A 72,089-nucleotide genomic window follows, 5' to 3' on the forward strand; every position below is an offset into this window, starting at 1 on the left:
TGAACACAAAACAAATTCTAAATATGAAGCAATATAATGATGTCAGCTGTATTTCAAGCACATAGAGCATCTCTATCCATGTGATTCATTCATTTATTTATTTGTTGACTATTACAGTTGTTTTTGCACGCATTGGGCAAAACCAGTCCTCTGTGAAAAACGTAAATGAATTCAAATGCGTACTTGTCGGCGCAACTGTTTATGTTGAAGAAGATGATGGTTTTCATAAATGTAAAAAAATAAAATGCATTTAATTTGTTGAAGGTCAAATGTACGCAACCGAGTTGAAGTGTTTGTAGAGATCGCAATAGGCGCTGATTGACGTACACAGTGGGTAAGGTTGTCTTGGTGACATGCCGCGACGGACATTGAAGCCGCTTTGTGAGATCCGCCCCTTTATAAAATCCCTTCTGCACTGACGTCAATGCATGTCGAGCGCCAGAACATCATTCCGAGCATCAGAGCGGAATGCGCTCTCATTTCAGTCTCATTTCAGTCATGTAGAGCCCTGACAACGAAGAAATGTGCAGGAGCCCTTGCCACCCATATGCCCCATTTGCATTTTAGCTTGGCATTAGAAACAATCATACCCGCCACTTCAATTGCTTTGTAAGAGCAGGTGAAGGTGGCCAAACCATCCACACACACACATCTTTATCCAGTATCACTAGAAAACTATGGTCATGGCCGCCCAGGACCAAAAGCCGTCGCAGCAGCGGGCACCGGTTCGCGTGGGATTTTATGATATTGAGCGCACGCTGGGAAAAGGCAATTTTGCAGTTGTGAAGCTGGCGAGACATCGCATCACAAAATCTGAGGTGAGTAGCCTAATATACGCACACACACACTGGTGTTTTCAGTGTGCATGCGCTAACGTGCATTGGAAACAACTTACATTTACACTTTTATCAGTGTTGTAAGAAAGGGGAAGAGTGTAGCCCATCATTGTTAAATCTAAATTATTTGTAAGTTGTATTTTGGTCTGTGACAAATGGGATCATGCGAGATGAAAAAAAAAGATATATATTTTTTTAAATGCAGTTTTTGTCAAACATGTGCCAAGTTCTAATATTTGCTACTCATGTTGGTTTTATACCGTTTTGAACAACGTTTATACCATATTGTACAAAACAAAAATGTAACTTCTGCAATGCCGAGTGGTGTAACCATAAACTAACATTTTTGACTTAGCATACACATGTGTGTGTGTGTACATAATGTACATGTGTGTGTGCATTTTAATTAAGAGTTTATTTAAATTAAAAGTTATTTGTGAAATAAAACAGGCTCTAAAGGGGTCCTCTGATTTTTGTCTCATGGATTACGTTTTAAAATATATTTTTTGAATTGCTTAATAGATCCAAAAATACAACAACAACCATGACCTTTGATATCTAGGGCACAGTGGCAAATCATAAGTATAGAAACATATTTTGCATGTTCGGGTTGCTGTTTTAAATTAATTATTTCATTTACTTTAATTAAATGAAATTTTTCATTGCTTGATATGTATTTTCTGTAAATAATCGGATCTGCCCTTATGTCTCTGTCGTCTGTTTAGATTAGTATTACATTGTTGCTGTGCCAGGGTCAGTTTACTCTGATCTTGAGTTTTAGAGTGACTAAGAGCCGCAGTCAAGATCAATTCAGATAAAACCAAACAAGTGATGGAGCTTCCCACCATTTCTCATTTAGAAGCAAAAGTGGAACAGCTGTATATCCAGTTGCAGTTGCATGATTTTTTTAAAAGATGCTGTAAAGACATGAGACAGGAAGCAGTCTGTGAGCAATGCTTTAATTTGAAATCTTCCACAAAAACAACAACTTTATTACAGTTAAGTCATATACTCGAATGTCATAGTGGTCTTTTCATTTTTTTTTTTAAAGCTAATAGGTCCAAAATTATTTAGTTTCATTGTATTGTTGTGGTGCAGCTCAGTCCTTTATTTTTCTGGAAACTATAAATAATTCATGCATCAGTGGCTTCAAAATAAAAGCCCAATAGACATAACATTTACATTTGCTGAATTGCAGGTGGCCATTAAGATCATAGACAAGACCCAGCTAGATGCGGTGAACCTAGAGAAGATCTACAGGGAGGTGGAGATCATGAAGCTGCTGGACCATCCTCACATCATCAAGCTTTACCAGGTACTGCATGACCATGCGTGTGCATATTGTGTGTATAATACATTTTTGATAATAACCCATCAGCTGCCCGGCTATTTTTGTTTCTTACCTGTATTAGCATTTGTTCCATGAGATTGTTCTAGAGAATCCAGTGGTTTCGGCTGGGAGCTTTATAGAGTTAGTCTTGTCATGTTATGTAAGATTTTTAGGTCACTCTGGGCCTGGATGCTGATGCAGTATCAACAGTTACACAACACAAATACAGCATAAGCAGCAGTCCAATCATGACAGTGGTCATATTGTGATTTGTCTGTCTGGTATTATACATAGAGCTTTCAAAAAAAAAAAAAAAAAAAAACTGCTCACTGTTCCTTTGGCAGAGTCAACTGGGAGCATCAGTAACCTATAGAAATCTACCAAATGCCCACATGGTCATTAGTTCAACACTAGACGTCACAAGCAGGCAAAAATAGTGCTATGAAATGAAGAAACATCCCCTTACAAAAAAATAAGAGTGGTGATGTCATGGTACAAGTGTGGTAGTAGATACAATGGTACACTGATATATATATTACTAGTCAGCGTTTTGAACAACTACTTTGTTATATCTAATGCCAGTGGATAATAATAATAATAAGTATTATTATTATCTACTGGTGTTGTTTCATATTGTTGTTGACATTTATTCATTTAAAGTATAATTATTTTTTATTTAATAATAATAATACTTTTTATTATTATTATCCACTGCTTTTGTTTCACAGTTTTGTTGATGTTATTGTTTATTTTATAGCGTATTATTTGTTTGTTTTTTGCTTATTTTATCAACAACAATAATAATAATAATATAAAATTAAAACATTAAAAATTGTAATAATCAATCAAATAATAATGTCAATAAAACTATGAAACAACACCAGTGGATAATAATAATAATACTCATTATTATTATCATCATTAATATAATTAATGAATACATAAAAATAGAATTCATTATTACTAATCTATCAAATAATTAATAGACAAATTATTTATTTTACACAACTTTTACCTTTTCATTATTGTATTTATGTATTGTATTATTTGTATTTGTCTAGATTTTTTTTTTCAAGTCTCAAACTCAAAAGCTTTTTAACATCATGAGGAACAGAAATGTTTAAAACTTATTATTACAATATTTACATTGACTTTACTCCAGTGTACTTCAGAAAGTCATGGCACTACCATGGTACATGTCCAAAAGAAATGTTAATGCTATGGTACTAGTGCTCTCAGAGATAGGACAGCAGTGTAGAGAAAGATAGCTTACAGAAATATTACACCTATCTATGTATCTAAAATAATAGCCATAACATATTATTGACTAAATGTGAATCACTCGTCACCATTGACAGTTTGTTTCTTCTCCTTTGCATCACACAATAAATGATGTAGAATTGTTTTCTCACTTGAAGCCAAGTGTGAACACTATAGTTACAGGTGAAAATGCTGTCCGTCTCTAGCGCACTTGTGATTTGAGGTTTTTGTGATATGAATTGCATTGCCATAACATTCCACATTCATGCAATGGATAAGAATCACGTCTCTTCTCTTTCATTAGGTCATGGAGACCAAAAACATGCTCTATCTAGTCACAGAATATGCCAGAAATGGAGAGATATTTGGTGAGTGCGTCCGTTTTATTATATGTGCAGACAAACGCTATTTCATTGTGATCCATGTATTCACCCCACGCTGTAAAGTATTGCATGTGCAGTGAATGCATGCCTGCAGTGGATTGAGATGGTCAAACCACATTTCTGCATATTTCATCCATCTGTACACTGATTCACTCACTTAAAGCTAATGGATGAGCTGAGCAGAAGCTATTTTTTGTCCTGTGATGGCACCTGTAATGGAAAAAGGTCCTGGTGTTTTAGATGAGAGCTACGTGACCAAAGAAACAATCATCTCCCCCATAACAGCCCCATGCAGTAACGCTACAGTCATACTTGAAAGACAGTGAATGAGATTTATAGCCTCATTAAGGGGCAAAAGGTTGCGTTTGACAAAGCAAGAGAGAGAATATGATATGACAGCTGCTGCCAAAAAAAGAGGAATAAGATAATCATTTACAGAGACATCCTTGTGATTTTGTCAGTCTTCAGTTGTGTTAATACACTCCTTGTGTTTGACGGCACGCGTACTTTGTTCTTAGCGCACGTACTGCGAGAGTCAGCAGTAAATCTATGCAGTGACGCTATGTTTACAGTAGCATACTCTTTCTGCAGTGTACCATATTTGGGTTAAATTAGAATTTCCTGAGAACCGGAAAAAAAAAGTTTATTTAATGTAGTATTTTTTCATGTCATTACATTTTTTAGACTAAAGCATAAGAGCATAAGAATTGATATACCATTTTACTTTATGCAATATGTGGGTAAAATGGCTATAAATGGGTAAACCCATTCAATACAATGTATTTATACACAAAGAAGTGTAATAATGGGAGTTATAATAATTTGGCACCATTTAATATTTCTTAGGAATATTGATATATCATTTATTTTCCTATTCATTTGTTCTTGTGTATCTCACAAAATACCTGATAAACATGACCTGGTATTTAAGTATGCAATCAATGCCCTGTTTTGTAACAGAAAGTTATATTTTGATTAGAAACCCCATAACATTTTCCTGAGATGTTGATTTATGATAAACAATTTGAAAAAATAGTCTGATTTAAATGCTAATTACAAAATATAATCATATTTCCATAAGAGTGCTAAATTTGATGACTAAATTATTGTCAGTCATTTTTAGAGACCAGTGAGAAGTTGTTGTCATGGTGAAACCTCCAAACATTTAGTATCTCTAAAAAAAAGCCCTGAATGTTGGTATCTCTGATTGGTGGATCTCACATCGGGTCCCGGCGGGTCACAATACACACAATTCTACCGTTATTTGCTGTTTGTGTGTTCCTCATTGCGAGACACAAATAACTGTTGTGTAATGAATTGATCAAGCGCACCATCGCACAGAGAAAAATACACAAGTATAATTAACTGTATGGACTGTGGGCACCCACCGGCAGAAACATCATTTGACGCATATGGTGTGGAATACTGTTTCCCAGCGGTTCTTATAGTGTCATGTCAAAATAAGTAGGACTTTTTCCAGAGTTTTTTGCTTATATTGACTTCAATTCTGTAATGTTATTAGTTAAAGGTAAGTAATGACCGCAAGGAGGCAGTTTAACAGAGACTTAAAGGGACAGTTATGATTTATGAATGTACTCTGATGTATTCTAAAGTTAAAAGGAGAGTTCAACCAAATATGAACACAAAAGAAGATATTTTGAAGAATATGGGTAACCAAACAGTTGATGGGCAGGACGGGATCGGGAAAGGTCCTTGAGCCGGGACTCAAACTCGGGTCTCCTGAAGAGCACTATATTTCGCAGTGCTGCCCATGAGGCTGTTGGCTCCAACTCATCGCTTTATTTTAATATATACAATTAACTGAACCAATGATGAGTCTGAAAGAAGACAAGACCAGTAGATAAAGAAACAAGCACAAATTTCACTTTGACAGATAAATCTCGCGCTCTTATTTCAGTGTTGTTTTTCATTTTGTGGACACTTCAGCTCACAGTTTGCTTCATACATTCAGTTTAACAACATTAAATTAAAGTTGCACTAAGCTGAACCTTCCATTTCCAGTGTACTTCTAATGAACCGGAAGCAATATCAGATGCAACATCTCTTTCTTGACTCTTTATTTCAGACTTCCACTAGATCATTTTATGTAAAATTAGATCCAAAATACAAAATGACTGCAAAAATAACTTGATGGAAACAACTAAATTAAACATGCTCAGGATGTTCTGTTTGCCCATATAAATGAATGATGCGGTCAAACATTGTGTACCCATTAAAGGTCTACTGCAAGTTGATTTGAATGCTAAATATTTAGTCACTTATTTGATTTATGATTTAGATCAAAGGTCACTAGGACCCAGACCACGAATCGGTTATCATAAATTATTACAATTACAAACACGTTGTTGTTTTTTGCCACATAGAGAAATAGGGCATTTGAAGCAACATACATTACTGTACCAGCTGGGTTTTTTTTTTTTTTTTGCCTTACAAGGTCTTATTGCTGCCAGCCTGAACATTTATAGTGAATTTTCTTGAATTGCACATTAACTTCATATTTTGGACCTTTGATTTTTTTTATGGGTCCATTGCTTGAATGGACATTTAAGAGCCTGGAGTGGACCTCTTGAAACTTTACCTGAATACCCCTGCATGTTATTTGGTATTGAAGTGTATTAGTCTGGATTAGGTCAGCTCATCTGAAATGCTCACTGTAATTGTAGAGATCTTTTTATATCTGTTGCTTTTGAGGGTTTATACCTGAGAGGAGGTTAATGACCTTCAAGTTGCTCTTTATCACAATTCTCTGTACATAAACTTCTACAGAAATGTAGTGAATAACATAAGTGATTCATTCAATTAAGTGATTCAGTCTCTTTTACTTTTGTCTGCTGTTTGCTCACCTCCTTTTCACTTGAATCATATCTATATTTTTAATGTTTTTAATATCTGCCCAGTCATTTTCTTTCATATTTCCCTCCATTCTGGATGTTCCATTTTTGTTGGGTTAAAATATCATGTGTGGTCATGATATAGATTAATGTTCAATTTCCTTATCCTACCTGCTGGGTGCAAATGACATGTAATATAGTCAATCCATATAGGGATGTGAAGCCATCTGTCAACTCAATATCGTACCATCCTACTCGTGCAGCACACTGCCTCGCATTCGCATGCACAGCGCACCCTTTGAAGTCTCCTACATGGCCCGTATGACGCACACATGCATACGCATGCAACTGGCATCTCCATGCCCTTGTCAACTGATTAACTCAGAGGACTGCTGTTTTATCAGCGCTCGACTCGCATTTCAAGCAGGCATGGCTGACAATCAGGTCCTGTTTTGAATGTGTGGTCGGCTGTGGATGACAGGCAGGCTTTTTGTTTTAGGAGGGAATGAATATACAGGTTGTTTTCGTTGGATTTGAAATTCATGAAAAGCTGGTGGTTCCATGTTCACGTCACTCCGACATAGCAAAAGGTATCATTACACAAACACCTGTGATGCATGAAAAGGACATGAGAAAATAATGTGTTATTAAAAGGGTCTTTGCTTGTGGAAATAAATGTCCCTTAATCATTTGAGAAAAAAGAGCTCAATATACTATGAAAACATACACTGCCTTTCAGAAACATATCTGAACCAGTGTTATTTTTGTTAACTGTTCAAAATGGTTTGCATTCAATGAAATAAAGATATGATACAAATATGATACAAATACTATACGGAAAAACCTAAATTAGAAATGTTTCCTTGACAACTAACTAAAATAAAATGTTGAAGTACTACAATTACTAAAACTGAAATAAAAATAAATTAAAGCTAAATAGAAATAAAATAAAGTATGGAAGCTTGTTTCCGCCACAGAATAAAAAATAAAAAAGGTAATTGCTACTTTTTATAACGCTCAATTACATCAGAAAAAAAATCAGATCTTACTATTCTGACTTTATAACCCGCAATTGCAAGATGTTAACTCGCAATTGCGAGAAAAAAAGTCAGAATTGTGAGATATAAACTCGCATTTATGAGAAAAAAAGTATTTGTTTTCTTTAGAATTTGACTTTTTAACCCACAATTGAGAGTTTATATCCCACAATTCTGAGAAAAAAGTCAGAATTGAAAAAAAAAAAGTCAGAATTGCGCGTTTATATATGAAACTGAACATGAATTGATTTTGGCACAACAAACTGCTAACATTATAAGCAAGGCAAAATAAAAATAATTTAATTTGAAGTAAATTACTTACATTTCAATTTATTTCAAATGAGTGTGATGAACCCCAGCTGTTCAGCTTCAAATAGATTTTGTTCGCTGCAATATTTTTGCCAAGTCCAATACCGTATTTAATCAGGACTACAATGACCAGTACTGTTAAACAGATGTTCCCCTGCCCTTTCCCTGCTCATTGTCAGAATCTGCATACCATTTTCATGAAAAATTCATGACTGTGACATGTTGCCTGGATGTGCAGATGACGACCCAATAACACCTGATCCCTGTCTGGCAACACAGACTACCTGGCCAGCCGCGGGCGGCTCAGCGAGATGGATGCGAGGAGGAAGTTCTGGCAGATCCTCTCAGCGGTGGAGTACTGCCACGAACGCAATATTGTTCACAGAGACCTGAAGGCTGAGAACTTGTTACTGGATGCTCACATGAATATGAAGATAGCAGGTAAGAGATGTCCCTTTCCTTCTTACAGTCTGGAGACGTTGTATGGTGTTGTGATAGGTGTCAGTGACACCAACAGGCTTTAAAGGTGCAGTAAGCGATTTCTGAGGAACACTGTTGATATCTGAAATCTGTCTCTCCCTTTATTGCTCCATCTCCAAAATGCACGAACACGCAATGCAAGAAAGGATGTCTCTTTATCATAGCTGAATCAAAGCAAAATAATGTGAAGACGAATGATTGACAAGGAAGAACAAAAATGAACAAACAGTACACAAGACTATATACAAGCAAGTGTACAAGCAAGATAAACAATGACACTGAAAACTGTCCTGTTACTATAGCTAACAATAAAATACAGCAGATCTTGGTTCTGTGAAACATAGCAAAACCAATGTTACTCACGTATGGAGCAGAAGCAACACGTCCGTTTTCAGGCTTTCCTGCTTGGCTCTCTCCAGCGCTGGAAAGGTTTTCTAATATTTATCTGGGTCCTAAAGCTCTTGCCTGATCATACCCCTTCTTTTCCAGTGATATTCCTCTGACCTTTTCTCTTTTGTAATGTCTCTCAGACATCTCTCTTTCTACAGTCTTTCTTCAAATCTCCCTCTTGCTCACTCTCTCTCCTCCCCCATTATGAGTGTAAACGCCCCCTACTGCTGATTGGCTACAGGTGTGTTGTGGCGCTCAGTCCAATCCACTTTTAACAGTGTTTCTCAGAAATCGCTTACTGCACCTTTAAACGTTTCTTGATGTTGAAAATCTTTTCTTCTATCTCTGTTTAATATGATGAAACAACTACAAGTCATTTGTTGACTTCTATGAAGAGTGTAAGCTCGGTCTCTGTCAAAACATTGCTCTGTTTGTTTGAGGAGTCTGAAATGTCAACTTCTGGCTCAACTAATAGTATGAGTTTGGGGCGGGACTATCTGTAATAAGCTGTTTAGTGGCTGTGAGGGCGGTTGGAGTGTTTTGGATAGGAAATCCGTTCGGTGCAATCTGGCGCAGAAATATCACTTTTCAGGTTTTACCTTGAATTTCAAGGGCAAACATTAGTAATGACTAAGCACATGGAGTGCAAGATGAGAAAGTTAGATTGGGCAAAAATAATGATATGTGAATGAAAATCAAATCTACTGTTCATGTCAAAGAGTTATATACTATACCCTGTTATATGAGTGAAACTATTATAGTTTGAATTATTTTTTATTTGTATACTTTCAGTATTCATATTAAGTTTTAGTATTACTATTATTGTTGTGTGTTTTTGTCATTTATATTGCTTTTTGTGGTAACACTTTACAAGGTTTCATTTGTTAACATTAGTTAACATACATGAACTTACATTGCAAAATACTTCTAAAGCATTTATTAATAAGGTTAATTTCAACATTTATTAATACATTATTAAAACACAGTTCTGTTTTCTGTTAATATTTTTGATCTTTGCTAACTTGAACTAACAATGAACAATTTATTTGTATTAATTAACATCAACAAAGATAAATAAATACTGTAACAAATGCATTGCTCATTGTCAGTTAAAGTTAGTCAATGCATTAACTAATGTTAACTGGGACCTTATTGTAAAGTGCCATTTTTGTTTTGCTTTTTAATATAGTTTTTATTCATTTAGTGCATCAAGTTAAACTTAATTAAAATGAGAAATGTTTCATTGGCAACTAGTTGAAATAAAATAAGTTTAAGGTTTTTCAATATTTTATTTTATTTCTGTTAATGTTTATTTTAAGTAACGGTTTTAGTTAACTGTAATAACCCTTTGTCATATTCATTAAGTACTTAGAAGTAAGTAATTAGACATTTAATTTTTTATACTATACTTTTATATTTATTTAATTTGTTCTTGAAACTGATTACAGCTTCTTCAATTTCCTGAAGATTTTCTGCTTTATCTTGGAATAAAAATGTGTAATTGCCCGATCCTCACTGGCTCTGGTGCATTTCACAAGGCAAATCAGATCTTTTTCTCACAGTACGCACACACACACACACATACACACACATACACACACACACACATAATGCCAGCCAAAGTCTATCAGAGGATCACATATTTACTCAGTGACATCAGTTCAAACTGGATTTAGTTGCACAGTTCATTCCTTAAACACAGAGGTACTCCTAAGTTAGAATGACCACAACTCATGCAGTTCATGTGTTTCATTTAACCCTGTTTGTACACTGCAAAGCTATGGTGAACTTGCCTTGGGAAATAAATCTATTATGTTACATAATAGTTTTTTGACTACTATTAGATGTTTTGAGTATCTGAGGAAGTGTGATGCATACTACTGGGAGATATATAGACCAGATGATTAAATGGCCCGTATAGTTGGCCATTTTTGTCAGGATAAACAGAGGACCCAAGAGCGAAGGCAGATACAGAAACAAAGTTTAATTGATAAGGGAACAAAAGCAGTCTGCCGTCAGCCGGATGCTGGACTGGTAAACTCAAATGACAATAACTTGGCTGGTGAATCACATCAGCCGAGGTCCCCAAGCTGGGTAGCTTGAGTCAGCGAGGATGACACAGTCTTAGGCCAGTAGTTGCAGATATGCAGGCAGCGGTGAGGTTGGAGACCACTAGCAGCAGGATGGCTGGGCAGAGAACAGTTTAAACAAACAAGTAGACAGGACAAGACAAGACAAGGTTCTCCTGAAGAGGATCAGCTGAGTAGAAGGTAACTACTGATAGTAGCCTACAGGAACGAACCTTATCAAAATAACAATAATCTGGCAAAGATTAAAGAAGCAGGGAAAACGGTCGGTAACTAGAGAAGTAGCAGACAAAATTCTGCGAGCGCTGATTGCGATGATGATCAGCTGGGGGACAGTGGTAGAAACGAAGGGAGCGGGGGAGAGAGAGACAGAGAGAGAGAGAGATTAACTCTGGTTCATGACAATTTTGATTATCTTTTTTTTATTACCCATTAACTGTGAATGATTGACCTATTGACAAAAGTGTGTCAAATTTAACTACATTTTGTGCAAAATATGAATTAAGTTTCAACAGTGTTGTGTCCATGGCATGTGCATTCATATATACATAAATTAACCAAAAGTATTATGACCAACTGCTCAATGTGCTGTTGGTCCTCCGCATGCTGCCAAAATAGCACTGAGCCTCCGAGGCATGGACTCCACAAGAGCCCTGAAGGTGTGCTGTGGTATCTGGCACCAAGACGTTTGCAGCAGATCCTTCACGTCCTGTAGGTTGTGAGGTGGAGCCACCGTGGATTGAATTTGTTAGTCCAGCACATCCCAGAGATGCTCAATTGGCCACCGTGCTTGAATGTGTCTGGACCTCTTACGGTTGTGTAGGTGTGCATGGTCTGTTTAGTGGCAGCAGCCTCTCGGTTGCGGCCCATGTAACAGATGAACAGTTGCTCTGACTTAGGCCACTGGCTAGTGCGGTGAATGTAGGCCTGAAGAGCACGGACTGGGCACAGTCTGTAAGATCTCTCCTATTCCGGCATTATGAACGGCGGAGGGCAGAAGGTCTCAAGAGTGACAGGATGTACAGTCGAAAAAGGAACCTTAGGCAGGTAGTCAGGATGAGGATGCAAAATCACTTTCACCATTCCTGGGGAAAAGTCTAAGCAGGATGGCGAGATTGACAGAGCCTGCATATCCCCAATTCTTTTTATAAAGAAGTTATTATATAGGTTATAAGACCCTCTAGGACTATTGCTAAGTCCCATTAAGGGATCTTGGTTCTTACGGGAGGCCTCAGTCGCCTGGCCCCATGAATGAAACGAGGGAGCAGAGAATGTCTCCCTAGTGGCACCCCATCAACCAAGGAATGGCAAGCCGAAAGAGTAGCCACATAAACCCTGAGAGTGGCGGGGCATGTGCCTGTTGATAATTTTTTCTGCAGGAAATCCAGAACTGAAGCAATCTGGCAGTTGACCGGATCTGCATTATGTACAACAAACCACCTTTCAAAGACACCCCATTTGTTGGCATAACTCTTTCTAGTGGAGGAAGCCCTAGCACTTAGAATGGTCTCAACAACATCAGGCGAAAGCCCAGTGTCCCTCAGTTGGTAGTTGGTACCCATCAGGGGCCAAACATGAAGGTTCCACAGGTTGGGCCTGGGATGGAATATCGTGCCCTCCGCCTGAGACAGAAAGTCCCTCCTCTCCGGAATTGCCCATGGCAAGCCGTTGAGGAGAGATATTATATAACTCTGGCTATAACTTCCCTGGAGCAGAGCGACTGGAGGAAACGCATACAGGCGCTTTTGGTGCCATGTGTGCGCCATCGCATCCAGACCCAGGGGGGCTGGGTGACTCTGAGAGAAGTAGAGGGGACATTGCGCTGTCTGATAAGAGGCGAAGAGGTCCACCTCCACTTCGTAAAATGTGATCCAAATCTGTTCCACTACTTCTGGGTGGAGTTTCCATTCCCCCATCAATAGTTTCTGTCTGGACAGTAAATCCGCTCCCACATTCAGATGCCCTGGAATATATATTGCTAGGAGTGACAGGAATTTGTCCCGGGCCCAGAGAATAATCTGTCTCGGTATTCTGATCAGATTGCGTGAGCGCAGACCTCCCTGGTGATTTATGTAAGAGACTGTCGCTGTATTGTCCACCCGCACTAGGACATGACAGCCCCTCAATTGAGGGAGAAACTATTTCAGGGCCAGAAATACAGCCGTCAGCTCGAGGCAGTAGATGTGCCAATCTGGACGACCACTTAAGACCGCTCCCCAGCCCGTCAGGGAGGCGTCTGTCGTTAGCAGTCTGCGACAACAAGGCGCCCCTAGAGTGGGACCCAAGGCGAGAAACCGGGGTCTGAGCCACATAGTTAGTGTACGAAGCCCGCGGCATGTCACTTTTATTAGCCTTTGAGGATTGGCCCTTGGATGAAATCCTCAGGCTCTGAGCCACAACTGAAACGGTCTCATGTGCAACAAGCCCAAAGGGATCACCGTGGCTGCTGATGCCATGAAACCTAGCACTCTTTGATACTGACGAACAGTGAGATACTGGCCTAGCCTGACTCTGCTCAGGGTATGCTGAATGGCCTCGATTCAAGCGGGAGACAGTTGTGCCCGCATCGTGATCGAATCCCAAACGAGTAACCACCTCAAGTAATTCCTCAACAGATTTATCGCCGTGCGAGGAACGCTCAGAGAATGGCTGCTCGAAGTCAGCAGACCCAAGAGATTCATCATTGTCCCTCGCGTGAGCCAAAGAAGCACCGGAACGCGGAAACGTGTGGATCTGGTGAACAAGCAAACAAAAGGGACCGTATCTTGCTCGTCCGCCAAATCCATTCGGGAGCCCCACGATGCGGGTGCGGACTGAAAGAAGCCAAGATGAGCACAAAGCATTTTGACAGTGAATAATTCGCAATGGTCGCACTCGCTTGACTCCAATGCAGCGACCACATGCTCCTCCCCCAAACACACAAAGCAGTAAGTGTGTGTATCCAGTTCTGACATAGGACGAGAACATAGAGGGACACAGCTCTGACTCTGCAGTTGACTCATTTTTAACCGGCTGATTTTTTTTAACTTGAACTCTTTTCACTTGTTGTTGAGATGAGAAAGAGAGAAATCTGCACACTGCCAGTTTTGAACACTTACTCCTAACAAACATCTGAAGTGAGTTTTGTAGAGAGAGAGAGATTGCTTGACGCACACATACACAGAGTGGTCTGAAAACAAAAGACCTGACGATGCACCTGCGGATCATTTATTTATAGCCTCGTGACGCGGGTGCGACAAAGGCTATATTACCTCCGGGTCAATTCCATTGATGTGTTTACACACTATATTCACAGCTGGTCACGTTTAAAGACGTTCCCAATGCGCTGAGCAGCGCAGCATCGATTGTAGCTTTTGAAAGGGAACACCATTGTCATGAAGGGGTGTACCTGGTCTGCAAAAATGTTTAGGTAGGTGTCACATTTACATCCACATGAATGGCCGGACCCAAGGTTTCCCAGCAGAACATTGCCCAGATCATCTCACTCCCTCCACTGGCTTGTCGACGTCCCACAGTGCATCCTGGTGGCATTACTTTCCCAGGTAAACGGTGCACACAGACACGCCCGTCCTCCTGATGTAAAAGAAATAGGGACTCATCGGACCAGACGACCTTCTTCTACTTCTCCAGTTCCAATGTTCATGTGCCCAATTGAAGGCACTTTCGACGATTGACAGTGGTCATTATAGGCACACTGATTGGTCTGAAGCTACGCAGCAGAGTGTGAAGCACTGTGGGGTGACATTTCTCCCATAACCATCATTTAAAAACCAATATTTTGTGTGACTTGTGCCACAGTAGAAATTCTTTTGGCTTGGACTAGACGGGATAACCTTTGTTTCCCTCGTGCATCGATGAGCCTTGGGCGCCCAACACCCTGTCACCAGTTTGTGGTTTGTCTGTCCTCAAATTGTCTGCCCTGGTAAATTCTCACCACTGCTGACTTGGGCTACATCTATATTAATCCGTATACATTTGAAAACTGAGTTTTCGTTTAAAAACGCTCTCCGTCCACCCTGGCGTTTTCAGGTGTTTCCCAACATTTCAGTGTGGATGAGAAACTTTTGAAACACACCTGAAAACGCTAAATTCACCTTATTGCGCATGCATAAAACCTTACAAAAGATCACTGAGATGATACAGATGGAAAAATAAATAATAAAGTTATGACAATATCCTGACAGGATAATTTTATTTAGCAAAATACCTCACCTTTCACTGACTCCAGGTTGCACTCAGTCACCATATGTTTGTTCTAAAACACAACTGCTCTCATGTATTGCCGCAGGACAGGAAATGTGAGTACATTTTCTGTCATCTTTGCAGGACTGTGATATGAAGAGTGTGCAAAGTAACACATTTTAGCAAAAGTGTGAAAGTGAATAGCACATAACAGGCACGATACCAGTATAAACATTAATATCTATTGGAACAATATGCGTCACATGACTAAACTTACGTCATCGTTTTTAAATACCACCGTTTTGACAGTCCACACGACAACGTGAAAACGGCGTTTTCAAATGTATCCACTTTGGAGAGCGTTTTCAAAAAGCTTGGTTTTCATTAATAAAAACGCCATCTCAGTGTGGACAGAAGGCCAAAACGGAGAGAAAAGGATGCGTTTTCAAACGAAAAGGTATTAGTGTGGACGAAGCCTGGGACCAACCCACAAGCCTTGTATTTTCAGAGATACTCTGACCTAGTCACCTTGCCATAGCAATTTGGCCCTTTTCGTCTTCTGCTCAGATCTTTATTCTTGCCCATTTCTCCATACACGTAGTATAATATTTGCATATATTAATGGTGTCACATCTGCAATATAGGCCACTTTACTCACTAGATCATCATCAGTGTAAGGGTCAAACAGGTCAATTTAGCTCAAAGGGAATTATTAATTAGGGAATCTTGAAAGAATCACTTATACGGCCGAGCAACTGCCTGAGCTGTGCCATCTCTAAACCAATCAGTCTCTTCCAAACTATCAAACGTTGATACATTTTGTTTTGTCCTTTTCAAGCATGCAGTCATAGTGTTGAGATGTAAAATAATGACTGTGTTACATACTGGTGCGGTGGAGGATGACAGAGAGGCACATGCTATGCTCCATAAGTACCAGTCACTGCAGAGAATAGATCCTTGTGCCAGACCGTTTGTCTGTATTTATGTCATACCAAGCTGAGAGAGAGACACAGAAAATGCATTATAGGGCGTTGCCATTGTGTCACTCATGCACTTAGATAACAGAAGTGAAGTGCTTCTCATCACAGCAGAGGCTTTTTAAAACACGCCTCCATCTTTCAGAGTCATTTCTAAAAGGGTTTTTATTTATTTTTCAAAGGGAAATTTTATTGCAGATGTTGCTGGAGTTCACAGTTGTGTTTCATTGGCATGTCAACTTTTTCTCTGATGTCTCTCCTAAGAAACTGAGACAATCATTAAGACAGTAAGAGCAGAGATATAAAATGAATGTGAACAGCATAGCTCAGATAATTTGGTCTGGGAAGAAGTTAATAAGAAATGTTTGAGTTCATTATATTGAAACCCAACTTTTCATTGGAGACTTTATCTTGGCAAATCTGAGCACAGTTTTAGATACTGTTGGTACCTCTTTTACAACCTTACTTATAGAGTAATCGTCTGTGAATCAATGGAGACAGCTTGAAAATACAGTTTTTAGATCAATTTGAGATAAAATGCATTATCTGATTTTATTGCTAATGTTATTGATATGTAATCTCAACAAATAGTTTTGGAGATTTCACATTTTGTGGTGGCTGCTTTTGGAACTTAAGCTTTAAAACCTTTGTGAATATTTTGTTTTATTCAGTGCAGTGGTTCAAAACATGTATCAAACTTATAAAGTCACATATCTGTACTTAAGTGTTTTTTTGTTAGCCTACAAGGGCAGGATGAACATGATAGAAATTTTGCTACCATATTTTCTGGAATATTAGACACATTTTTTTTTTCATCTCAAATGTGCTGCGACTTATATTTCAATAAGTGATATGATATAAGTTATAAATATAAAATAATATTATATAAGTGATATAATGCAAGTCACGAGTTCACCTGCCCATTCAGCCTTAAAAGTAAATAGTAAACTAACTTGGCTTGCTGTCTTTGGAGGAGGCTTGAACCCGAGGCTCGGCTCGAGCTCAGAGTTAAAACCCCATATATAACGGTACTGTGCATAGGAGGAAAGAGAGAATTAGAGTAGGAGACAGGGGGGAGAAGGAGGGCTGCCGGAAGAATTTGTCAATGGGATGACGCAGTGTCTGGTGCTTATATAGTACGCTTGTAATGATGATTGACAGGACTGGATGTTTAGGCTCCTCCCGAGCCTACGTTTGGTACTTCATTTAATATCAAGCACAAAAAAAAATGCACAAAGCAGATTCATTTGGATTTGTGCCGAATGAAAGTGGTAATATGTGAGCCCATGTTTATTTGTATAGCGCATTGCTCATTTTCTCTCAACAATGCAATTTTGACCCGGGGTGACAGTCAGGTATAACTTTTTTTTATTAGTCTCTGACTAATCAAGGCTTTTGTCTTCATTACTTCTAGAATTTGATTTCTGTATTACGTAGACATAGAACACAATATCCTGTTTTATGTCCGCCCTCACACAGCATATTAGTTTTTTCTTCCCGCCCCCATGCAATCATTACTCTACGTCAATCAGCGGTGACGTGCATCAAATAATCTTTAAATTATATAGATTACATTACACAATTGAACCTGTCCATTATATGCCGGGAGTAAAGATCAGGGGAAATGCGTCACCGCTGGTTGTCTATGAGTAGACACAGACCCTCCCCGAGCTGACACACAGCCAGGAATCTATTTAGCCATCTAGACAGTTTATATGTAAAATTACTTATTGTGTTATATATTAGTTTGCACCAGTGACCAGATCTGTCAGATAAAATGCAATTAGTTTCCATATCGGCTGCATAACACTATTTCTTGCTTCGCACTAGGGATTTAAAAAAAAAAAAGCCTAACCCCAAGTATCAAACTTTGTTGAATAGCTCATCCCAAACCAACCAGGCTCTCAACTTACTAATTTCTAGCTAAAACATTGTATTGTGATAATTAAATATTTGCTTGGTTATCACTACAACTCTCTCTCTCTCTATTCTGTTGTAGATCATTTGCTCGATATTCCGCCTCAGAAACCTGAACTAAATCAATTTTGTGAGGTAACTTCGAACGCAAATGCTCCCTAAGAAGGCAATGGCTTATACGGCAGCAAGGCAACAAGTCAGCTGCCTAAGCTTTGGTCTTTCGATTGATTTGAGCTAATTCGCCCACATTAATGACACCAAAATGGGCAAGAACCACTCAGATATTCTTCAGCAAGTGTAAAAATGTATTTGAAGAAGCTTGACAAAGACACACTTAGTTTCATTGTGGCTTAGGTTCTTAAACTATTTGTGCTGTTCAACAAGTCAAATGACAGCTTCTATTATTTAAAAAAAAGAAGGGATGCATTCACTTATATGCAAATAAAGGTGCGATCACATTTACTACTGTTCTGTGAATTTTCCTTGGTGAAATCCAGTCATTTCAATATATAGTCAATATTCTGTTCATATTTTTTTTCGGGGGGTTTTGTTAACGAGGGCTGGAAGTGAAAAACGCCTTATATTCAGTTGTACATAATTATTAAGCAGTCATAATGTGGGGAAAATTCAGTTGGGTGGTGTGGACCATCATCAACCCCAACAGGGTCGGGTAATGGAGCTAGAAGTTCAATCCAGTGAAGGAGGCCATAGAATGTATCCCTCCTCGACAGAGGGGGGCTGGGTTCTACAGCCGGTACTTCATAGTTCCCAAGAAAGATAGAGGGTTGCACCCCATTGGTCTCTGAGGAGATTCAGGTTCATAATATTAACTATCCCTTTTATCGTGAGTCAAATCAGGTCCGAGGACTGGTTTGTCACGATAGATCTCAAGGTACTTCCACATTTCCATCCTTCCTCAACACAGGAAGTTCCTGCGGTTCGCTTTCGAGAAGAAAAGCATACCAATACCTGGTTCTTATCCCCTCGCACCTTCACCAAATGTATGGATGCAGCACTGGCTCTGCTGAGACTCCAGGGCATAAGTAAACTTAATATTTCGAGAACTGGCTCATCATAGCCCCGTCGAAAGAGAAATGGCGGTTCGGCATTGAGATGTCGTTCTTTACCATATAAGGTGCTTGGGGTTGAGACTTAATGTCAAGAAAACCTCACTGTCTCCCCAGCAGAGGGGGGTAGTGTGGGACTCTACTATGATGCAGGCACAGCTGTCTCCTGCTCATATAGAGACCATCTTGACCACAGTCACCAACATCAAGCTAGGCCAAGCCATCACTTTCAAACACTTTCAGAGAGTGCTGGGGCTTTTGGCAGCAGCGTCCAACGTAAGGAGAAGGATGAGGCCTGTCATCCAGGCCAGGGTTCTTGTTTGGGACCTGGCCGTGATTCTAGAGGGATTATCCCTAGCACCTTTCAAACCCATTGACGAGGTGTCAGGGAAGTTTATGACTCTTAAAATGGCTTACCTGCTAGTAATTACGTTCCTCAAAGAGTTGGGGACCTGCATGCTCTCTCTGTTTCTCCCTCTTGCCTCGAGTTCACTCCTTGGAGGGTAAAGGCCATTCTCCACCCTAGGCCACCCTATGTGCCCAAGGTGCCATTGAATGTGCCACCGTCTGTGATTGTGCAGGCTTTTCATCCTTCACCACATGTGTCGGCTGATCAAGGCTACACTTATTATGCCCTGGAGGCCTATGTACGTAGGTCCTGCGTTTGGAAGAAGTCGGACCAGCTATTAGTGTGTTTTGGGTCACTTAAGAAGGGTTCTCCTGTCTCAAAGCAGACAATTAGCAGTTGGATTGGGGAGGCTATTTCCTCAGCATATGAGGCGCGCAGTTTGCCCTCGCTTTTCCTGATAAGAGCCCACTCAACTAGAGGAGTGGCATCCTCTAAAGCCTTGCTATCAGAGGCTTCCCCTCTAGAAGTCTGTGATATTGCTGGCTGGGCCTCCCCGCACACCATCATTAGATATTATAGCTTGGATCTGCCCTCCGCGCTGGGTTCTCAAGTCCTCTTGTCCTGAGCTGTGCCTAGACAAGCTTCACATCAGGAAAGGCACTAGTCAGTGTGGCACAGTGGGTATTTCGTGTCGTCTTCTAAGCAGTGCAAGTTCCCTCTTAAGGGAACGACTTTAACCCTTGTTCTCTGAGAAGAGAACAAGGTGCTGCGTCCCTTGCCACACCTCCGGAGTGCTTGATAATGACTGGCTTCGACCTATCAGAAGCTATCACTGTTGTGTGCCGGCTCCCCTTTGTAGCTTCCGTGTATGCCGTCACATTATGTCATGACACAACACCACTCGAGATTGGACTAATTCCACACGTGCTCCAGACACTATCATACTGGAAGCGTTCCCCAAAGAGTCAGCTTCGACACAGCGTCTCATTCCCTTCTCAGGGAACAAGGGTTACAGTCGTGATCCGAGACATTTTTCACTACCAGCCCCTTTATCTATTATATGTCACTTATAAATTATTGTATACAAAATCAATAGTAGTTATTTAGATTAATGTGGTTTGGAATTGGTAAAATGTGCAGAATATTGACTTGCATAATAATTGCAACAGTTTCAAGTTGGTCGCACAGATTTGCTGTGTTGACCAATAAAAAGCTACTTAGTTTGAAAGTGACTTCTGTGTGAGCTGAGCTTCATACATTGCTACACTATTGACAATAGACAACGGACCTTTTTTGCCTGTACATTTTTTCTTATGTACTTCCAAGCAGAACGAATATACTAATGCATACTATATACAAAGTCAATGCTGACATTGACTTTTCTTTTTCGTTTTATCTGCTACAGATTTTGGCTTTGGAAACTTCTTCCGTCCCGGGGAACCCCTGACCACGTGGTGTGGAAGCCCACCATATGCAGCTCCAGAGGTGTTTGAAGGACAACAGTATGAGGGTCCGCAACTGGACATCTGGGTAAGAGCTTGGCAATACACTGACTATATCAGATGGAAATACTATAGTAATTTGATATAAAACTGAGTACCATATTCATGTACCATGTTATTTGCATGGTTACATCATAATAACGTAAAGTCCCTGCTGGGGGAAAAAAGCTAAAAATCAGATCTGGTTGGTTGGTCTTAGCTTTTTTAAGATGAATGTAGCTGGTTTAAGCTTGTCAAGCTGGTCTCCCAGCCTGGCCAAGCTGGTGTGCCGCTGGTTTTAACTGGTTGGTCAGCTCCTGGCCTGACCAGCTGAGACCAGCCTGACCATCTAAAGAAGTGGTCAAAAACCCTCTAAAGCCAGCCTGTTAGACCAGTTATGACCAGGCAGGAAGACCAGCCAACCAGATTTGGCTGGTTTTAGCTGTTTTTTTTAGCAGCAATATAGGCTCTATAGAAAATATCTGCTGTGTGATTGTTTATATTGTCATGAAAGGGTCTACATTTGTACATTTATCTCCATACATGCAGTACAATCATGTAAAGCGAAATATACTGTGTAGCAAATCTCAACTGCCTTATTTATTTAGTCATAAAATGTAACTATATTATCACCAGCCCTTTATATAAAGTTGTATAAGTATGTCCAACTTTATTCTCATACATACAGTATACTTGCGTGGGGCTGATATAGCAAATCTTAACTGTTTTATTGCTTGTATTGCCGCAAAATGTATCCCCAGCTCTAATCTGCTAAATGCGATTATAAACATCAACATCATGAATTTCTGTAAAGCTGCTTTACATTGTGTATTGTTAATAACGCTACATGTATATTTGACTTGGCTTGACATAGTTCTCCAAAAAATAGCATGGAAGGATCATGTCCACAAAACCATGTTATTACCATGGTACCATGTTCAAAAAAGCATGGTAATACCATATTCGGGGGCATCAAACTAATATGTATGTATTAGACAGCTGATGAAATTGTTGATTTGTCATCTCAGTCAGTATGGAGAATTGCGTCAACAACTAATGGTAATTTAATTGATTGAAAACATAATTATTATTTCCTGCATTGTGTGTGGGTGGTCCTTTGTGCTAGCTCCTAGGCAGAGATTTATGTTTATTTATTGATTTTCTGTGTATGTGTGTGTCATGCAGAGTATGGGGGTGGTTTTGTACGTGTTGGTGTGTGGCGCTCTTCCATTTGACGGCCCTAGCCTTCCTGTTCTCAGACAGAGGGTCCTGGAGGGTCGTTTCCGCATCCCCTACTTCATGAGTGAGGGTGAGGAAGTCACAATAACACAATTATACGACTGTTCATGCATGTTTGAGTTGGCATGAATACAGTAGTTATTTATCAACCACCCCAATATCTATATTATTTGGAATCAATACTGAAAAACTGTGTTGGGGATTAAATGCTGCATAATTAGTACATTGCTGCTTACACCAGAAGATAAAGTTTTGGAAGGAGGCAGCATCTCTTTTGAGCTCATTGTATTCAATGTATAATATTTCAGACTGTGAGCACCTGATCAGGAAGATGTTGGTTCTAGATCCAGCCAGGCGTTTGTCCCTGAGTCAGATCAAAGAACATCGCTGGATGGTGCAGGAGGTCCCGTCCCAGCGGCCTGTGCTCTACAGACAGGGTTTGCTCTGCGAGAGCAAATCAGGCTTGGGTGAGCACAGTGAGCAGGTCCTGCGACTCATGCACAGCCTTGGCATCGACCAGCAGAAGACTATTGAGGTCAGTTGATCAGCTTTTACTTGGCCAGGGTTTGGAATGTGATTAATTCCAGTGCAATTCCTGAGATCAAACTGCATTTGAATTACGGTTGCAAACAGGATGTAGAACTGTAATTCAAATTTGACTTTAAGAAAGTACAATGAAACTGAAAATGTATTTGAATTATATAAAATTCAAAGAATTTTCATGCGCAAAACATGGGCTGTTATGAAAAACCTTAAATTATGTTTGAAATAGCCAGCTATAGGAATTTATATTTAAATTATATACATTTCATTATATTTAATAAATTAAATGTCTCATTGTATGTGCTATTATGGAAGATTACTCATTGAGAACCAAAATTCTCTAATTTGCTTAATATATTCTTTGATAATTAGATAAAATTTTCCATTTCAGTATTTATTTTTATTAAGTTTATGAAGACATTTTGTTGTGCTGCATGTCAAAATTAAAAATCTGTTTTAATAAAAAAAAAAATACTGGATTTACATTTTTTTGGGGCGGGGGGGGGGGGGGGTACTTATACATAAACATGAATAATTAGTCAAAAACAATGATATTATTATTTATGTTTTGCCACAAAACTTGTTTTTATTACATTTCTGTAATTCAAATTCCTGTGGGTGAGCCCAATTTAATTCTATTGACAATCCTGAGCCAATTCTCCAATTCTGAACTCTAGTAGTGTTTTTTTTTTTCGTTCTAAAAATAATTTCTCCTCTGAATTCCAAATCTGATTTCTCCAAAGTAGAGTAGACCTTTTCAAACCGTACTGATAGAAATGTGACATTTCGAGTGTTCTCTTTCCTTGTCTGTCTTGCTCTCCTTGCCTTTCCTGTCACAGTCTCTCCAGAACAAAAGCTATAACCACTTTGCTGCTATCTACTACCTGCTTGTGGAGCGGTTGAAAGCGCATCGCAGCAGTTTCCCTGTGGAACAGCGTTTGCACGCCAGCCAGCGCCGCCCTAGCACCGTCGCTGAGCAGACTGTTGTCAAGGTAACCCCATCTGTGAAGTCTTCCCAGACATATTGAAATGGCGTTGGTATAAAAATGTAAATATTGGAATCATGAGAAACAAAATCTGTATTCCAGCCACCCTTCTTTCAGTTTAACCTCTGTGACCGTAAACCATATAAACAAGCTTTTAAGGTTTGCTGGGTTGCTTGTAAACATTGAGACCTTTTTGGATCCTTTTTATGGATTCATCGGCATATTCATTACATATTCATGCAGTATCAGATGGTTCTTTGACATATACAGAGTCTAAGACTACTTAAAAGTACATGTCCATGTAACATAGGTACAACCATGATAGTTACAATACCGTTATATTTATTGGTATTTTACAGACCATGGCGGTTCCCTCCCAAGCGTGCGTCCCTCCTCAGGCAGCACGTCACCTGCGTTCACCTGTTCTGTTGCAGTCCACCACAGACACATTTACCTTCCCACAAACCCCTGCTTCCACAGATCAGACGCTCATAGAGGAAGACGTGGCCACTCCCAAGGTCAGTTAAGTTTCAACTGAAGTGAGCACCAAAACAAAGAGTGAAAAAGGGTTATTAAATGGATTCTTCTTGCACAGAGAGAAATCTCTCATCCTCCTTTTGGGCTTGAGGCTATATTTCGTAAGCTCTGCCTGCATGTTTTAAATAGCAGCGTTACTCATTGGCGCTGCTGTATGACGGCAATAAGAGCTTTTGTCTGCAGCGTGTGAAGTTCCTCTGCCTGCGTGTCAGCCTGATCTCTTCCTCATTACTCACCCGCAGTATCTCCGCAGCATTTCAGCCTCTTAAAATAACACCTGCGTATCTATATTAAATAATAAAAAACGCTCTTTATGATTTCAGCGGCTGGTGCCACCACTGGGGCTTTGCGTCAGTGTAGGTATCTCAAGCACTCATTGCTAATCATTCATATATGAATGACTCAGACAGAGGCAAGGGAATTTATATGATACCTGGTTCGAGGCGATATGACAGTATGCGCTTCGTGACACCTGGAATATGTCAACCGCCAGAGATTTTGCTGTACCATTTATACAGTGGTAGCAGGACTGGGCGGTATGATGATATACATTGTGGCAGCGATTTATATTGTGGTATGTAAAAATATTTGTGTAGCACAGATTGTACAACTTAAAGTTATTGACACTTTAGGTTGTGTTCACACTTGACAGGTTTGGTTCGATTAAAACAAACTCTGGTGCGATTGCTCTGTTAGTGCGGTTCATTGAATAAGTGTGAACGCTGCCATCCGAACCCTGGTGCGCACCAAAATAGAAACAAACAAACTCGTGCGGTTCGACTGAACGCAACACGGACCAAAGACATCTAAATGAACCAAAAACAGGACGTGATGTCTCAAGATGTGACTAAAAAGGACAGAATGCTCAATCATACCTGTTTTTTCACACCATAGGAGCTACGTTGCACATTACAGTCCGGTAGAGGTGTCGAAAACGGCGTCTCCTTAATGTAGATTAGGGTTCCTCAAATCTTGCCCTACATACTGTAGTTTATGGTGCGTTTAAGTCATGTCGGAAAGATCGTATTTATGAGTTGAATGCACATTAACGCCACCACAATGTCTGTAATACGAGTGGGAAGCTCTGGATTTTCTTTAAACCCCGATCTTTGCGAGTTGTAGGCGTGTCAGTGAGAAACATGGCGGAATACCACAATACTTAAAGGTGTTTCGCAATTATATTGTCAGGCTTTTCTAAGTGAATTGCCTGCACAAAATATGATAGCATTGTAATATACAGGTCCTTCTCAAAAAATTAGCATATTGTGATAAAGTTCATTATTTTCCATAATGTAATGATAAAAATTAAACTTTCATATATTTTAGATTCATTGCACACCAACTGAAATATTTCAGGTCTTTTATTGTTTTAATACTGATGATTTTGGCATACAGCTCATGAAAACCCAAAATTCCTGTCTCAAAAAATTAGCATATCATGAAAAGGGTCTCTAAACGAGCTATTAACCTATTCATCTGAATCAACTAATTAACTCTAAACACCTGCAAAAGATTCCTGAGGCTTTTAAAAACTCCCAGCCTGTTTCATTACTCAAAACCGCAATCATGGGTAAGACTGCCGACCTGACCGCTGTCCAGAAGGCCATCATTGACAGAAAGAAATTTCTGAACAAATAGGCTGTTCCCAGAGTGCTTTCATGAATTAATTCAAAACATAAAAAGCAAAACACACCTGATGCAAAAAACACCTTTTGTTTTGTATCTTAAGGTTCAGTCTTAAAATGACAGTGTGAATGTTAAGCGAACCAGGAAATTTATTTTCGGTAACACTTTAGTTTAGGGTCCAATTCTCACTATTAACTAGTGGCTTATTAGCATGCATATTACTAGGAAATTGGCTGATTATTAGTACTTATGAAGCACATATTAATGCCTTATTCTGCATGACCATATTTTACAATCCTACCCAGTACCTAAACTTAACAACTACCTTAACTAGTTTATTGAGGCAGAAGTCGTAGTTAATAATGAGAATTGGACCCTAATATAAGGTGTGACGACGTGATTTTCTTTTTTGGCCCAGCCCAAAAAAAACCAAGAGAACCGAACTGCAAGTGTGAACAACAGACTTAAAGTGATAAGGAAAAATGCATGAATGAGAACTCAATGCAATACTTGTGCTAACTGACTACCAAGCGCACGCCCACAGAAAGCCACCTCTACAACAGTTGGGTGAAAACTGGATGTTTGTCAGTAGATTTGATACCTGCATGAGGTCTTAAAGGGACAGCAGCCTAATATACCTGTTGCCGTCTCTCAGAACAAAAGACCTGAAAATCACTCTCTGCTCTTGACTGAATAACTTTTGTATCTTTAATAAGATTCCATTTATATTTAGTTTATACAATGAAGACTATGTAGCAATTAGTGCATGTCTTGTAGCTTTGAGGTCACCTGTGTACTGTGTTCTAGTGGACTGTTAAAAGTGGACGTCTAAATTCACTTTATCTGAAAATAGGACCAACATCTTTTGATGAACCATGTTGCACTACACATATTTTTTGTCCAATCAAATGCTCTCTAGAAAGAGAATGCCCCTCCGCCTAATATCACTTTAGACAGTGTAGCAAATCATGGTTTGTTGCTGTGATACGACTAAGCCTATTGGCTTTTTTAAATATTCTTTTATAATTATATTTTAATTAATTTAGTTATGTATATAGTATTAATTTAATGTTGTATAATATATTATACAAATTATATAATTATAATTAAACTATTTTTAAATAAAAAGGGTGAAGTACTTGTCTTTTTATTGTCTAATTCAATGCATTGTCCAAAATTATTATTATTTAATACATAACTATTTTTAATCAAATTAGATTATGCACTTGTCTTTTACAAAACAATCAAATATGAAATATTAAATTATTGTTATTATGATCATTTAAACTATTTTTAATCAAATGAGATGAAGCACTGAATTCACTACATTTTCAAACATATTATTATTTAATCACTGTTATGATTATTTAAAATATAAACAGTTTTTCGATGCATTTCCAGCTAAAATAACTATTATGTAATCACACCATGATATACGATCATGCTGCCTACCGTGATTGATCATGGGGAAACATGTAGCCTGCATTTCAGCCCTATATTTGCAGGCTGTCAGTTTTGCTGCCTGCTGTTACACAACACCACGGCCTGTTTTTGTAAATGCCCCTGATGTGCCAGTGATGGGCCACCCATGTGATCAGTGCTGGGTGCTCAGTCCACTCGTGAGAAGCGTGACTACAACATTTGTCACCTTGGCTTTCATATGGCAATCTCCATAGCTACTGTTCCTTTAATTGACGTGCAGCGTTGACTCATCCTGTGGGGACCCTGCCATATACATACCAATTTGGCCTCCAAAAGGTCTTTTTCTGTTTGCTCCTGTACCTCAACCGATGCTTGCAATGCCAAGGTCAAGAGTTTAATTCCCAGGGAACAAACACACTTTAACAGTAGCCCTTGAATGGACTGTGAGTTGTAGTTAAAGTGAAGGCCAAATGAAAATGTAAATGTTTGTTTATGAAGAAGGGGAAGCGTGATAAGTCATTCATTTAGCCTCAGCACCTGTGGAGCACAACAGATGGCAATCTAGGGAGCTCTTCAAACATGTTGAGGTCACGCTCTCACAAACTTATTTCAACTGGCTTATTGTAATTCAGGAAAGCTGATGGTTGCCTGTGGGCATTTGACAGAGCAGCATTACATAACTCTGAAAAAATGAAACGTAAGACACGGACATGGAGTTGCAGACATAGTCTAACAGAGTTTACAAAAGGGGTTTATCATGCATTTTGGCAATTCGTTGTGCAGTAGGTTCACTTTATTTACATTATATTCATTTTTTATTTTACAGGACAGTTGTTATTTACAACAGAAATATATTTTATACTAATTTTTAAAGTTAAAACAACTATATAATAATAATAAAAATGATGATGGGACCTATGTATGTGCAGCCCTATATATATAAATAATTTTAAAATAAAAAAATCTAAATAAAACACTTACAAAAAGAGATTAAATATTTTGTTTACTTGCTTGCAATGTAAACATTAACCAACATCAGAGAACCATGAACACGCAAATGTGTCGTTAAATTATAGAAATATTAACTTATTATCTCAGGAGTTCGGCTGACTTTTTTTCTTTTTTTTTTTACTCCTGGTCTAACAGAAAAGAGCATCAATGTTACGCACAAAAGAGCAGATAGAATAGAATAACTGATATCTATCTGCCCTACAAATATATTATAATTGTTGATATTTAAGGAAAAGAAGAATATGAATATTAAATACTGATTTTAGATGATACTGGCCAGTGATAGAAAAAAAGATGTGAAAAAAATGTGTTGTTAGTTAACTCACTGACACTGGATGAAAATCAATGTTGTTCCAAACCTATATTCTGTTGTTTATTCCATAGAACACAAAAGTATACTTTTGAATCTTATACAGGTCATGGAATGAAAGTGACCATGGTTTTCAAACTCAAAAAAGTACCAAATGTATCAAAAAGTAGTCCATTTTACTAGTACTTTAGGGGCATTCGCACTGGAGGACAGTTTTTTCATAGTAACTATAATTATTGGTGAAAATACCTGCTTTTTGTTCGCACCACAAGAACTGGGACTAATTTTAGTTATAGGAACACCTTTGGGGAAACTAAATCAGCTCCTGCTTCAGAGTAGGGTTTAACCCACCACAATAACAACTGTCTACCAGTCACATAAGTGTACGTTGTTTGTTAGCTTGCAGTCAATTGTAAGAAAGGGACGGGGTTTATGCAGACAAACTGATTGGAGAAATCCTGCATACATCACTAGAGAAGTCTGTCATTTCACCAGAAGATAAAGTTGACATTTTGGATAAAAAATGACAAGGTCAAAAACCAATGAATGGATGTATTGTTAATAATAAGATCTATAACATTAAGAAAATAGATGAATTTCCATTTCATGTGGAATTTAAATTGTTATTCCCTGATACTCTTCACTTCACATCAATTTCAAAGCGTTCTTGTTTGCCTCTTGGAGAACAGCTAGTAGTCACATCTATTGCTTTTCAGCTTTGATTTCAGTTGTCAGATCTGAAAACAGCAAAGTGAAAACGTCCCAAAGAGTGCTGAGCTGTTTCAGCCCAAAATAGTTTTGCCAACTGTGTGTGTATTTATATCTCAGGTGGATGGCTGCTTACTGGACCCACTCCCTCCAGTCGTTGTCCGCAAAGTCAGCGGCTCGCTGCCTAGCAACGTCATGGAGACGTCCATTGATGAGGGCATTGAGGCAGAGGAGGAGCACACTGTGCCCCTTGCCGCCTTTCATACAGCTCGCTTCAGTCAGCGCCGGCACACACTGTCTGAGGTCACCAACCAACCTGCTGTGCTGCCCATCACAGGTTAGTTCTGCATTTTGTACTGCATGTTGAGTCGAGGCAATTATAGTCTAGAGTCTAGACACATATATATATATATATATTGAAATATAGTGTCTTAAAGATTTTTTTTATGTTTTTATTTTCTGCTCACCAAGACTATTTGATCAAAAATACAGTAAAAACAGTAATATCGTGAAAATAGTTACAATTTAAAACAACTATTTTAATATATTTTAAAATGTAATTGTACATGAGCTGGATTTTCAGCATCATTACTCCAGTCTTCAGTGTCACATGATCCTTCAGAAATCATTCAAATATGCTGATTTAGAGCTCAAGAAACATCTCTTATGATCTCTTTTTAGGATTCAACGACAATTAGAAAGTTCAAAAGAACAGAATTTTCTTTTTTGAAATATAATTTTTTGTAACAATGTAAAAGTCTTTACTATCACTTTTGATTAATTTAATGCATACTGTATATATACTAGTAGAGATGCACCGATACTAAATGTCTTTGCCGATACCGATAGTCGATTATTCAGAATGATATCTGCCGATAGTTTGACTTTAAGGACAAAAATCTCCCAAATAATATTGCAAACTATACAGGGAACTATACAGTACATCTCTCATTTGGTACATTACTATGATGTTAGAGATTAAAATGAACAAAAGAGCTATTATTTTCTACTGGTATTTATTTTCAGATGTAATAAACACTCAAATAAAAACGGAAATATTTTATGCAACTCAGTTGCACATAAGATAGTTTTCATAAACACTGGCATTGATTGTCATGAAGCGACCAGCATCAATGGACAATTTTCATTCTAATATCTATGCATGAATGTAAAATACAATAAAAACGTTGAGTACAACTATAAGTATACAATTGACTTGTACATCACCACATACCGGTAAGCTACTAGTTGGGATGCTTAGCTTAAAATAAGCGCCAAAATGAATACACTCGTCACGCACTGATAAAGCTAATGTAAGCTACACAAACAGCAAAAACCAAAGGACGTTAAATCCATCAGTCACACAAAATATCACGTTACGTTTTCATACAAAAATAGAATTGTGGCTAGCTGTAAACATAAATTATCATACATTAACCTACCCTCTATACAGAGAAAAAGGTAGCTTCATTGTAAACAAAACAATATTGACTACAACTCATATGATAATACGAATAATATTACCTACATTTAATTCAAATAAAGACAATTTGACAATACATGGCTTTATAAAACAGCAAATATGAAATCGACCACCTCCACTTACCTCAAGAGAATAATGCGGGAAGTTCATCAGTTCTGATTCCGTGAAGTCGACCTGTCACTTCATGACAAATTTATTCAAAATATACATATATAATTAACAGTAAATAAGCTCCTCTCTAGTGTTTCTTATAGCCAACTAAAGACCTGTGAACATTGGATAACTTTCCTGAGTTAAATGTGATCTTACACGACATTGTTCTCAACTCGTACTGTACTTTCAACATACCTTCTGATGTTCATTCATGTTTATTTTGTGCTATGTATTGAAGTGGAAGAAAAGACTCGCGCTCCATGCTGCCGCTTAAACTGAGTCGCTAAATCGATCCGTTACTTCACATTTAATTTATTTATTGTTTTATTGTTTGAGTTTCAAAATGAAAGGTCCAGAATTTGAAAGCAGAGGCTTTGTTTCTCATCAGAAGTAACAACCTCTTTGTGATTATTAGAAGCGAGGCGCACTACAAATAATGTTTGGTGTAGAAAAAAAAAACACGGACCTGGCAACCCTGGCTTGAACTGCGGGTGATTCATAGGGTCAAATAGAGCCTGCTTTAATGTTGCTGTTTTTTAACTATTAATGCGTTATTGTCGTGTTAACTTGCCCTAAATTCAATACCAGAGATTTTCTTCACACACAGAATGAGTTTCAGTCTGACACGTTTTTTCGGCCCCCTTTTGATTGACAGGATATAATCTGCCATGATCATCAGCTAGTGAAAACAATTGCTTTTATCGGTCGAAACATCAGTGCATCTCTAATAATATAGTGTTGAATAAAACTTAAATGTATTTATTTATGCCCACTAGATGGAATAAAAAGAAAAGTATTCAAACAGGGTCATCTGCATTTTTTTTTTAAGTGTAAGGAACGGAGTTCTGGAGAGAAACTTGGAATTCTAGCTAAACTACTACTGACATTAACACACAGTGAACCTTTTTTTAGTAGACAGTTTGATTTTGCTCATGTCACTTACATTAATGTTAGACGAGTTTATTTTTAAAGCACATTTACTACACAATGGTGCTTTACGTAATGAAGAGAGAAAAAATAAGTTAAGATAAATAACCTAAAGTTAGAGAAAATGAAATGAAAGCTTAATTTAAATCTTAAAACAAAGAGGATAAAGTATAAACAAAAGGACAAACTAAAAATGCAGTCTAGTCAGTAAGGTGAAGTGCATATTCAGGGAATTCACAGGTAAACAGATGTGTTTATGTTTATGTCTGGACTGCAATGTGGTCAGTGAGGCTCGGATTATTGTTTTTACATTGTAATGTAAACCATGCATTATGTTGCCGTTCTTAAAGTGCACGGTAACTTGGTAAGGTTTATGTACTCTCCAAAGTCAGCTTTAACTTGCATTTGAATCTTGCCACTAATTTTGGACCCTGAATAAATACTGTTACATCCATATCCTTGAGTGAACTTCAGTTACTCTCCACAGGTCTGAATCCGTCCCTCGGCAGCATGGACTCAGAGTACAGCATGGGTTCAACACAAAGTGACTTCAGCTTGCCTGAAGAGAATCCAGCTCTAAGCACTACACCTGCCAGCTCCACAGCTCCAGTCTTCCTCAGCATGAAGCCTCCTGAACCCCTGCAGCCGCTCAACACAGAGGGGCGGGACGCTCATAATCACTCACTAGTCAGTTTCAGAGAGGGCCGAAGGGCTTCAGACACCTCTCTCACTCAAGGTCGGGATGATTTGTGTTCTCTTGTGCACATCATTTTTCATTTCGCTTTTTCATCCATCACCTTTCTTTCAAACTTTGTTCAAGGAATGGACGCACTACATTTATGCTTGCGAAATTACTTTAGACAATTATGGGAAACAGGATATGAACTTAATAGTAAATAACTGTACTTCCCTTTCGTCCTGGGAACTCCAACGTGTCGTCGGGGAGTTCCCTGACGAATTGGGATCACGCTAGGGAGACCAATTGCCTTCGAGTGAATTAAAACGAGCCAATGAAAATTGGCATGCAAGATTTGCATTCCGCAACCCGCCTACCAACGCGGGTATAAAAGGCGGAAGTAAACATTGCGCAATGCTTTTAGCTTCGAAGCCGTCCGATTTTCGGAGCCGTCCATCCTGTTTTCGGAGTCGCACAGGTAGACCTGTTTGCCTCTCCGGACACGACCCATTGCCAGTGGTTTTACTCCCTGTCCGAGGGGACCCTCGGCACGGACGCCCTGGCTCACAGCTGGCCCCGGGGCCTGCGCAAGTATGCGTTTCCCCCAGTGAGCCTTCTTGCACAGACACTGTGCAAGGTCAGGGAGGACGAGGAGCAGGTCCTGTTAGTGGCGCCGTATTGGCCCACCAGGACTTGGTTCACGGAACTCATGCTCCTCAAGACAGCCCCTCCTTGGCCGATTCCTCTGAGGAAGGACCTCCTTTCTCAGAGACGGGGCACTCTATGGCACCCGCGTCCAGACCTCTGGAAACTCCATGTCTGGTCCCTGGCTGGGACGCGGAGGTTCTAGGTGATCTACCACAGGCAGTGGTAAACACCATCACTTCTGCTAGAGCCCCCTCTACGAGGCGCCTCTATGCGTTGAAGTGGAACCTATTCGTCGAGTGGTGTTCCTCTCAGCAGGAGGACCCCCGAACTTGCCCGATCAGAGTCGTGCTTTCCTTCCTACAAGATGGGTTGGAGCGAAGGCTGTCTCCCTCCACCCTAAAAGTGTATGTTGCCGCAATAGCCGCACATCACGATGTAGTAGAAGGTAAGTCCGTAGGGAAGCACGACCCTGATCATCAGATCCCTCAAGGGTGCTAGGAGGTTAAATCCACCTCGTGTTTTGCACTCTGTACCCTCTTGGGACCTAGCTCTGGTTCTGAGAGCTCTTCAAAGTCCTCCCTTTGAGCCCTTGCTGACAGTGGAGCTGAATATCCTGTCAATTAAGACAGCGCTCCTGTTGGCATTGGCCTCTTTTAAGAGGGTCGGGATCTGCAGGCTTTTTCGGTCGACAAATCGTGCCTAGAGTTTGGGCCGGGCCTTTCTCGCGTGATATTGAGACCCCGGCCCGGATATGTGCCAAAGGTTCCTACCACTCCCTTCGTGGATCAGGTAGTGAACCTGCAAGCGCTGCCCCAGGAGGAGGCAGACCCAGCCCTAGCTTTTCTCTGTCCAGTCCGCGCCCTGCGGGTTTACACTGACAGAACGCAAAGCTTCAGGACCTCACTGGGGGTTAATAAAGGCTTTCTGAAGCGAAGCGTTGCGTTTGTGTAAGAAAAATATCCATATTTAAAAATTTTATAAAGTAAAATAACTAGATATTATTTAAATATTTAAAATATGGATATTTTTCTTACACAAGCTTCACTTCAGAAGGCTTTTATTAACCCCCTGTGTGGAGCACTTTTATTATGGATAGATGCACTTTTATGGACTTCAAAACAGAAACAACCATTCACTGCCATTATAAGGCTTGAAAGAGCCAAGACAAGCCAAGATGATTGTATTCGTCTGAAAGAAGAATGTCATTTACACCTAGGATGACTTGAGAGTGAGTAAATCATGGACTAATTTTCATTTTTGGGTGATCAAGTGTATATAGATTGGGGATCAAGAGGTTAAGGCAAGAGGTTATTCTGTTACATGTAGATCCTTTATTGGTTAAATGAATGCACAGGTCAGAATGAACCAAACTATAGTTTGCAGCAAAATACAAAAAAAAAAAAAAAAACTGCTACTGCATCCGTTCTTCTATGTGTGTGATTAAAACACAAAATCTAGCAAGCCCACCACTTTACTGTCTGCAGGCATGTATTTGCATGTCATAATCAGTGTTTTGGAATATTTATTGTTAGTGGATAAAATAACCCTCATTCTGACTGATATCTGACCTTCTATGAATAATGGCTACTTTTAAAAGCAGAATATAATCGCAGCTCTTTGTCTGTTACGGAGGCCAGCAGAAGGGGAAGGCCGTCTCCAAGCAGAGGTTAGCTCACTGGTTAGTGGATGCTGTCACCCAAGCGTATGAAGCTACGGGTGAGCCTTGTCCTCCCAGGTTGCGTGCTCACTCTACGAGAGGTGTTGCCGCCTCCTGGGCGTTGGCTCAAGGCGCCTCGCTGACAGACATTTGTAGAGCTGCGGGCTGGGCGACACCGAACACGTTCGCTAGATTCTATAGCCTACGTGTGGAACCTGTTTCCTCCCGAGTACTCGCTACGGCCAGTGGTGCGAGGGAATAGGTTGTGTCGGCTTGCTACGCCACTCCGTGCCTCAGCCGGATACGTGCGTCTTTCGCTCCGTTGGCGCCCTACGTTGGTTAGCCTCGTGAGTTCCTCCATCACCCCTTCGGTGCCAGGCGTGGCGGACCGCCGGCGCCAGGTCTACTACCTCTAAGGGAGTTGTTGTGTAGACTGGGTGCTATGTCCAGTGGTCTCTTCGGTGACCCATTATGCCACGTGCAGTCCAACCGTGTCTTCCCCTAGACAGACTCGTTCTGTCGTCCCTGTTGAGTACGCTCCCACTCCCCTTGGAGGGGACTACCTCAGGGACTGCCATATGTTTCACTATCCCCCTTGGCTAGTACATATGTGTATTCCAGGCCTTCTTCAGGCATCTGGCTTCCGCAGCGTTCCCTTCCCCCTTTTTTGGGTTGGGCACGCTTTCCCAGTGTTATCCAATCCACTGTGTGGGTCTTGTGGAACAGCAGTGTGACTCTCTTGCTAGCTCCCGTAATTTGTAAAACTGCTTAGGGTAGCTTAGCTGGGCGCTGGAAGGGGCCAGCACCATGGCGTTTTGTTAGGGATCCCAATTCGTCAGGGAACTCCCCGACAACACGTTGGAGTTCCCAGGACGAAAGGGAACGTCTCGGTTACGTATGTAACCCTCGTTCCCTGAGTACAGGGAACGGAGACGTGTCGTCCCTTCGGCATGTTGCTGTACCTTCGCGGAGGACTGGACACCGTTCGGCTCCTCAGCGAAAAGCATTGCGCAATGTTTACTTCCGCCTTTTATACCCGCGTTGGTAGGCGGGTTGCGGAATGCAAATCTTGCATGCCAATTTTCATTGGCTCGTTTTAATTCACTCGAAGGCAATTGCTAGCGTGATCCCAATTCGTCAGGGAACTTCCCGACGACACGTTGGAGTTCCCAGGACGAAAGGGAACCCAATTCGTCAGGGAACTCCCCGACGACATGTCTCCATTCCCTGTACTCAGGGAACGAGGGTTACATACGTAACCAAGACGTTACAGCCTATATAATATTAATGAAATAAAGGCCCAATTCAGTGTATTTAAAGGGATAGTTAATAAAAAGTAAAAAATTAGCCCATGATTTACTCACCCACAAGTCATCCTAGGTGTATATGACATTCTTCTTTCAGACGAATACAATCGGAGTTATATTAAAAAGTGTCCTGGCTCTTCCAAGCTTTATAATGGGAGTGAATGGCCGTTTCTGTTTTGAAGTCCATCAAAGTCCATCCATCCATGATTAAAGTGCTCCACATGGCTCTGGGGGGTTAATAAAGGCTTTCTGAAGCGAAGCGTTGCGTTTGTGTAAGAAAAATATCCATATTTAAAAATTTTATAAAGTAAAATAACTAGATATTATTTAAATATTTAAAATATGGATATTTTTCTTACACAAGCTTCACTTCAGAAGGCTTTTATTAACCCCCTGTGTGGAGCACTTTTATTATGGATAGATGCACTTTTATGGACTTCAAAACAGAAACAACCATTCACTGCCATTATAAGGCTTGAAAGAGCCAAGACAAGCCAAGATGATTGTATTCGTCTGAAAGAAGAATGTCATTTACACCTAGGATGACTTGAGAGTGAGTAAATCATGGACTAATTTTCATTTTTGGGTGATCAAGTGTATATAGATTGGGGATCAAGAGGTTAAGGCAAGAGGTTATTCTGTTACATGTAGATCCTTTATTGGTTAAATGAATGCACAGGTCAGAATGAACCAAACTATAGTTTGCAGCAAAATACAAAAAAAAAAAAAAAAACTGCTACTGCATCCGTTCTTCTATGTGTGTGATTAAAACACAAAATCTAGCAAGCCCACCACTTTACTGTCTGCGGGCATGTATTTGCATGTCATAATCAGTGTTTTGGAATATTTATTGTTAGTGGATAAAATAACCCTCATTCTGACTGATATCTGACCTTCTATGAATAATGGCTACTTTTAAAAGCAGAATATAATCGCAGTGATTCACTTCTGTACTAATTATAGTAGTCAATGAGTCAGACCACCCCTGCAGCAGTCACAGGAATATCTCTACAAGTTCATCTGACTCGAAATCTGATGTATTTATTGAACCTATGGTTTAACAGGTTTAGTGGCATTCAGGCAGCACCTTCAGAACCTGGCCAGGACCAAGGGCTTCCTGGAGCTGAACAAAGCCCAGATAGTGTTAGGAGATGGTGGACTCCCCACCGTCAGTCCACAGGACTATCCATTCAGTCACCAGGTCAGATAGCAATTTGTGCTGGTCTCAGTTCGTTTTCTATTTTTACATTTTTAAGCATAAGTATTGTGCCTTCAGTTTGAACTTGAAATAAAACAGGTGGCAGAATACGGAAAAGAGTCTTGGAAGATGACCGATGACTAAGGTATTTATGCTGATATAAAAATATTCTTTAATCATTTCAGGGAGAAGGACGCCAATGTCTAAGTGGAAAAGATACGTTGACATTCACGGGTAAAATGCACCCTTATTTGCTATCCAGGAGACAGAGTTTGGAGACGCAGTACCTCGCTCAGCGACTACAGGTGGGTCAATTGTGTATATGAGTGTCCACAATAAACAAAAGAGGGAAAAAAATTGGTTTAAATCACATGAGCCAAGCTTTTTAAACTGTTTCTTATGGTTTTGAAAAACTTTTATATCATTTTCAAGAAAAGTTTCAATTTAATTATTCTAAAAATGTCATGTGGTGTAACCATCAAATAAAATATAATAGGATATTGAATACATACACAATGAATTTATGTGAACATTCATATCTAAATCATATAAATAAATATATTTTTTCAAAATAAAGATTATGTTTAAGTATTTATTAAGTTTGTGGGGAGTTGCACCAGTTTTTCTCAATCGATTTGACACATTTCTCCAAACTCAGGTCACTGTTCTCAAAACAGCTAATACAGTAACCTGAACACTTTGTACTTGTCCTTAGCAGGTTGTAAATGTTCCTTCATTTCATGCAAATTACAAATCACATGCATAATTTTTTTTTAAAAACTGCATCAAATTCTCACGTTTTCACAATAGTTCATACAGCCAACCAAATCGTTAATATTTCAGGAAAAAACAATTGCAGCTCTTTTTACTGGTTTTACAAAAATCACAGTCATTTGTGCACCATTTTTCCAAACACAACTCTGTTATTTGTTAAATTCTCAGTTGCACTTGGAATGTTCTCAATTAGCCTCAAATAAATATATGCTGAGTTAGAAATACACACAACACAGGAAATGCAAATTCCCTAATTGTTTACCCAGCTATCTCAAATACAAAAACTATAAAAGGGGAAAAGAAAAAAGAATGGGAAAAGGAAGAGGTATATTCATATTACATATTGTGTATCTTCTATCAGCCTTTTCTGAATTTGTTATCAAATCAACACTTGTAGTTTTGATGTTATTATTTATTTTTGATAAATGCATTACTAGAATAAAATGCAGTGCTTCATTATGCAGTGAATATTGAACAGTTTCACCAACATAAGAGTGTGGTTAGTTCGCTGTTTTAATTGTTTTGAGAGTAACCACATTCATTTGGAGAAATGTGTCAAATCGATTGAGAAAAACTGTAATACCTGAACTAACCTTGCCTAAATCAATAAAATCACAAATGATCTGCTTCGTTTTATCCCTGGATTCTGCATGTTGGTTAGACCACATGACGTTGGCCATGTAGACAAACATTTTTCAAATATCAATAAGCAATGATGCAGTTTTTTTCTGAGAAATGATGATATAAGATAGTCAAATTACTTGAGGTTTTCTATTCAAGAATTTAATTATTTTGAGGTTTTTTCTTTATTATGATTTTTTATTATGAATTTTAATTCAAAAATTAAAATGCTCATTAAAGAAGAGGTGTATTCAAGTCATATGCATGAATAACTTTTTTTATGTATTATTGAATAAACTAATAGATACAGACAAAATATAAGCATCATATCTTTGATTCAGATATCACTGTTGTATGCAAATGTACAAAAACAGTATTTCTGCTAATATAGTGGAATGTAAAAATATGTTGCAGGACTATTGGTTGGCATGTAAACTGTTAAAACTGGTTATTTATATAAACTTGATTTTTGGTACACTGTAAAAAAAAACAAAAAAAAAAAACGTTAAATTACGGTAAAAAAAACCCCGGCAACTGTGGTTGCCAGAAATTTACCGTAAAAAATACGGTAGCAACATTTTAGGTTGTACAAATTTAACTTAAATTTACAGGGGGAATAAAGTATTTCATTAACTGATATAATGTTAATTTACCAACCTATTGAAGTACTAATATCTGTTTTGTACCTTTGTAATATACTGACAACCACCCAACAGGTGGTGATGAAAAAGTCACATGATGAATCAAAGCTCATCACAAGCAGCTTTTCCACAAGCTGAGAAGGTAAATACTAATATATATATAGAAGGCGCACAGTGTCATTCACACAAATACTAAACACCATCATGGTAACACGCATGACATAAAAATAAAAATGTAATAAACATTAATTGAACAACATTAGATGTAACATAAAAATATAATGTACATAACTAATTAGAAATAAACGAAGAAAACTAAGAAGAAATCATTATTTCAACAAAAATACATCAAATGTGAAGTGTCACGCAGGGAATTCTGGGAATTTCAATTTACAGTTTTTCACTGTAAATAATACGACTTTCACTTTTTCACTTCCAAAAACTGTAAATTGAAGTGTTTTACTGTAAAATTACATTAAATGTGAGGTTTGATCTATTACAGTTATTCAACGTATATAGTACGGAAACTTTGTCAACCAATTAATCGTATTTTACTGAAACAGTTTTTACAGACATGCTGTGAGAATGTAAGATTTGCTGCTGCTGCATTAATAGGCATAGATAAATCCCATAGCAGATCTAGACAGGTGGAGCTGGGGGAGGTGGAGGGTTTCAGAGGACCAGATTACAGAAAACACTGAACCGGGTTGTTTAAATGGGTCATGAACTGCATTGCTTTATTGTTTTATAATGTTTCCTGGGGCGCACTTATAACGTTAGTATGACTTTTACAAATTAAAATTGTCAGCCCGTTCTCATCCTTTGGCGTCATACATGTGACGCTTTGTACATTTCGTCTAAATCTTACGCACATGGCATCGTTTAGCGTGAATATGAGACGCAGATCCCAAGGCGTCAAAACCGTAACCTACCCCAGACCTAAACCTACCCATAACAGTGCGTGTTATATTGACGCTGGTGTGTTTGATTAGGGTTGAAGCTAAACTCTGTAGGACAGTGGCCCTCCAGGACCGAAGTTGCCCATCCCTGCGCTAAAGGATGCCATGTGCGTAAGATTTCGACGAAATGTCATATGGGGTCACCTATATGACGCCAAAGAATGAGAATGCGTTCAAAATTATCATATTTTAGAATCCAAAGGCATTTTTCCTACCCTGATTTTATCCCTCTGGCTAACAGCTTTGATTGACTAACATCTTTGCATATGAAATAGCTAAGTATTACATGTGGAACTCTCTCAAAAACTTTTACCATATTTTTACTATTACTGCTGTCAATGTTATTAACTGATCGTGAAAAGTGTTGATTATAGCATTATATTTAGATCGTGGCATGAAAGGTTGCAGTGATGAGCATTGTAGCCAATCAGACATGTTGAGCGCATTAATACAGAGATCTCGTCACTGTAACTCGATTTCTGCACGAGGGGGATCTGATTTGTGCCACCTCAGTTTCAAATTGTCCGCCCTCCACCCCTGAAACGGGATTTATGTTAACCCTTTGACGCATATGATCACAGCGGTGTGATTAGAACGTTCAGTGCGTCACTGCTAAATTCAACCGTGCTTTTTCTCTTTGGCTTGTGCCGAGCCAGAGACGGACGCGCTCAGTGCTTTTCATATATCACAACTATTCAATGTTTTCAACCACATAATGTTTATTTTAGATTTCAGACATTTAAATAGACATTTAAATGAAGTAAAAAAAAAAAAAACATTTATTGTTTGTTAAATTCAAGTTCCAATTATTTCAATTATAATTTGACAAAGTGCTATATTCATATCAGATACACATTGTGTATGAAACAATAAAGTTTACTCTATTCTTCTCCCAGTTCACCGGCCACTTACTTTTGTGTATTTCGGGGAAAATGGATGAATTTACCCAATGTAAAGCCGACAGATCCTCTGTACTTCGGTGCAAAATCATCGCGCGTTATATCAACTAACATGATCATTATGAACGACACAACACATTCACTTCCACATATTTGATAATGGGAGTATATCATATAATTCATAATGTAGTGAACACGTTTGTGAATATTTTGAATAAAAAAGGAAATAAAACGCGATACATGTGTCATGTGTGGCTGCATGGCACGTCGCCAAGGAAGTAATGCGTTCTAAAATAATGGTCGACTTAAAAAATAGAGCCCCTAGAATAGATTTCCCCCATATATAACTGATTATTTTCATCCTACTAAGAGAAACAATGTGAAGTTGACCGTTTAGTCACTGGTTTGATTTACTGACACATAGACAAAGAACGTCTGACTGTATCTACATGAATCATTACATAGCAGAAATAACTCGTCACAGTTTGGCTACAATAAAAGTTTTTTTTGGACTAACAAGGAAGTTTTCAGCTCTGAAACTTACTGGATATTTGTATAGTATGATGACCTCTTATATGCCAAAAGCTCAAAGAAAATTTGATTTGATTTCTCAGTCCATGACCCCTTTGAGCAAGTGTTGAGCAAGCAATCTCACTGGCTGCAGCATCAGCGGAGGCCAATTCGCTTGTGCCATGTAGTTGCATGTAAAGGACCCATCAGCCTGTACCATCTAGAGTTTCATGAATAAAAAAGATATTTATTTTAAAAAGATTTTTATTATGGCTTGTTTTGTTTTTTGTTATTTCAGAGGGCCAGTCAGTTGGCAAGTGGTCTTGGAAGTGGGCAGATGTTTTGTAAAGAGGCTTCACCACGCACTTTAGAGCAACAACTCCAAGAGCACAGGTGAGGAACAACTGCATTCATAATGTCCTGAAATTGCCCAGACAGCAACTAAGGCTACGTTCACACTGCAGGCTGAAACGACCCAATTCCGATTTTTTTGCCCCTATGCGACCTGTATCTGATCTTTTCATGACAGTCTGAACGACACAGATCCGATCTTTTCAAATGCGACCCAGGCCACTTTGGTATGTGGTCCAAATCCGATATGTATCCGATCTTTTGAAATGCGACTTCAATCTGAACGGCCAGGTCACATGTATCCGACCCGCACGTCATTGATATGCGACAAACGTCATAATTCTGCGTTGAAGTAGGCGGGAATTGACCGTTGAGTACTCTTCTGCGCATGCGGGTCACTTCTGGATCATTTCACGTTCACACAGGAGATCACAAAAGGTCGCATTTATTTGGAAATGTGAACGGCCTTGCAAAAAAAATCTAATTTTTTCAAAAAATCGGAATTTAGCATTAAGCCCCTGGAGTGTGAACGCAGCCATAGCGTCGGCCCAGATCCGGGCCATATCTGGTACATGTGGATTCCACACGTGCCCAGATGTGGGCCGCATCTGGGCGACACTATAACTTTCAGTTATGACACCTTTTCAATTGTAATCCTATGTGCAGACTGCAGCAGAAGAGGCTCTATCTCCAGAAGCAGTCTCAGGTACAGGCCTACTTCCACCAGATGCAGCTAGCAGAGGATGGTTACCCCCCTCCCCAGGACTGCAGAGACCCCCAGAACAGTCCCCTGTCCAGCCCTCCCTTCACATGGACCCAAACCCTAACCCCTTTTCTGGAGCCTGGAGCCTCGTCCCTGGGGTACGTCCCCAAGTCAGCCCGCTTTCCAGACTGGCCTCCGCCACCAGACAATCAAACGAACTACAATCCGTCCCTCCCAACAGAGCCCCTGTACGCATGGATTCCTGCCCAGCCGCCTCTCCCCACGGGCAAAGCAGAGAGCCCATCGGCACAACACACACCTGGAGCTTCTTTCCTTGACTGCGAGATGGTGGAGACCGTAGAGGCCCCACCACAAGGGTGTGTACTCGTAAACTAAATGTGAAATAAAGCACTCTGAGGCTGGCTCTCAGACACAAGTGTGGTGAAAAAAAGCTCCCTCAGGGACGAACAAAATGCCATGGTTTGGGTCACATCTTACAGATGCTACAGATGTGCACTTGATCCTTTGGCAGACCCTTACAGACCTTCATTTTCAAAGATGTTTGTGAGATGCGCTAGTGTCCCGATTTGGTTTTTTTTCCGGTAAGCACATATGAAATGTAGTGCAGCTACCATAGAGTTTAAAAATCAGTATTAAAGCAATATTCCTTTTCCTATATAATAGAGTTCTATGAGTTTCAGTGTTTTTATAAGTAGTTTGTTTAATACTTAAATGATTAGTAGCTACTCAAGTTTTCATTATTAGTAGTGTGTGATTTTTAAATAATAGATCATTAACAAAGAAATGTGTAAATACAAGGACGATAAAAAAAAAGAACCATTAGAAATAAAGTCAGCATGAAGCAATTCAGAGCATTTTTTCCTTAGTAAAATGATGTACTTGTTACCCAGACAGCAACATATTGTGTCTGCCCAGATTCGGCCCACATCTGGTACACGTAGATTCCACACGGCCCAGTCACATGTTGTTGTCTGGGTAGTGAAACAGGTATTAATGGAGAACAAAATATAGAGCGAGACCTAAGTACTAATAAGATGCCATTCTATGGAAGGAAGCTTGTTTCCACCCAAAAATATATAAAACATTTTTTAAAGATAATTGCAAAAAAAAATTCACAATTGCAAGTTTACATCTTTTCTTGTGAGAAATAACAGCATAATGAGATATAACCATAAACTCGCAATTCTGACTTCTTTTCTCAGTTGTGAGATATAAACTTTTTCTCTGATTTACAAGTTTATATCTTACAATTTATAACGCAATCGTGCGTTTCCAATTCAGAGGAAAGAATACTGACTTTTCTCTCGGAATTGCGAGTTTATATCTCCTAATTGGGGAGATATTGTATATTTTTAAACCATAGATGCAGAAAAAAAAACAATAAATTTATGTAAAAAATTTGTATAGCATTTGGCGGCTATTACGTGGATCCTGGAAATCTTCCACATTTTGAACTGGAATCCCTCCATCCCTTCCTAAAATTCCCTCCCTGGACTCAGTCCCTCAATATTTCCAGCACTGCGTCTAACGCATGTTTACATAGTAAAACATTGGAAAACTCAAGCAGTGGAATGCAAAAAAAAAACGCTTTCTGTTTGAATGGCCTTGAACACAATTTGATTCAAGGTTCAATTTTTAAACATCTGATAATTACATATAAATGAACAAACTATAGTTTGCAGCATTTATATAGGTTAATGTTAATTTAGACATATAAAGCAGTTGAACATGTATTATTTATATTCACATAAATTAACATTTATGAACAAACATGAATTAACAATACACAAAAGTATATTTACAAAATTACCTTTAACCAAGATTAATAAATGCTGCATTATATTGTTATTTGCTTATTTCATGATACCTAAAGCAGTAACTAATTGCCTAAACAGCTGTTTGACGGCATAAACCAATAAGCATGCATGACCTAGGTGATGTCAGCAGACAAAAGTTGTGCTGAGGAATGATATAATATTACAAAAACAAATCATCTGTGGAATAATAATGCACTGATGGTTGCGCACAGTAAGACCAAACAACATGTGTTAAAGTAAATAAGGTTAATTTTGATTTCATATTGACTTTACAATTACACTACCTACTTTGGACTCTTCGAAGTGGACTGGAAAAGTAGAAAAGAACAAGGTTACAGTATTTTTTTTTCTTTTTCACCAGTATGTTTGTTTTTAGAGCCACTGTAAACATTCAGACGTGAGATAAGTGGATTAAACCAATCAGAATCAACATACAATGATCTCACACAGCGTGCACTACAACTGTTTTTTAGTTTTTTTTTCTTTGAAACTTAAGTGTTGTGCCTTTCAATTCTTATTGTTCCTTTCGAAGAATGTCTTGTTATTAGATTTAATTCTTCAAGTAAAGCTTCCTGTTTGGAAATGCAGTATGAAGTACTCTCTTTTAAAAGATACCTTGAACCAAAGTCTCCATTTAGGTTCTTTTTTAAAGTCCACTATGTGGATTTGTTTTTTTTTGGAACCAGCTACATGAGATAGTTGTCATGGTCCTACATTATATTCAAAAGTATAGCAATATCTAGAGAAATAGTTCTGATGTTCAAAATATGGGTGTTGAGTGTTGTCATTTTATGCCTTTGGAGGAAAAAGATCTTATCGTGACTATTTAAAATTTGTAGTCAGTCGTTGACTAGTGTTGATATTATTACTGACATTGAAAAGTGAACTGTTTTGTTATAGTCGGTTTTCAGTGATAAGATGTTTCCCAATATGTAATCACAATATGAATTGTGTTATATTCAGTTGAAAATGCTGAGTTTCTTGCACAAGGCGAAATAAAGGTCACACTCTCCTTGACTGAAATCATTTGTGCGAGTGATGTTTTTGTTCATAACACATGTCTCACATCACACTACCTCAGTTCTGACCATATACAGAGAATGATGGAATTGCAGTGGTTAAAAGACTCCATTCCATTCGCGATCAGACGAGGTAACCCTTTGTTGCCCTCGTGCATCGATGAGCCTTGGGCACCCAACACCCTGTCACTGGTGTGTGGTCTGTCCCTCCTCAAACAACTGTTGGTCAATTCTCACCACTGCTGACTGGGAACAATCCACAAGCCTTGCATTTTCAGAGAGACTCTGACCCAGTCACCTTGCCATAGCAATTTGGCCCTGGTCGTTCAGATCTTTATTCCTGCTCATTTCTCCAGCATCCAACACGATGATTATGAGAACTGATCGTTTGATTACCATCTAATCTACCCAGGCCATAACCTGTGGCTTTGTTGGATGATCAATATTCGCTTCACCTGTGACTGGTCATAATGTTTTGGCTCATCATTATGAACACAGAATGGGTTTATTGTGGCAGGGTCCTCTTCCAAACACCTTACAATAGGGAAAAACACAGGTGTAGTCGAAGAATAGTGAGGTGTTTTATTATGCCGGCCTCCAAAGTACAAATGGTGAAGAGAAATAATAATAATAAAAAAACTATTTCAAAAAAAATAACTTACTATAATAAAGTTAACCACAAAACAAAAAAAATATCCTCAAAAACTCTATTTTTATTTCCACACAAAAATTACCAGCCACTAGTTACCCTCTCTGTAACCAGACCAAGACTGCCTTCACAGGCCCAAAGCTGCGACTCTTAAAGCCATTAGCCCCTCCCACTAGGCTCAACCATCATTGACATAATACAATCAACACATTGTACTAACTCCAGAAAAGGACTTATATCTATTATACTTCAGCATTTCCCACAATAATTATTTCCATCTTCACAAACATTTTTTCCTTCCCCATACAAAGTTACTTGCATCACAAATTATTATTGCAACCCAAAACCCATAATTATGCAGTTCACGTGACCATGAAAGTGCGCGAGAATCGCGCTATTTAACAACCGGAAATGTTACGCTTCGGGTCTGCCAAACTGGATGGGAAACAGAGAAAACCCGCGATGCATCGACACACGGTAAGTGTTGATAATGTTCATTTAAATGTATGTTTACAGAAGAGTAGAACTATCAAGTGTGCACCCTCGATCGCGCTACTTAACAGTAGGAGAAAAGTGCATAATCCCGAAGTTTATGACCAGCTTAATTGAGGCTGTAAGGGAACAGGGAATGAGTATGTGTATGAGTGTATGAGTGTGTGTGTGTGTGTGTGTGTGTGTGTGTGTGTGTGTGTGTGTGTGTGTGTGTGTGTGTGTGTGTGTGTGTGTGTGTGTCACACTCAGTGACGGAGCCGTTCCGTCACATCATTCCCCTCCTCCGGGAGGTTGGCGATGTGCGGCAACCGTGAAAGGTAATCGGCTACCACATTGGCCTGACCTGGTCGGTGTCGAATTGTGAACCTGAATGGCTGGAGTGAAAGATACCATCGAGTAAGGCGGCTATTGTGGTCCTTCATTGAGTTAATCCAAGTGAGAGCTCGGTGGTCAGTTTCAAGATCAAACTCCCGTCCTAGCAAGTAGTACCGTAGGCTCTCCAGTGCCCACTTAATGGCCAAGCCCTCTATTTCTACCGTAGAATACCGAGTCTCACGTGGCTGCAGTTTCCGGCTTAGGTACAGTATGGGATGTTCATTACCAGGGTCTCCTTGGGCCAAAACTGCTCCAAGGCCGACTGCAGATGCATCCACTTGTACCAAAAATCTTTTCTTGAAATCTGGACTCTTGAGGACAGGGGAGGAGCACAGACAGGTTTTTAATGTGCTGAAGGTGGTTTCAGTCATCTGTCCAGGTTACTGGGTTCCTCTGGTCCTTCCTGGTAAGGGCTGTGAGGGGTACAGCAATAGTTGCAAACTGGGGCACAAATCGCCTATACCAGCCTGCCAAACCCAGGAAGGACCGGACTTCCTTCTTAGTGCGGGGACGAGGACAGTTCTGGATAGCTTCCACCTTATCCACCTGCGGACGCACTTCTCCTCGCCCTAGTTGGTAACCTAGGTACCGTGTCTCCTGTCATGCCCACTCACATTTGGAGGGGTTGAGCGTCAACCCTGCCTTCTTGATCCTTTCCAGTACCAGTGACAGATGTTGGATATGCTCCTCCCAGGTGTTGCTAAAAATCACCACATCATCGAGGTAAGCTGCGCTACAGTAGTTACAACCCTGAAGGACCCTGTCCATCAACCTCTGGAAGGTGGCTGGAGCTCCGTGCAGCCCAAATGGCATCACAGTGAAGTGGAAAAGTCCAGCCGGTGTTTGGAACGCGGTATATGGCCGGCACGACTCCTCCAATGGCACCTGCCAGTAACCCTTACACAGATCCAGGGTGGTAATGTATTTGGCAGCTCCAATTTTCTCCAGTAAGTCATTGATTCTTGGTGTGTGTGTGTGTGTGTGCCACACTCCGTGACGGAGCCGTTCCGTCACAGTTATGAATAGATTTACATTGCAATTAAAATTGCATAATGTTATGAGATACATTTTTTTTAAATATAGAAATACAAAATGATGGAAAAATTTATTGTTTTTAATATGAAACTAAAAACCACAGCAGGTGGCAGCAAGTCAGTCTCAGGGTACATTTACACAACGATTTTTTTTCCTTTGAGTTTTCCGCGTAGGCCTACAGACGACACCAATGTCAAAACGATCCCCATTCACACGGATCCGGAAAAAAAACGACTAAAACGCTGTATTCTGTTGCCAGGCCATTAGATGGAGATGAAACACTATACGCTGATTTCACGCAGCCGCCATTTTGAAATCGAAAGCGAGGCTCCGGTGGGAAGAACTCCGGAAGTACAGATAGACAACAGTGCCTTGGACTACCAACCTGAAGCTGCTGCCGCGATTTACACTATTGGATGTTAATATCCAATATAGGATATGTATATAGTTCGTTCCTGCTTTTTTTTTTTACGTTCTGAATTATATATAAAAAAATAATTTTATTTATAAATGAATTTCACTGTATATAATCTCTAAAATATGAAAGAAATGTATGTACATTTTTAGAATAACTAATTTCTACATTAAACACAACGATACGCCATCGCATTCGTGACTCTCCTATGATTAAAGGCGACACATCCAGTTCTTCCCACCGGAGGCGATATTTTTTTTCACAGGATGGTAGGGGAAGACTCATATATTAATTAGGGAACTCATCCCAGATTGGTCTTAACCCCAGTGACTGGTAGGTTTAGGGGCGGGGTTAGGGGTAGGTCATCAGACCCCCAGTGACGGGTAGGTTTAGGGGCGGGGTTAGGGGGTAGGTCATCAGATCAATCAGGGATGAGTTCCTTAATGAATAATGAGTCTTCCCCTACCATCCTGTGAAAAAAAATATCGCCCACCGGAGCCATTTCAAAATGGCGGCAGCGTGAAATCAGCGTATAGACTGAAGACGTAATACGCGTGGCGTAATGTGCATGACGTCATCGTCTTCAGAGACTCGCGTTTTTGTTCTTTACACGGAAATCATTTTCAAAAACTTGCACTTTGAAACCTGTTTTCAAAACGTTGCGTTTTCAGGCATCCAACACCGTTGTCGTGTAAACAAACGGCCAAAACGCATAAGAAGTTTTACGTTTAAAACGGTGTCGTGTAAACAGCCCCTTGACGAGTGAGTCGTTAAATTATTCGATTAGCTCAAATGGACTGATTCATTCAGGAACAAAGCAAGAATGAGTAATTGAATCATTTTCTCAAACAATTAGTTCAACACGCAAATTTATTCAGGAATCGAAACACCGTTCTGTCAGTGTCAGTCGATGTCTGTTTTCCCAGGACATGTCCTGTTTTCACGTCCTGTCTGAAAATGTCCTGATTTTCATTATTTTTCATTGGGCCATTAGACTTTCATGCTTGTTAAGCTACAAAAAACTGCTGGGAAAGATCAGCTCTACAGCAAAACATAGATGGGCAAACAAAGAGGATGAGGAAGAAAAACAGAATAAAGAGGAAGAAGAAAACTAAAGATATAAATATATTTTGTTAGGTAGTTTTTGTAAGAGCTATTTTTGCTCAATAGTATTTGTAATATAACAATTTTCTATCCATACAGACGAGGCATAGCCTACTTTAAATGTACTGAAATTAATAAGGCATCTTCGAGTAAACTTCAAGTATCGTTTGAGTATCTCATTGCCGGGCCGAGTGTCCTGGTTTTCAGTAATCAAAATATGGTCACCCTAAAGTAAACTAATGTGTTTTTGTCAGCACAGTAATTAAAAAAAATAAGTCTAGTTTGTAGATTTCAGTGAAACTTCAGTTTTTCTTAAATTAATCATATGATGCAGGCGATTTGTCACTGGTCTAGATCCTAATCCAAATTGGAGAAACGTTGCAAATATCATGTTAACCTGAGAACAGCCATCGTGTGTGAAATGTAACTTTATAGATAGCTGTTGAATGAACAGGAGTGTTGCATAAAGCTGGGTAATTTCCCCTGATGATTAATCTGTGCAGAATGGCACTAACACGCCGATGTGAGTCGTGATGTTCCAGCTGTAAACTGTTCATCAGCAGGCACGACAACAGCATTCACAATTCAGACAGATAACAGCCTTGTCAGAACACACACTCAAAGCCATGACAGCTCACACAGCCTGTTAGACCTTGCATGCCAATTTTGTGCCGGTGAAAATATGAATGAGTTTTAAAAACTGCCAGGACTTCAGTGATGAGATCTTGATTTGGATTTCTAAACGAATAAAAAAAAATCAAATTGTTTTAGCACTCAGGACTGACGCTCTTTGGTTTATTTACCAAACTGAGCATACCAATTATGTGAGTTTGACAGGTTAAAAATAAACCGAGCACTCTTTCTTAACAACAGGATCCTTCAGAAGGATATGCAGAGCTGCTGAGGCTGACTGACTTTTCATTTAGTTCTTTTTGTGTTGTAGAAGACCCAACACAACACTTCTATTAATTGTCTGCAAAGAAATGTATCAATTTTGAATTACATTTAACAATATGATACATTTTAACAATATTATTTTAATAGCCTAATAACCCTTTTCCTAGCATATTTATGCCATTCAAAAGATTTTTTTGTTTAATTTTTTTTTAATTTCATTAATTTGCTAAACAATTCAGTAACACATCAATATTGTTAAATATTACAACTTAAAATCATAACTATCAAAACTCATGTTAATATGCTGATTTGGTGTTAAAAAACCACCTCTTATCAATGTTGAAAAACATTGAGTGCTACTGAATATGTTGTGGCAACCGTTACCCATTTTTAGAATTCTTTTATGAATTGAAAGTTCAAAATAACAGCATTTATTTCAAATTAAAAAATATATATATTTAGTAAGGTTTATAAATGTTTACTGTCACTTTTGATGTATGTAATGCATCCTTTATGAACTAAAGTAAAAAAATAAATGATATAAATAAACAAACCCCACACTCTTGAATAGTAGTGTACATAGAGTACATAAAATCACATAATAATAATAATAAAGTAGTTACAATGTTGTTTTATTATTCATATTCATACCTGCCATGACTGGACAAGCAAGTTTCTAAAGAAAATTCATAAGCTTTTTTTGCATTCTCTAGATGTTTTTGTTTTTTTTGGGACAGAAGTTGAGTTCTGAAAGTTCAGAGTACTATGAAAACCTAGTGCAAAAACTAGTTTTCAAAGATAAAGGAAAATTTGATTTCTCATGATATGCCTCTTTCAGTAAACAGCTCTGCTGCAATCCACTCCCAGCTTAGACATCCTCACGCTATATTGCATTTTACTGTATATGGCTTGACAGATAACAGAAGGTCCACACACAGTGAAATGGGGTTATATAACGTTCTTTATTGAGTTCCCTTCCATCAAGGGCAATGAGACCATATTCATATAAAACCCGAAGCACATTCTAAAGACACTCATTACATAGAATATACTACTATACTGACTGCACTCTGAAGCTGAAGAATCGGACAGTCAACATCACAGGCAAAAAGCATTGTGTTGAGGGAGAGAGTTTAAGATGCCCTGTGATTATTGAGCTTTTTAATATACAGACGGCCTACGGAACCTGTGTGTGCAAGAGCCATGCAGATGCACTCATATAAAGGACACAAAAAAAAGAGTTAAACATCTTTTTAAAAACAAAACAAAAAAAGAAAATGTGCAATATGGTCAATGGCACAGAATGGAGAAGCTTGCCTTCTGAAGATAAAAAGGGCCGTTTAGGAATGCCCATCCTCTGTTATAACAGTTGATGGAAATTTGTTGTGGTCCCTTTAAGAAGATAAGCACTTTGAGAGCAGTACGAGAGCACGCACGTACGGGGCACAGGAACAGTATTCAAATGATAGTTGAAAGTTGCAGTAGTGATTCGGCCCTTTGTCATGCTGTGGCTCGAGCTTAAAATCAGCACTAAGAGCAAACATGGTTCAGCCCATCCGAACAGATGACGGAAGTTAAATATAGACAACTGATGCCTCAATACATCTATTTTCTTTTTTTCTCTTAACCTATGATGCTTCATTAGATTGTTAGGTGGATATTAAAACGCCATCTAAGTGTGTGACCCCAGGCTGGGGGTTAGCAAGTGAAGGGTTAGCAGGGGGGCTCAGCGGGCCTATTGCAGGGTAGGAACGAAGAGCAAGATGGTATGTGGTTAATAGTTGGAGAGAAAAAAAAGAAAACACTTAGAGAAGCCAAGTTTCCCTAAAACACTTCTCACTGATAGGGAACAGTACACATTGTTTCTCCATAAACAGTCCAGTGGATGGTCTTAGATGTCAATAAATACAATGGAGGTCAGCTTGAGATGGGTCTTACGTTCAGCAAGAAGGTACTTTAGGCCAGAGAAAGAACTGTAGGAAGAGAATAAAAAAAGTAAAAAAATATATAATTTTTTTTTTTTAAATCAAGGATCTGATATAATTTAATTATTGATGTCATTGTTTGGTTGTTTGATGTCATTTTGAACAAAACAAGGCCAAAAGGAAGTTTGTTTGGAGTTTAAAACAGCTTGCCAAAGCTCAATTTCCAGAAAAGTTTGCTTAAGTCATGACGTCACGGTTTGCGTGTCCAAACGCTTTCAGATACACTGGAGGGCTGCTTTATATAATTCTAATTGAAAGTGACACTGTTCTTTCATGTTTAATATTGTAAAGCTGCTTACTTTAAAGCAATCTGTTGTATGAAGTGCTACATACACAAACGTGATTTGAATTGCTAAGCGAAGAACGAAAAAGAACTTCGCCATCAGTATATCGGCACCTTTAGAACTATCCATTTTATAATCTTACTATTAAATTAAACAGGTTTGATATTTTGATTTTAACTCAAGTGTTACATAAAGTTGTCATTTTGCACTGATTCAGGTTGAATTTAAGGATGATAGTAGCTTTTAGGTTTGCATTTTTGATTGCAAAACACTCAAGAGCAGCAGTTGTGGAACTCACCACTGATGGCCTCTTGAGCGAAATATTTGACATCCATATCTTGATCTGTTGCCAGTTTCTCCAGCACTGGTTTCACATCAGTCTGCAGACAGCTGTAATCAAAACATCAGGGGAACATGATGCTAAAGTGAGTCAGTCACATTAAGAGATGTGATTTTTTTTCTGGCCAAATGTGGATGATCACATACCTGCTGTCCAGCACAGGTCCAATCTTCTGAAGTGACTTGGCCACATTGAAGCGAACATTGGCTACCTGGTCGTTGGACATCTTTAAAACTACAGGGAGCATGTGTTTGGTGGTAATATCTTGTCCACACACCTCAGACAGAGCCTAAAACAGACAATTTCACACATCAGGGATCATGAGCAAGGTTCCTAAACTCCTGAAGTGAAGGCTTAATCCAAAAGATCCATTATAGATGTATTTGTCAATTTCCACAAAAAAAAAAAAATTACCAACTTGTATCTGTGCCCCAATATCTGTTTTATGCTTACAGAATCACACAATTAGTTTAGCAACATGCTAACATCAAACTCTACAAGAACAGATCAAGTTTCCCATGCGTTTTGTTTGAAGATCACCATTTGAGAAACTGCAATTACAAGGTTTAAATTCAGCTAGTATGCTGCCTTTGAAGGTGCCAAAACAGCATTGCAGCACTGATGCTAGGTGTCCCAATATACCGGTATTGACGATAACCATAAAATATTGATATGTTAATATTGTAACTAAATCAGTGCGAGTAACGTATCATCTAATAGGTGGCAATATTGCACTTCACAAAAAGTAAAAAAAAAAGAAAAAGAATGTAGTGTGTACTTTTGGGGATTCAAAACTCCCTCTCCACCTCCCTACACTTGTATGTCGAGTTTGATTCACTGTTCAAAAAAGGAGGGAAAAAACTAAGTTTTTTTTTTCAAAACTACAGATTACACAATAATATTGTTACTGTAAATTATTTTAGGGCTGTGACAGTGGCAGTTTTTTACCACTACCAACAATGGACCAACTACCGGCGGTTGTGCGGTGGTTGGGGGTTGTTTTGAAATAAAATTAGTAGTGTTTGAGCAAAAAAGTGTTTGAGAAATTCCGTCAAAGAAACACACTAAAGCCTGTAAAGCATTGAAATAAATACAGTAAATAAATGGTAACTTAAATAATATAATAAAGTTAAATCTATTTTTTTTTTTTTACTTTCGTTTTATATTTCCACACAAAGACGCATCATATAGCCTACCGCTCTGCGCTTTGAGAGGGATCAGGGACGTGGCATGTGGGACACGAGCAGGAAAAGGGACCATTGATCTCTTTTCTGATATCTTCATGTTTTCTACATGTAAAAAGTATGAAGAGTGAATTTTATCTTCCACAAGGGCAAGGTATTTAGGCTGTTTGATTTTGCGCTGCTAGAGAAATCGAAACTAAAAACACCCGCGTGTGTGAAACACGCTTTACAAATAAACTTGCCCTTACCATATCTAATTACAAGCACAAACTGTGTTAAAAAGAATTTGACGTGCAAGTAAAAATGTAGGCTCTCTGTCCTACAGCTTTTTTCTACTTTACCACAGTAAAAAATACGAATATAATAGGCCTAATTAAAATCGAACCAAGGAATATATATAATCACCCATTTTCGAAGGGGATTATAAACGGGGGGAGACGTGAGTGAATTTGGGAAAAGAAACACGAGATTTCATGCAGGGATGAGTCACGATTTTTTAATATTCGATTAGTTGATTTAATTATTGAATATCGAATAGGTTGTGCGATTATTCTCTAAAATAAAATCTGTGTTTTCGGTGCTGATGCGGTGGTGACGCGTTCATGTAACCAAAGGGTGACGCTGCCAATAACGCACATAACAGCTGTCACAAAGAACCGGCAAAAGTAATGATTGTGTTTGACATTTTAATTGTTTATTAATAAACTTGTGTTTTCTGTGTCAGCTGCAAAGATCAAGTTGACGCAGTGAACGCGCCTATAGAGAGAAATGCACATTTCATACAGACTAGCCTACATAAGCAAATAAATTTTCGTTTTGAATTGGGGCGGCAGTGGCTCAGTGGTTCATGTAGGTTGTCTACAAACCAGAAGGTTGGTGGTTCAATCCCCGGTTCCACCTGGCCAAGTGTCGAGGTGTCCATGAGCAAGACACCTAACCCCAGCTGCTCCCGACGAGCTGGATGGCGCCTTGTATGGCTGACACCGCCGTAGGTGTATGCGCTTTACAAACTGTAAAGCGCTTTGGTGGCCATTGGGTCTGTGAAAGCGCTATTTAAATGCAGTCCATTTACCATTTGAATTGTTTTGTTTTGAAGTAGAGAATTCAAGCTTTCTATATGGAATATTGTTAAATTCACTGATAATCGGGTGACCAGATCGCAAACCAGAATTAAAAGCCGACAAAGCTTAAATTTATGGGCTCACGCACAACTCTCATTCGTCATGAATCCAAATGTTTCCGTGGCTGCGATGTAACCTTTATTTGCTAACCTATTTCATTTGTAAACAAAGCTTTGTGCTTCGCTCGTGTCATAATATTCATGTAAAACAGCATTCACATACAAAAAATGTTCTTTGGCGGACCACCGCCGGTGCTACTCATCCACCGCGGTGGTGCGGTTGTCAAGTTTACCGGCACAGCCCCAATTATTTTGGCCACAATAATAGTCTATTTAAAATCTGAGTGCAACAATCCTGACTGATGCCAAAGAAAAGCCAAATATTTCATGGATGTAGCACCATTCTACAAAAAGAATAATTAAACTAAGACAGATTGTAATATATTTCAATGTCAAAACATACGAAATACGCTTTTCCAGCTAGTACAACTAGCAGCTGTTTGTTAAAGATCAGGTCTGACTCACATTAATGCAGAAGAGGGTAGTCATTCTGTGCAGGTAGTTGGGGTCATTAGCCATTCCCAGCACTTTGGGCACAATGGTGTTCTGTGCCCACTCGGCTCCAAACTTCTCCACCAGCTTCATCAGGTTACAGGTGGCTGCCTCTCTGATGGCATACACTAAAGTTTACAGAGACTAAAGTGTTAGTCTACTGACAGACTCCAACACATTATAACTGCAGTTAAATTTTTTCTATTACAAACAAACAGAATTGCAAAAATAACTCAATTTTCTAAGTCTAACATTTAACACTGTGTGGGACATATTATGTGGGACATTCTTTAACACTTTAAATAAAAAGGAAATTATGAAAAAAAAAAAAAAAAAAAAAAAAAGTAACCTACCATGATCGACAAGCCAAGCCATGCACAGAGAATTGAGTTTCTCATCAAAGAACTCTACACCCTGGAAGCACGAGAAAGAAAAAAAATATGCCTCATCAGTTAGATCAGCTTACAGGACCCAAAGCGACTTGTCGTCAATAAGTTAATAGGATGATTCGTTAAAATGCTTTAAGAGAGACTGAAAATAAGAACTGACCAACGAGCCAGTCTGATTTCTATTTCAGGATAAAGTATTGAGGACATTGACGGTCAGGACTCACCAACTGTCCAGCCAGAAGGGGCATGTATTCGATAATTGCCAGCCGTACTCGCCATTTGGCATCTTCAGCCAGCTCAACAATAGCCGGAAGCAGAGACTGTGAGAGTTGGCGGATTCCAATCACCTCGTTCACACAGTCCAAGTTGGAGATGATGTTGAGGCGAACCTCTGGACACTATAGAAAGGACATGACAAAATTTGTAACATTCCAGAAAACATGCTAAAAAATAAGCAATACATTTGTGTTAATTACCAAAACTAGAATAGAAAATATGTTAAAGCTAAACAGAAATATTTCAAAAAGACAAAAGCGCATAAAATTACTTAAAATGAAAACTGAAAATATATAACAAAAATAGTAAGTACTATAATACAAGGGGTGCAAACTCTTCAGGGTCTGCACGATTTCCTTCAAAGCAAACAAACCAGCGCACCTTTATTCACTGCTTAGTGGCGGCTGTGTTGAAGTAAGCTAGAAATGCACAGGTGCTGCGCAACTCGGATATATTTAATATTCATATTGACTCATGAGTTACTTGTGCACTAAATCTGTCAGTTTTTGGGTAAATAAACTCAGAAGGCGTGATTCTCATGATTTCATGAGACCCTGGGTATTTTCGACTTGAAGCAGCGCTGCACAGACCAATCAGTGTATGATATCAAAGTGCCGTGAGAACGATTAGAGCAGACTGCGCTGCTTAAAGGCGAAAACAGTGATCGGTCTCCTGTCCAAAGAACGATTTACAGGCCAGAGTTTCTATTCATAACATGTTTGCAGCGTTGAGCGATGTAGCCAATCACAGACATGTGTTGATTTCTTGAACGCAATGGCCAATCAGAAGCATTTAAGATAGACTCTCTCACCGCTCAAAACTGACTTTTTGTTCAGTGCTGAATTCTGTATGCTGGCAAATCCTCTAATTATAACAAGCAAAGTGTGGATATTATGAAAGATTCATTGTGCAGTCAGCTTCATTGATAATAACAGATGTGTGAGATCGCGATGAACTGTCAGCTTTTTAGGAATTATTAAGGGAGCGCACTTTGCGCGCATTCAGTCATGCCAAACCATGCACACAGTAGCCTGCTTGCTTTTATGTTAAATTAACAGTGGTTTGTAGGGTAGGGTCGGGTTTTGTTTACATCCATTTTATTTATTGTTTTAGGTATTTATTCAAGTGCATTTTTTGTAAACAGAGACATTACTTTTATTGTTTTTGGTTGTTTTGCTAATTTATTGTGGATATTTAAAATGTTTTCCATTTTCAGAGTTAAATAGTCTTTAGAAATAAAAGTTTATTGATCTTTGAAAAGGTGTACCTGCATTATGCCATTATCATTATTTTAGATGTAAATGGTCTCAGAACGACAATATTATCGTTTATCGCAATAATTTCTTGGACAATTTATCGTCCAGCAAAATTAGTTATCGTGACAGGCCTATATGTTAATCTCTGCATGCACTCAGCAAGGATGTTAACCATTAAATGTCAGTGTATAATTTCACAAGCGTCAATTTATCACAACATACATGTTGACAACTACGTGCCAGAATTTATTTTTGTTTTTTTTACACAGCACTACTCCTGAACAACAGTGCAAGAACTAACACCGAATAGGAAACTGTTTCCTGTCTTAAAACATGTATCAATGCAAGCTGCAGTCCAGGAGGAGGCTTTGTTCTATTTATTTCATGCAGTCTGTGTGACTGACAGATGTTCAAAGACTACTCCCATGCAACTTAAAGAAGAGCGATCGCAATACAGACAGCAGCAAACAACAAAAAGCCCCAGTAAAATAAAGAGACGAGAGATAGTGTGCCGCACTCCATTCATCTCTCACTTCAATGCTTTCTGCTTTCCACTAAAAGGCTAGCATTAGCAATGCCTCACCTCGACAGGATCAAAGTGAGCAGTTGCACAGAAGTATCATCTGTGACTGGAACATGATGCAAATTACCTTAGCCAGACCTGTGCTGGCTCTCTCTCTCTCACACACACACACACACAGCAGGCTTACCTCATCTTTGAGCTGGGCCAGGAAAAGGGGAAGCAGGTGCTCAATGGTGTTGTCTTTGCCTAAGATGGTGGAGAGGCCCATAATGACTGACGCCAGTGCAGACTTCACATGCTGATTAGTGTCTGAGACAAGTTCCTGTTGACAGAGGTGCAACACAATGCCATCAATTGAAATAAATGTTTTGATACAACTCTCAATCACTTGTGATACCTGAAGGCTACATAAACTGAAATCTCACTTCAGTTGAGATTTCAGTGTAACATCACTAAATATCCAGCAAAAACAACTATATTGCATACATGTTACACACACACCTTTATATACACACACATTAAAAAGGGGTTCAATAAAATGTATTAAATAAAAATGGAAGATATTGTGTAATGCAATGCAATAAAAAGAAATATAAAACTATTACTATAAAAATAAATACTGCACATAATTATAAACATGTTGAATGTTTCTATTGCAATGAAGGATGCCACAGCTCTCACCATGAGAAAGATTCTAATGTACCTCAACTACACTAAAGGTTTGGAATAAAATGTGCTGTGATGAATCTTGACATTTTTTTGGATCTATGCTGTGGGCATATACAAAACAAATGGCATTCTCAAAAATACTTATATTAGCTACCAAAACACCCGTCTAACAGCGGTTTGAATCTATGCAAGACATTTTCACCAGAGATACTTGTACAATCCAGGAGAATATAACACATTAAGTGAGCCAGCCAGCGCAGAAAAGTGTTCTAGTGTTACTACAGCCAGTAGGTCAGACTAAAGACACAATGACACACTGTTAATCTGATCTTGTTTAAGTCTTAGACGCTTAAAGAACAGATGCTGACTCAAGAGTTATCTGCCAGTAACTGATCCAGGATTGGAACTACACACCAATTAAATGTGATGAGCACTGGAACAACGAGGAACAAGCGATCAGCCTGAAAAGTGACAGATCGCAGAGATGTTGACAAGTGCTGACCAACCCTCAACAATGTGAGAAAATCACCAGCATATGCGACCAAATTTCCCGCTAGGCAACTAAAAAATGTCTTAAATTGTACGATTTCCCTCACCTGTGATTGAATTGGAGGCAAAAAATTAATTTAGTGCAGATATAATATCATTGCCTTATGAGCTTTACGCACTGTCACTTGGCTGAGAGCACCCTCTGTTGCATTCTCTCACATACGTGCACTCAACATGAGAGAAACAGAGAGGCTTACACATACTGCGTAAAGTGAATCGACGCTAGGGAAGCACCGAATCCAGATTTGTGGGGTTCGGCCGAATAAATAATCCACTGGTTAAGATTCTGCCGAATCCGAAACCGAATACCGAATCCTACTCTCATCCTCAGTCCATTAACAAAGTAAACACATTAATGAAGTAAACATTGTGGAATTTTCATTTTATTCTATTTTAACTGTAAAAAAAAAAAAAAAAAAAGCTTGACTTGAATTGCCTTCTTTTGACTGAAAGTACTGCCAAACAACACTTTTTCTGCTCAAAAGTTACATTTTCACTTTCTCACAGCCTACTGCATTTGAACGGTCCACCTACTGTAACGAGTGGAAATTAGATGTGTCCCCTTTAAGAGCTGCGCACTCCCTATTGAACTGTCTGCAGTCTGTATTGTATGTGCCGTGCGCCTCGAACACCCCAAGTATGCGAGTTATTTCTGTTTGACGCTCATTTTTATCATATTTTGTTAAGTAACGCTGTGGACGGTAGAACGTGTGACAGACAGTTACACGATTTCGATTGGGGAATAAAGTGCGAGTTGTGAGATGCCAGTCGCCTCCGTGAGTCCTCTTGACACAACGTGTAACACTACAGGCTTCTTTGACTTGAACTGGCGCTGTACAGACCGATCGGTTTATGACATCAAAGTACCGCGAGAGCATTTCAAAAGCATAAGGAGCCGTCTGCTCTCTATTCGCTCTGATGTCATACTGATGATATACTCTGATGTCATTCACCAATCGGTCTGTGCAGCGCCGGTTCAAGTTGAACAAGCCTAAGGTAAACACCTTCCCGTAATCAACGGCAGGGTGACATCGACGTAGCGCGAAGTGCAAGCCTAGGGTTCGATGTAAAAAAATTCTAAGGTTCGGCAGAAACCGAACCCTGTTAAAAAGCCCAATATTCGGCCGAATCCGAAACTGGATTCGGTGCATCCCTAATAGATGCGCTAGATCTAAATGCAGGCTTCGACAATAAGGAATCCTCGATGGCCAAGAGTTGACGGAACCATCACTGATTGACCAGTGCTGCCTCGTCATGGAAGATTATAATTTGCACGTGTTCTTAAGCCTCGCCAATTTAAACAAAGCGCAAGACGACGCAAAGGAGAACTAAATTCGGTACTTGGTACATTCGTAGCGCGCACCCAGAAAGCCGTGTTTCGTTTCCTAGTAGGGGTTGCACGACTACTGATTTCTGCTAGTCGATTTCTTATCAAAACAATACTCAAGTTACTCGACTACTCATGGTTCATGCTACTGTAAATTAAAAGACATGAAATAGTTCTTATCAATAAATGTTTATTAATTCATAGCCTAATGCAACAATTGCATAAGTAAAGTCAAAACATTTTCATTATGTCATTACATATTTAAATTTTCATGTAACAGAGTAAAGCTAAATAAATAGCTGTTCTTGCCTTTCATTACAGACGCAATGTCCGCTTTTAGGGGCCGTTCACATATCGCTGCTTTTGGATATCTGATGTGTGGTGTCTGTTGGTGACGTTCGCCATTTTGAATTAATTTATGGTTAATGGGCGCTCGAGTAGTCGATTGTTTCCAACAGCGCCTAGTGTTTGAAGTAGTTGATCTCTCGACTAGTCTGTGCAAGCCCTATTTCCTAGTCTCTTTCACGTCTTGCGCTGGAACGGACAAATTCAAACAAAATGATGCAAAAATTCCTGTCTTGGCGAGTATCCTAGTAAATGTATTCGGTAAACAGTTGAGAAAGAAAACACATGTACAGTATCAGTATATTGGATCCGTGCATTATGTCTTAAAGTGTCTGTGTTAAAGTTAATCAAACAACATAAGGCACACTGCAAAAAATCCCTCACTGCTCTTGACTGAATTACTTTTGTAACTATGCCTTTAAGGATTCATCTATATTTATACAGTGCAGAACATGCAGTAGGGCTGGGCGATATGGCCAAAAAAAATGATCACGATAATTTTTTTATATCAGTCGATATCGATAATTATCACGATAAATGTCAAATCTTTATTTCTTTCAAGTTTAAAGGCAGATTTTTGCCCCTAAGTGAAAGTTGTAGAGAGCGTTAATTGTGGTTTTAAACTACTCTTTATTGTCAGAAGATATCATGACAAACACTTGCCAAACAGGTGAACATTTCACAAATCTGAGGTAAAACATCATTTGTCATTTTTCCTTAACAAAATAAATATCTGAATAGAAAAATATATTTCTTAGTTTCTGCCTGTGCTAATGGGGGATATTGTCAAGTCTTGAAACAGGTTTGTGTTGCTGCCATTTACCATTTGATGGCACGTATCTTCAGCACAGTTTGCAGTGCAGGCTGCAATATTAATATTACATATTTTGTCTCGAAATGCATATTTGACAGCGAGTAGACAGTAAATCTGCATCCTAACTCAAGCTAATACTACTATGTTAAATTTATGTTCATTAACAAAAACAGTAACATCTGTTAAAAAAAAAAATAACTACCACATTTTTATTTGGTAAAATGTAATATTCTGAGTTTTATTCAAATTAACCATTGGTTATCCAGTATCATGCATTTAGATCATGATAAAGCCAGGCATAACCTATAAGTTAGCATCTCACTATCATGGCAAAATGTAACTTTATGGTTTCTATGGTATTTGTATGAAAAAAGTAGCCTAAATACATTATTAAATACTGTAATTATATTCCATTAGTCATTTAAAACATTGTCTACATTAATAATATAATACAATTCAGTATGTATATCCCACATTTCATGGTGCAGTTAATATTACTAAGCTAACCTTTACAGTAAATCCATGGTAAATGGATTCAGTATCAATTCATATTCTGACTGTATCACAGTGTTTCTCCTGTTCGTCAGCGCTGTTTCATCTGCCTTTAAACTGGTTTAAATCACTGAGACGTTTGTTCTTCGCTGAATTCAAGCGCTTCTCACTGGATCTCGTGACCGAGGCCGATCAGAGTAAACGCGTCTGCTACTCTAGTGGCTCTAGTGAGCTCGCACGTGCTGCCGTTTGGACTCTGAGCCGAGCGGCTAAACAGTCCGTGAGGCGCACGCGGTTCAAATGAGTTTCGTTCCGCTTTTGGCGCATAAACATTATCGAACATTTATCGAACTCTTGATATCGTTTTATCGAGAAAAATTATATCGCGATAATTATCGTTATCGTTTTATCACCCAGCCCTAACATGTAGTGGTTTTTTTTTTTTTACATTTGATAAGTTGATTAAAATGTATGTACCTAATCTGTGTCTACCTAATCTGTATCTAACTAGTGTTAGATCTACCTTAACCTGAAAAGCACTGTTTATTTCACTTGTATGTGTTCTATTGTTTATTTGTGCTATTGCTTTTAGCTTGATTATTTGTTCTTATTTTATTACAGCCTGTTAATTTGTCTTTAATATTGTATGAAATTCATATTTTATATTTATCTAGACTTTTTATTCCATGTAATAAGTCTGGCGAATAAAAAAAAAAAATTTACTAGCCAAAGGCGACTGAAGCCTTGGCTGACTGAGCAATTTACCTTAACACAGGGAAGAATGTGTGACATGATGATAGTCTCTCTGCTGTCCTCTGGCAAATTTTCACAGAATTCTGAGGATAAGAAAAATAAACAATTAGGGTCATCACAAACTAATTTGTTTGCTACAATGCCAGCTACAAACAAAACACACTCATATCGCAATGCTGATTATATTACAAAAATCGTTAAATATTTAATTCTTTATGAGAAGAACTAAACATATTAAAGCTAAAAAATAATAGAGGCAAATTTCAGCAAATTAAAAATTAGATATTTAATGAAGAAAAAAAAACATTCTGGAATATTTTTTTCTGAAATTTGCTAATTCATATAATGCAATTAACCTCATTAGGATGCATGACTAATGAGAGATGTACGTGAGGCCAAGATTATTTGTATAGCGACTAGGACTCCACGATTAATCGCAATTTCCATGTAATCGCACTTAAAACCGATTTGGCTTATCGCAATTTTGAAATCGCAAAGGCTGCGATTGTTTTTTATCCGCAGCTTGTCAGTGATGTACGGCTAAACACTGCTCAATCTGAAAGCATTGTGAGTTTGAGTCACTTATAGTGTGCATTTGAAAAAGCAACACGAGTCAAACATCTTTTCAAACATGAGAATCATTTATGAACCTCCTGTCCAACAAAAGACAACATTTAATAACATGCTTTTACTCCAAACTCACTTCATATGACAGTTGAGCATTCTTCTGTGAGATGTGGCTTCTTACACAATAAGGCAGTCGTGTATTTTCGTGTTTAATCAACAAAGCGTTTAAATCTTCTGTTTATTCAGCTACAGTGATGATGCCCGATAGGGATTTCCTGGTTTGATGTGTGTTATTGTACTTCTGCAGCGGGGCATATTTTGGCGTGTCTGTGTGAGAGCGCCCTCTGGCGTTCAGATGAAGCAGCATTTATTACCGATCAGGCGCACTGACAAGCTGAGCAAAAAAAATAATCGCAAATTGCGTTGCGGTTTCATTGCAATTAATCGTCCAGTCCTAATATCGACATAGACAGATGCTTTAACTTATTTTCCATTTAAATCCATTACCCAAATTAATAGCAGAGGTACTCAACTTCAGGATCACACATTACATGGCTGCTCTGATGCCTTTCTCTCACCTTTGACTTTGTTTGCAGCAGCGGCACGAACCTCAGCCTCACAGTCTTTCAGAAGGTTCTGGAAGGCTGGCACTAGGTCATTCTTTGTGATTTCTGGACCCACGGCTTTCTGCAACTGTAAATTCACAGAGACAAGAATGTCATTTCATATTTCCATTTTACTGTAGCACCTCAGCGTTTCCTGCAGACTGAAGGACAAAGGCACTTCCGTGGCACGCAAGGATACAATCAAGTCTATTCTAGCACTGTGTGTGAGATGAGGTACATAACTCAGTTCTAAAGCAGGTCAAAATGCCTGTTCATTGCTTTTTACAGCCAGGGTATTTCTGGGAATTTATATGACTGCATTCAACATTTCTTTTCCAGTAAAATCTGACATTTCAAGTGGCTCAGGATAATCCAAAATCATCCAATGACATGACCAAATAATATGGAACTGCATTTAGGTCAAGTTGCACAACAATACCCAACAATGAGTATCAAGCAGGATTATAGAGACCAGTGAACTGTTATGAGGTGTCATCCTGAAACTGTGGAACCAGCTGTTGAACCTTAGCACTGATACATACTAGGGAAGAGGTTTCCAGGAAGCTTATATAACATTATAAAACAAAGTTAAAAAGGTGCACAAATACAGATCATATAACAGTGATTGCTACATCACTATTCAATGGTAGATCTCTGCCACTGCTGAATCAACGTTCATTTATGAACCTCACAAGATTTAATGTTCTGAATCAGTCTGACGAGTCCTTTATTTGATCAAAGTGGTTACTCCATTTACATCAGACTCACTTAAGTCAAGCTCACAATAAAAGATTGAAGATTGTCGCTTTTGATGTATCAGTTTGCATCAAGAATTTGCTGATCGCAGTTTGTGCACATTGCACTTGTAAGGCACACACACAAATTAGTCACAGTCGCTTCAACAGAATGCAGATTTGTTTGAAACTGCTCACATCGTGTAAGAGAGCAGCAAGGAGCATCAGACAAATTAAAACTGTATACTAATCAAAAGTTTGGGGTCGGCAAGATTTTTTCTTTTATTCAGCAAGGATGCATTAAATTGATCTTAAATGTAGTTCTTTTGAACTGGAAAAATGATGTTTCCACAAAAATAGTGAGCAGCAGAACCATTTTCATCTGTGATGATAAATGTTTCTTGAGCGCCAAATCAGTAGGATGGGGGGGGGGGGGGGGCAATTCACATATGAATTGAGGTTGAGATTCTATTAATAACGTGATGTTGTCGGAACAAAGGCAGCAGCAGTCAACTGCAAGAGCAGTCCAGCACCCGGACAGTTTACAGTGAAGCATATGAATGAAGCTTACTCGACAACAACAGTACAGATCAATATCTTAACGAATAGAAAAGTCTTAACCGTTACCGGCACACGTCAAGCTTTTCTTGTGATCTTGCCGCCTCAGTGTAGAGGTACTTTTTACACACGCGTTTGTAATGTACAATACATGCTAGTAAAAGTCAATTAACACATCCTGTATCTGAGGCTAAGTCACTAAATATTGAGAATGCAACAGCTTGTATTATATTTTTAGATTTTCCAAGCGATCTGCCACTGATTGGAACTAGCTGATAATCACTTCCTTCGAGTCGATACATGTCTTCTCAACTTGACGCTCACATAAACCGATCACATTTTAATTCAAATATCACACAAAAAAACCCTCTAAAAACATAATATAATAAGCAGACATGGCAAAACAGTTCCAGGGGAATAAATAAACAATATAACTAGTATTACCCACATCTTACACAATTAAGACAGGAATTTATTATGAATAAAATGGTTAAATATAATATATTATGATATTATAAATTGATAAAATAAAACAATGACGGTAACACTTTACAATAAGGGTTTATTTGTTAACATTAATGTATTAACTAACATGAACTAACCATGAGCAATACATTTGTTACTGTATTTGTTAATCTTTGTTAACGCGAGTTAATAAAAACCCAGCAGTTCATTGTTTGTTCATGTTACTTCACGGTATATTTACTAAAGTTAACACATAAAACTTTTGATTTTAATGTATTAGTAAATGTTGAAATTAACTAGGGCCGCACAACATATCGAAATATTATCGTTATCGGGATAATAGTATATGCGATATCCGTATCGCAGAGAGGTGCGAAAAATTACCGTTATCGGGATAATAGTATATGCGATATCCGTATCGCAGAGAGGTGCGAAAAATTACATTTATTTTATGTGCCAAGCATTTGTGTGTTGCATGCATGCATAGGTTGTTTATCCAAATTCGACCAATCAAATGGGACCTTACTATCTTTATACCCGCCTCCCCAGTAGGTGCTTTTATGCTTTTGGCTAGATCGGGCCCAAAGGGGAACCTAGTGGCTCAGAGCAGAGAGTGGAAAATAAAAACTAATGGTGGGAATAGAGACCTCTTTTACTGTCTATGGTAGAGACAAGTGAGGAAAATGACAACAGCGAAGAACCTGTGCCTAAAAAGAACTGTACGTCTGAAATATGGCAATACTTTGGCTTCAATAGAGAAGTGACACAAATGCAGGTACTGTGTAAGGGGCCTTTCACATATCGCGTCAAAAACGCCTGGAAAGCGCAGCCGCTATCTCCTTTCTACAAGCGCTTACGTCTGTCGTTGCTATGCAACCATGAACTGCGCTGAGGGCTTTCCATGATGACGAATAAGTATCAGCAAAGGATTAATTGATTTCTGTTCGGACTGAGCTTTCGATGTTGTTACGGAAAGGCCGAATCTGATGGCTCAGTGGTTCATTTAGGTTGTCTACAAACCAGAAGGTTGGTGGTTCAATCCCCGGTTCCACCTGACCAAGTGTCGAGGTGTCCATGAGCAAGACACCTAACCCCAGCTGCTCCCGATGAGCTGGATGGCGCCTTGCATGGCTGACACCGCCGTCGGTGTATGAATGAGTGAGTGAATGGGTGAATGTGAGGCAAAATGTAACGCGCTTTGGTGGCCATTGGGTCTGTGAAAGCGCTATATAAATGCAGTCCATTTACCATTTACCATCTCGTTGCGGCATAGGTGGGTCTGGAAAAATGTGCTTCCATTTTGAGCGTGCTTGCCGCGCGCCTGCATTTGAAATAACGAATTTGCACGCGCAAAATACGCGATATGTGAACATAAGTGACGGTGTCACTAAGTCGTGCAGAAAAATTGTGGCCACGTCGAGAGGAAACTAACCTCCACAGTCATCTAAAAAGCGAACCTCAGGGAGCTATATGAAGACTTCAAAAAGTGTTAAGCCCACATCTACCAAAACTGCTAACGAAATGCCAAGTAACAATAACAAATCAAAGTTTTGCAAGTGTAACTCCTTCTGAAAAAACTGAGATATTCCTCTGAAGATCAGAAGAATATCTTTTAGCCTATCTGTTTATTTTAGTATGATCATTACATATATAAAAGATTTACAAAAAAAGCTTAATAAAAATAGCACATCTCTACGGAAATGTTATATCGCAAGAAATATCGTTATCGCAATACTCGACAACATTGCATATTTTCCCAGTATCGTGCAGCCCTAAAATTAACATTAACAAAGATTAATAAATGTTGTAGATGTGCAGTTCATTAGTTCATGTTAACTAATGGAGTTAACTAATGAAACCTCATTGTAAAGTGTTTAAAGTGTCATTTAATTTCCTTAATTTTTCCAGTTAAATTTTAATTTGAGCTAAAATAATTATTATAATAAAATTCAAAAGTTTAAAATCAAATCTATCCATTTAATTTAATTGAAATTCTATTCAAAATCGAGAATCGTGACCCCAAAAATCTATTTGAATCGAATCGTGAGATTCCAAAAGATTCCCACCCCTACAAATCAGCATATTAGAATTATTTCTGAAGGATCATGTGACACTGAAGACTAGGGTTGGGTACCGAAACGCGGTGCCAATAGGGAACCGGTTCTGACGTAAACGGTAGTAACCAGACCAAATAAGAACGAAGATTTCGGTGCCTGATTTCGGTGCCCGAGTCTCTGTGGCATAAGGCGCACACACGCAAAGTCTCTCGCTCTCTGCCGTGCACGCACTATACGGTTTATTGGAGCACTGTCTGTTCTGTCTCACATGCGCGCTTTTGCTCGCTCGCTCAAACGTTCCGGGAGATTTTAACTAATTTGCGGGCATCAGGGAGCCGTTATCAATATGCGGGAGACTCCCGGAACGTCTGCTGATAGCGAGGGGATTATTGAAGATGCCGAAGACAAAACGCTCCAAGGTTTGGCTGCATTTCACGTGTAAAATTACGCGTCAGAACGATTGTCTGAAGCCCATATAGAATCACGATTCACTCCAATCCATTGGCGCGGCCGCCGCCTTGACGCTCTCGTCATCGTATTATATTAGCGCGCGCATCATCTGCTCCTCAGATTTCTCTGTCAAAAAAGGAAGCTTGTCGGCAGCGCGAGGAGTTTGGCAGTGAACGCAGCATCTCGTTCCCTATTCAGAGAACATGGGTTACACCAGTAACCAGAGACGTTCTCTTTCATAAGTTTACTCAAAGCTGCGTAGCTAAGACACAGTGGGAACGAAATACCAAACTCGCCAAGCTAAGCGCTGCGTAACTAGTACAATGATCAGATAACTTACATGACTGGTTCAAGCAGATAAAACATGGGAACCTGTAGCCATGTCGATATTAGATTACCCAGGAAGTAATCTCTGTTAATCTCCAGTATTATTAATTGTTTGATACAATATTGTTTTATTTGATATTATGTAATGTGAATTTTTATTTTATATTGGTTTATTTCTTATTACCATATGTTACTTGTATTTATATTGTTTAAAGATATTGTGTCCAGTTTGGCCCTGTAAATAAAGGGGTATTATTTTTTGACAAAGTGTGTGCGGTTTCGTTTTCTTAAGTACCGTTTCAAGAACCGTTTAAGCACCGGATCCGTTTAAAAAATAACGAGTAGGTACTGGTATCGGATAAAACCCAACCGATACCTAACCCTACTGAAGACATGATGCTGAAAATTCAGCTTTGCCATCAAAGGAATAAATGACATATTAAAATATATTAAAATAGAAAACAGTTATATTAAATTGCAATAATATTTCACAACATAAGAAAAATTTTTCAAAAACATCTTACTGACCCCAAACATTTGAACGGTAGTGTAGTTATGATCGTGTGGAGAATTATGAAACATTTGGGGTGGGAGCTGTCCCACTGCATGCAAACAGCACTTTGTGGTAAACACTTGGATTTTCCAATAAAATGTAATTACACATAATTAACCACATGATTATCACACATAATTATGCTTTGCTTACATCTGAGAATTTGTCTGCAACCATGTAGCGAACCCTCCAGGACTTGTCCTCTGCTGCCTGGCGCAAGGTGGGCATCACCAGAGCTTCCAGATCCTCTTGAGGCAACAGAGTGGCAATGCTGACGCCAGCCTCCACGGCCAGGAGACGAACAGAATCCTACAGTGATGTAAATGTTTGCATTCAGATGTCAGAAGAAAACACTTTGATATTTACCATACAATTCTGCTGCAGCACTGAGTTACATAAACACAATGAAAACCTTTCAAGACTGTATCGGTCTTGTCATGCAACGTGTGCTCAAAACCTTTAGCTGTGGTTTGTGGTTTTAGCTGTTGTTTAATGACAGAATTAGTGTGTGTACATTTTAGTTAGTATTACTGAAACCAGACCTGCTCATCAGATGCCAATGCAGTGAAGAGGGAAATGATGTCACTCTTAACATACTCCAGCTCCAACACTTTGGCAAATTCACCCAGTTTGGAGGCAGCTGCACGGCGCACCATGGGAGTGTCATCAGAACACAGGGTGCGGAAGTGCCTGAGGAGAGAAGGAACATGTGGTAACGTGTCCAATTAAATGGAAAATGAAGACTATGAGGTAGTCATTTTCCTTTCCACCTTGGTTATTTTAACATTAACACTGCTATAACTATAATTACACTTAGTCTAAATGGCTATTCATTCCCAGAGTGAATAATCATCACAATAAACCATACATTGTACCCAGTCAGACCAGGGACAACAATTTGTCTGATGACAAAATGCGTTATAGGTTCTGTAAAAAAAACTCAATCAAAAAGATGATTGAGGAATTGTGGAATATCTTTACCTCTGTGTGTGTGTGGAACTGATGAGCACTATTTTGATGATCACAGTACACTAAATACACACTACTGCATTATAACAAATGAATGAAAATATATAATCATAACCTATAACAAAAAAAACATTACAAACTAGGTGAATGGATAATTAAGCACCAAATTCTAGGAAAAATCTTGGGGTACACCGTTATTTTATAAAACCTTCACATTTAGTGGAAACATATCATTAAGTGGGGCAATTGCAGCATTGGAGCCTATACTGATACTGAATATCGGATAGGTGCATACCTAGTCTGGTTCATATTTTAATCCAATCAAAAAAACTATTTTTATAGTAAATTATTCCTGTTTTAGGATCATTTTCTCATTGTCAGATTATTTACATGACGATTAAGCACATTTTCACCCCAAATTCTCATCACTAATGCAAAAACAGAAATTAATACATTTAAACTAGGGCTGTAACGATACGCGATATAAAATCGAAATCGCGATACTCAGGTCCACGATCCTGTATCGCGATGTGAGAAGGCAGAATCGCGATCACAACCCTTCCAACTCCCAGAGTTATCCTTCCTGTCCAGAACCAGGGCTCGAATTTCGGCGCGGGTATTGCGCATAATTCTAATCATTCCCGAAAGTCTCCCATTTAATGCAGGAAATTCCCGCAATCGTAATCCACACAGATAATAAAATCAAATCATTCTTTTAACAACTATCTTCCAGACGCAATTTCACAAACAGCGTGAGTGTTCAGCGGTGCCGCGCGTTTTCTATCTCTTCTCATAATGTGTTGTGCAAGGCAGGCATCAAGCGCTGCGGCGATAATACACACTCGGGTTTAGGAGTCGGGACCATAGACTGTAAGGTCGGGACATGACGGAATATTCACTTGCACAATCGGGCCAGCAGTGCATCGTGACTGAAGTCTTTTTAAGTCTTACCAGTTTAAACATTCAAGCGATTTTAAACTAATCAGTGCTCGCGCGCTCTCTGAGAGATTATTTTCTATGCGCACATTCATCGAAAATCCGCCTCAAAAACAGCTGGCTAGTAACTATTTTTCGCGGATTATATTGCTTTAACACGCAAAATTGTCAATTTCGGTCTTTGTGAGTAGGCTATACTCTAAATATAGTCGGTTTTGTCTTTAATAAGCATAAAACGCATGCCAGTATAATGAACAGGATCCGTGCACTAGCTCTTAAAGTGACGGAAGCCATATGTGTCTGTCATTAATTTTGTTGTCAAAACAACAAAAGATGGCTTTAAGTTAAAGGAATCAGGAT

The 72,089-nt window shown here is 38.9% G+C and overlaps 2 protein-coding genes across 4 annotated transcripts in view; one reads left to right on the plus strand and one right to left on the minus strand.

The window, feature by feature from the left end:
- The first annotated feature begins 439 nt into the window (after positions 1-439).
- On the plus strand, positions 440-43,711 carry sik2a (salt-inducible kinase 2a). 3 transcript variants are annotated; one of them, XM_056252928.1, is made up of 15 exons: positions 440-818; positions 2,035-2,151; positions 3,731-3,794; positions 8,287-8,448; positions 20,862-20,986; positions 22,123-22,246; positions 22,485-22,711; positions 23,559-23,711; positions 24,065-24,223; positions 29,440-29,656; positions 32,370-32,618; positions 37,235-37,371; positions 37,554-37,673; positions 39,480-39,546; positions 42,071-42,164. In XM_056252928.1, the coding sequence occupies exons 1-14, from the start codon at positions 678-680 to the stop codon at positions 39,540-39,542; spliced, it is 2,058 nt and encodes a 685-aa protein (XP_056108903.1). In that variant the 5' UTR covers positions 440-677; the 3' UTR covers positions 39,543-39,546; positions 42,071-42,164. The 3 variants fall into 3 exon arrangements, with proteins under 3 accessions (XP_056108903.1, XP_056108901.1, XP_056108902.1); XM_056252926.1 differs by lacking the exon at positions 39,480-39,546 and adding an exon at positions 42,790-43,711 and having other exon boundaries at positions 441-818; positions 42,071-42,165; XM_056252927.1 differs by lacking the exons at positions 440-818; positions 2,035-2,151; positions 39,480-39,546 and adding an exon at positions 42,790-43,711 and having other exon boundaries at positions 3,735-3,794; positions 8,246-8,448; positions 42,071-42,165.
- An 8,547-nt stretch (positions 43,712-52,258) lies between these two features.
- Positions 52,259-72,089, minus strand: part of ppp2r1ba (protein phosphatase 2, regulatory subunit A, beta a) — a 29,140-nt gene continuing 9,309 nt past the window's right edge. The window contains exons 5-15 of the mRNA XM_056252929.1: positions 70,367-70,514; positions 69,978-70,133; positions 64,654-64,768; positions 63,521-63,591; positions 58,747-58,881; positions 56,729-56,902; positions 56,469-56,529; positions 56,089-56,243; positions 53,406-53,548; positions 53,218-53,309; positions 52,259-52,623 (exon numbers count right to left, since the gene is read on the minus strand). Of these exons, the coding sequence (XP_056108904.1) occupies positions 52,607-52,623; positions 53,218-53,309; positions 53,406-53,548; positions 56,089-56,243; positions 56,469-56,529; positions 56,729-56,902; positions 58,747-58,881; positions 63,521-63,591; positions 64,654-64,768; positions 69,978-70,133; positions 70,367-70,514 (1,267 nt within the window). The 3' untranslated portion in view covers positions 52,259-52,606. The remainder of the gene's footprint in view (positions 52,624-53,217; positions 53,310-53,405; positions 53,549-56,088; positions 56,244-56,468; positions 56,530-56,728; positions 56,903-58,746; positions 58,882-63,520; positions 63,592-64,653; positions 64,769-69,977; positions 70,134-70,366; positions 70,515-72,089) is intronic.

This window comes from Rhinichthys klamathensis, unplaced genomic scaffold (assembly GCF_029890125.1).
Source record: "Rhinichthys klamathensis goyatoka isolate OS25496 unplaced genomic scaffold, OSU_Roscu_1.1 h1tg000099l_1, whole genome shotgun sequence".
In the NCBI taxonomy this organism is placed as follows: domain Eukaryota; kingdom Metazoa; phylum Chordata; class Actinopteri; order Cypriniformes; family Leuciscidae; genus Rhinichthys; species Rhinichthys klamathensis.

What these genes read in the sequence shown, in the direction of transcription:
- sik2a (XM_056252926.1), top strand. Translation starts at nt 678, where the DNA reads ATGGTCATGGCCGCCCAGGACCAAAAGCCGTCGCAGCAGCGGGCACCG. An exon ending in AAGACGTGGCCACTCCCAAG is followed by an intron (nt 24,224 to 29,439) that starts GTCAGTTAAGTT and finishes TTTATATCTCAG; the next exon opens with GTGGATGGCTGCTTACTGGA. An exon ending in ACCTCGCTCAGCGACTACAG is followed by an intron (nt 37,674 to 42,070) that starts GTGGGTCAATTG and finishes TTGTTATTTCAG; the next exon opens with AGGGCCAGTCAGTTGGCAAG.